Source organism: Arachis hypogaea, chromosome 17, assembly GCF_003086295.3.
Source record: "Arachis hypogaea cultivar Tifrunner chromosome 17, arahy.Tifrunner.gnm2.J5K5, whole genome shotgun sequence".
Classification (NCBI taxonomy): Eukaryota; Viridiplantae; Streptophyta; class Magnoliopsida; order Fabales; family Fabaceae; genus Arachis; species Arachis hypogaea.
The window spans coordinates 108426327-108498415 of record NC_092052.1 but is presented as its reverse complement, the minus strand read 5'-3'; the positions used below and the strand labels follow the sequence as shown (position 1 = coordinate 108498415).

The following is a 72089-nucleotide window of genomic DNA, read 5'->3' as shown; positions in this document are numbered from 1 at the left end:
TATATATCCTTACCTTTACCCTAGCCCCATTACAACCTATGAATAAGTCCTCATGATAAATGTATGCATACATTGAATAATTGTTGATTGTTAGATAAAAAATAAATCTTGAAAAGCATGATTAGAGGAGAATTGAGTGAATCAACCCTTTACCCTAGAGCAACTAGAGCGGATACACTTCCGATGAGGGTTCGATGCTCAATTCCTTGTTCCCTGCTTTCACGAGCTTTCTTCTTGGAAGTTTGTTTATGCTTCGTTTTGATATTTGAATTGGTGGGATTCATAAATCATCATATTATCTTAGCCCTACTTGTTCATATGTGTTCTTGGAGATTGATTTACGTTTAACCAAGTAGGTAGAATCATTTTGCATTTAGTTGCATGCATGCAGAAAGGTGCATATAGTTTATTTGCATTGAATAAATGTTCATACCTCATTTCTTGCCTTTCTTGGTTTAGCATGAGGACATGCTTAGTTTAAGTGTGGGGAGGTTTGATAAACCCTAATTTTGTGGTTTATTTTGTGTTAAATTTCAGGAGATTTTATCGACTTATCTCACATTTATTCAATGAAATAGGATGATTTTGTAAATTTCTCCTAATTTGTGCTTAAAAGTGAAAACATGCTTTTTAGGCCCTAAAATTGTTAAATTTGACTTACTTTAATTCCATTTGATACCTTGATATGTTTGTTAAGTAATTTCAGGTTTAGAGGGCAAAGATTGTGTTGAAGAAATAAAGAAAAAGCATGCAAAAATGGAGAATTCATGAAGAAATGGGATTTTGGTAATTTGCCAACGATGCGTGTACGTGGCCCACACGTGTGCGTGGTAAGGAAATCGTCAAGGCGACGCGTACGTGTGACCGATGCGTACGCGAGATACGCGGCACGTGACCTCATTAAAGGTATTACGTTGGGGCGATTTCTGAGCTCAAGGAGGCCCAAATCCAACTCATTTTTTTTTTGCTTTTGAACCTAGGAATTGTAAGGGAATGGTGGGGGGAGTAGTCATAGTTTTAGTTTTCATCATGTTTTAAGTTAGAATTCTAAAGAGAGAAGCTCTTCCTTTTCTCTAGAATTTAGGGTAGTTTAGGTCAAATTTTCTTAGATCCAACTTTTAATTCTTGTTTTGATTTAGTTTTCCCTTTTAATTTCTTGTTATTACATCTTTGCTCTTCTAGTTTTAGTTGTCATTCCCTTTATTTTGTTGCTTTTATATTCATGCACTCTTGTTGATTTCAATTTTCTTTTAATGCAATTTTATGTTCCATCTCTTTTTTTATTTTTATCTTAGTTACTATTGTTGATTTCTTGTTTGTGTTAGTTATGGTTTTCATTAATTCTTTCAATTTATGATGTTTACTCTTATTGCACTCTAGGTATTTGATAAAATGTTTTTACTAGTTGTAGAGTAGTTTTCTTTACTCTTGGCCTAGGCTAAGGAAATTGAATGACCTTGAGTCATTGGGTCTCATTGAATTGATGATTTGAGAACCCTTAGTGGTCAATTTGATAACCATTAACACTAGCCTACTACTAAGTCAATTAGTAGCTAGGTTAGGACTTATGGATTGATGTTGATCAAGCCTATTTGACGTACTTCAAGAATAGAAGTAGACTTGATGGGTTGGTCCCTCATAATTGTCAATATATGATTTGTAGACAAGGATGGTGATCTTAATTTTCATGCCTTAGCCAAGAGTTCTTTTCCTTTCCTTTATTAGTTAATTGTCATTTACTTTCTTGTTATTTACTTTTCTTGTTAATCACCAAATCAACCCCTCTGTTCCTTCATAGCCAATAATTGAGTATTTCATTGCAATTCCTTGTGAGACGACCCGAGGTTTAAATACTTCAGTTTATTTTTATTGGGGTTTGTACTTGTGACAACCATTTTTAAACTTTGATTGAGAGTTATTAGTTAGTTTGGAATTATGCTTACAATGAAGTAATTATTTTCTACAAGAGAAATTCTAGACCAACGATAATTCTCACATCAAGTATTTGGCGCAGTTGCCGGGGAGTTGCAATGTGTGCTTGTTATTGGTTATTGTATATATGTTGATAGTGTGAATAGGTTTGCTCTTGTTTCTTTATCTCTTAATAGTTTTGTTTTTGTTTTTCCTTTTCACTATGAATTCTCATCCCTTTGGCTTTGAGTTTGGTTCAAACTATGTTATAGGAAATAGAAATGAAAGCTTCAATGGAGGTTTGTGATAAACCCCAATTTTGTGGTTTATCTTGTGCTTAATTTGGGGGATTTTATCACCTTTTCCCACATTTATTCAATGAAATAGCATGGTTTTGTAATTCTCCCTAGATTTGTGCTTAAGTGTGAAAACATGCTTTTTAGGCCTTAAAATAGCTAAATTTAACTCACTTTAATTCCATTTGAAGCCTTGATATGTTTGTTGAGTGATTTCAGGTTCATAAGGCAAGTATTGGATGGAAGAAGTGAGGAGAAAAGCATGCAAAGTGGGAGAACTCATGAAGAAATGAAGGAACCGTAAAGTTGTTAAGCCTGACCTCTTCGCACTCAATCGACCATAACTTGAGCTACAGAGGTCCAAATGAGGCGGTTCTAGTTGAGTTAGAAAGCTAATATTCGGGGCTTTGAAATGATATAAAATTTTCCATGGTTGCCTGACGTATAGGGGTACGCACGCACAATGTACGTGTGCGCGCTGATGGAGCACGTGGTTCACTAAAGTGAAATCGTGGCCAGCGATTTCTAGCTCATTTTAGGTCCAATCCAACTCATTTCTGATGCTATTGAACCCAAGGATTGAGGGGAGAATGAACCAAGTAGTCATAGTTTAGTTTTCATCATGTTTTAGGTTAGAATTCTAGAGAGAGAAGCTCTCTCTTCTCTCTAGAATTTAGGGTAGTTTAGGTTTAATTTTCTCAAATCCAACTTTCAATTCTTGTTTTGATTTAGTTTCTCCTTTTAATTTCTTGTTGTTACATCTCTACTCTTCTTGTTTTACTTGTCATTTTCTTTATTTTGTCCTCTTTTATGTTTATGAACCCTTGTTGATTTCCATTTTCTTTCAATACAAATTTATGTTTCCATGTTCTTTTATGTTGATCTTAGTTTCTATTATTGATTTCTTGCTAATGTTGGCGATATGTTCTTTTAATTGTTGCATTTTATGATGTTTACTTTTCTTGCACTCTAGGTGTTTGTTAAAATGTTTTCTCTAGTTTTTGAGTAGTTTTCTTTACTCTTGGCCTAGGCTAAGGGAATTGAGTGACCTTGAGTCATTGGGTCTCAATGAATTGGTGATTTGAGAACCCTTGGTGATCAATTTGATATCCATTGACACTAACCCACTACTAATCTAATTAGTAGATAGGTTGGGACTTATGGGTTGATGTGATCAAAGCCATTTGACGTACTTCAAGCCTAGGAGTAGATATTACGTACTTAAGGCTTTTGGAAGTAGACCTAATGAGCTTGGTTCCTCATAATTATCGATGTATGATTTGTAGACAAGGATGGTGATCTCAATTACCTATGTCTAACCAAGAGTACTTTCCATTTCTTTTATTAGTTCTTGTTATTTTACTTTCTTGTCATTTATTTTCTTGCAAAAATATAAAATCAAAACCCCTTACCCCCTTCATAGCCAATAACCATACACTTCATTGCAATTCCTTGTGAGACGACCCGGAGTTCAAATGCTTCGGTTAATTTTCATTTGGGGTTTGTTACTTGTGACAACCAAATTTTAATTTGATGTGAGAATTGTTTGTTAGTGTAGAACTATACTTGCAACGAGAATTAATTCATTTGAGGAAATTCTATATCAACAAAAGTTCACTCATCAAAATGGCGCCGTTGCCGAGGAGTTGCAATGGTGCTATGTTATTGGCTATTGTGAATATATGAATATGTTTTCCTTTTGTTTGTTTGTTAGTTTTTGTTAGGTTTAGGACTTTGTTTTCATTTTTGTTAGTTTTTGTTTTTATTTGCTTCTATGAATTCTCACCGCTTTGGCTATGAGTTTGGCTCAAATTATGTTGTAGAAAATGGGAACTACAATGGTAACATGCATCAAGGATGGAACAATCAAAGATGGGAGGAGCCTCAAGGGATGGATCAACCTTATTGGCAACAACCCCCTCCGATTTCTTATGGGTATAATTCTAATCCTAATGCATATCAATCTAATGGATGTGGTGACCCTTATTGTGATTGTCAACAACCACCACCACATGCCTATGAACCACCTCCTCAACCTAATTTTGAACCACCTTACTCACAAGCCTCCTACCACCAAACACCTCATTATGACCCTAATCCTTATCCACCATACCAACCACCTTATAAACCATATGAACCATACATGGAACCATCACCATTCCAACACAACTACTCTCAAGAACCACCTCAATATACACCATCTCCATACCCTTGCCAAGATGAACTAACTTCCAATTATGAAACCTCCTTCCCAAACAATGAACCTTCTTTTCCCACACCACCTCCAATGGATGATCCTCTCCAAGAATATGTTAGTTCTTACATTCAAAGGCAAGAAGAGAACCGAAAGGAGTTTAAGGAGCTAGAAGCCAAGATGGCTATCCTAGTGGAAGCCGTTAGCAATATGGTCTCCTCCTGCCTAAGCCTATGCGATCAAGGAACTCCCATTGTTGAATGTGGAAAAGCAATTAAGGAGCATAGTGAGGGAGTGAGCTTAGAGCTTCAAGGTGGAGAAGAGGAGTTAAAGCAAGAATTGTCACAAGGGGAGGAAGTTGAGATAATTGAGTCGAAAGAAGTGGTTAAAGCCTTTGAAGGGGTTGACCAAGAGATGGATTCAATCATTAAAGAATTCTTATGTATAATTGAATCCTTTCCAATTGGGTTTGACATAGAGAGTAAGGGAGAAGATACCTCACCTCCCATACCCTTGGTAAGCAATGAAGAAGAGATTGAATTGGAAGGAAGCTACCAAAAGGAGGAGGTTGAGCAAGAAGCAAGCTCCATCATTGAAGATGATTCCACACCAACTTATGAGTCTTTTAGAATTGATGAATCTCCTTCATTGTGTTGTATAATTGATAACAAGGAGGACCGTGCAAACCTCCAACACATGGTTTGAGCAATGAAGGGTGTATAGAAGAAGTTGGTGAGCAAGGAATTGAAATTGAAGAAGCTTACAAAGAGGTGGAAGTTGCAAAGGAAGAGCACAAGAGAATGGATCTCACATTGGCTAAGTGTGGGGAGGTCCCCCTTTCTAAGTCACCATCATCCAACACAACATTCAAGTGGGTAAAATTCTTATCTCTAATCTTTACTTTCCCACTTGAATATGGTTTGATTAAAAATGATGGTCAACTTAGAGCTCTTTGTGGAGTTAAGAGTAAGAGAGAGTTGTGTAGTGGTTGGAAACATCACTCTAAGTTCATGATGGTTGCATGCTCAAAGTTAAATAGCAATGATTGGTGTAGAACTAAATTGCATGGGTCTAGGAGAATGTTTGGAGGTCTAATTGAAAATTCACAAGCCTTCTCATCCAATTGGAATTGTGATGATCAACTTGAAGATGGGTGTAGAAACAAGATTTGGGATCCGGGAATATATGAAGACCAATTTTGGAAGCCCTTAGCTTGTGTGGAACTTCATCAAAGCTTGGTGCCATTGATCTTAAATTTTGGAGCTTACTTGAAGTCCAAGCATTGGTGGAGGTTCCAAGATGAATTCAAGCACAAGCCACCATAACAAGGAGCTTCCCAAATGTCCAACTTAAGGACTTAAACTAATAGTGCTAGGTGGGAAACACCCCACCATGGTAATATCTTTTCATTTTCTCTTTTGAAAATATTGGTAGAATTAGTTTAAATTTATATTTAGAGTAGTTTGTTGAGTCTATTTGGTAGTCTAATATGTTAAATAAGGTTCTATGGTGTTTGGGTAGCTGTTTGGAGGTTTGGAATGCTTGGATTGGTGCAAGAACTTGGAAAAATTTTGAAAAACAGAGCACCAACCCGCGCGTGCGCGCACCTGGCGCGTACGCGCGCCTCAAGCATTTTCAACCATCCACGCGGGCGCGCGATGTGCGCGAACGCGTGGATGCAAAAATTCATCCCTCCATACATTGACCCGTGAGTTGTGCCTACACTGCGCCAGCACCATGTCTGAGGCATAAACCACCCACGCGTGCGTGCACCTGGCGCGTATGTGTCCTTGAAGCTAATTGCGCAATGCGCGCGCATGCACGCTGTGCGCGTGCATGCCGATAGCGCCACCTACCCTCCTGGTACATGTTCTAGAGAGTTATGCCCAGTTTGTACCTATTCTGTGCCTGCAACCCACGCGTGCGCGCACCTGGCGCGTACGCGTCCTTTGGGCAACTGCACATCGGCTCGTGGGCGTGCATGACGCGTCCGCGCCGAGAAAAAGTTTCTTTTCTTCCATTTTCTTTTGTTGCATTTGCATATTATCATTCATCGCATTTTAATTTTATTTTCATAGCTTGTTCTTATTTTATTTTCTAAGTTTCTTATTTTAATAATGGTGTTGGATTCTTATATTCAATTGTTGAGAATTTCTTGGTTAATCATGGTTCTTTGTGACTTGTTTGGCATTAATTGTAATATTCGCTCTACACACAAGATTAGTGCTTTAGTCCGTCCTGACTCATGATCCCTTGTTTTTGTACCTTATCATCATTGAGTTAGGATGGGACCAAATGCTCTTATGCTTATCACTAATCTTGTTTGTGTCAATTGTTGATTAAGCTTGATGCAACATGATCTTCATGTCATGTACCCATGCTTTAACTTGTTCTTGCATCAAGTGTTAGTTAATATGCCTTGGCTTATATTGCCTTCTCACTCATATGTTGTAGCTACCATATAGTTGAGAACCTTACTCTTATTTGGCATTAGCCCCGCCTATGTTCTACGTGCTTTGCTATCTTTGTTGTAGGCTTAATGTTCTTTCTTTTTCTTTCCTTCTAGGTTGGCCACCAAGAAGGGAAGGAATAGATAAGCTTCTAATGGGGCAACAAACAAGTTCAACCGCATAACCTTTTGAAGGAGCTCATCAATTGTAACAACCCATCCACCTTGCTCTTCTTTGCATGCACCGAGGACGGTGCAAATTTCTAAATGTGGGGAGGTCGTCCGACCGATCTCCATGGGTAACAATTTTCTTTTTCAACACCAATTTTTTTTAATTTTTGTCTTTGTTAGATTAGTTGTTGCATTGCATGATAGGTTGCATGTTAGTTAGAATTTGTACATATTTCACCATTTCTTTTTATGTTAGGACTGCTTGGTTAGGGTGATGATTTCTTTTCCAAGAAAAATTGTTTTTAGGGCACCCTACCAATTTGAAAAAAAAAATTTGTGACAAACTTGCTTGAAGAATGTATTTTGGAACATGGTTTTTGAGCTAAGAACACAAGCATGTGAGTTTTGAGCCAAATTATGTGGTTACACCTTATAACCACCTATTTTCATTCTTGTGTGTATTAGTCTTTTTCTATGATTGTAATATTTGATTTGTTTGATTCTTTATGTCCATTATTCCATGTATACATGTATTTATATGGCATTTATATGACTGAGGCCATCATTTCATTTAGCTCACTTACCCAAATAGCCTACCTTTCATCAACCATTGTTAGCCAATTTTGAGCCTATTTAATCCCTTTTATTCTTAATGTTAGCACATCACTACCCCTAAGTAAAAAACAATAAATGTCCTCAATTTGAATCTTTGATTAGCTTAGGCTAGTGAGGGTGTGTATCGTTTGGGTATGGGAAACTTGGGACGTTGGTTGAGGTAAAAGTATAATTTTTATTTTTGTTGAAAATATTGGAAATTGGGTACATATTCATGCACTATACGTAAAACCATATGCATTGATACGTTTGTATATACTTTAGAAAAAAAATGATAAAGAAAAAAGAAAAAGAACATATATATATATATAGAAAAAAAAAAGAAAGAAATAAAAAGGGGACAAAAATGCCCCAAAGTAAAGTTCAATAAAAATCAATGCATATGGAATGTGAATTAAAAAGAATGCATGAGTATGTGAAAAAGTGGGAATCATGGGTAGCTAGGTTATGTATTAGAGTTGTATAGGTTGTTATATGTGTTTGGTGAGAGCTTAGGTTAATCAAAGATTCAAATTTCAAGCTCACTTAACCATGTGCATCCTACCTTGACCCTAGCCCCATTACAACCTATGAATAAGTCCTCATGATGAATGTATGCATGCATTGAATAATTGTTGATTGTTAGATGAAAAACAAATCATGGAAAGCATGATTAGAAGAAAATTGAGTGATCGACCCTATACACTAGAGCGACTAGAGCGGATACACTTCCGGTGAGGGTTCGATACTCAATTCCTTGTTCCCGGCTTTCATGACCTTTCTTCTTGCAAGTCTACTTGTACTTTGTTTTGATATTCAAATTGGTAGGATTCATGAATCATCATACTACTTAGCCCTACATGTGCATATGTGTTCTAGGGGATTGACTTACTTTTAACCAAGTAGGTAGAATCATTTTGCATTTAGTTGCATTCATATAGATAGGTTTATATAGTTTCTTTGCATTGAATAAATGTTCATAACCCTTTTCTTGTCCTTCCTTATTCTTAGCATGAGGACATGCTTGGTTTAAGTGTGGGGAGATTTGATAAACCCCAATTTTGTGGTTTATCTTATGCTTAATTTGGGGGATTTTATCACCTTTTCCCACATTTATTCAATGAAATAGCATGGTTTTGTAATTCTCCCTAGATTTGTGATTAAGTGTGAAAACATACTTTTTAGGCCTTAAAATAGCTAAATTTAACTCACTTTAATTCCATTCGATACCTTGATATGTTTTTTGAGTGATTTCAGGTTCATAAGGCAAGTATTGGATGGAAGAAGTGAGGAGAAAAGCATGCAAAGTGGGAGAACTCATGAAGAAATGAAGGAACCGTAAAGCTGTCAAGCCTGACATCTTCGTACTCAATCGACCATAACTTGAGCTACAGAGGTCCAAATGAGGCGGTTCTAGTTGAGTTAGAAAGCTAACATCTGGGGCTTCAAAATGATATAAAATTTTCCATGGTTGCCTGAAGTATAGGGGTACGCACGCACCATATATGCGTACACACCGATGGAGCACGTGGTTCACTAAAGTGAAATTGTGGCCAGCGATTTCTAGCTCATTTTGGGTCCAATCCAACTCATTTCTGATGCTATTGAACCCAAGGATTGAGGGGGGAATAAACCAAGTAGTCATAGTTTAGTTTTCATCATGTTTTAGGTTAGAATTCTAGAGAAAGAAGCTCTCCCTTCTCTCTAGAATTTAGGGTAGTTTAGGTTTAATCTTCTCAAATCCAACTTTCAATTCTTGTTTTGATTTAGTTTCTCCTTTTAATTTCTTGTTGTTACATCTCTACTCTTCTAGTTTTACTTGTCATTTCCTTTATTTTGTCCTCTTTTATGTTTATGAACCCTTGTTGATTTCCATTTTCTTTCAATACAAATTTATGTTTCCATGTTCTTTTATGTTGATCTTAGTTGCTATTATTGATTTCTTGCTAATGTTGGTGATATGTTCTTTTAATTGTTGCATTTTATGATGTTTACTTTTCTTGCACTCTAGGTATTTGTTAAAATGTTTTCTCTAGTTTTTGAGTAGTTTTCTTTACTCTTGGCCTAGGCTAAGGGAATTGAGTGACCTTGAGTCATTGGGTCTCAATGAATTGGTGATTTGAGAACCCTTGGTGATCAATTTGATATCCATTGAAACTAACCCACTACTAATCTAATTAGTAGATAGGTTGGAACTTATGGGTTGATGTGATCAAAGCCATTTGATGTACTTCAAGCCTAGGAGTAGATATTACATACTTAAGGCTTTTGGAAGTAGACCTAATGAGCTTGGTTCCTCATAATTATCAATGTATGGTTTGTAGACAAGGATGGTGATCTCAATTACCTATGTCTAACCAAGAGTACTTTCTATTTCTTTTATTAGTTCTTGTTATTTTACTTTCTTGTCATTTATTTTCTTGCAAAAATATAAAATCAAAACCCCTTACCCCCTTCATAGCCAATAACCATACACTTCATTGCAATTCCTTTTGAGACGACCCGAAGTTCAAATACTTCGGTTAATTTTCATTTGGGGTTTGTTACTTGTGACAACCAAATTTTAATTTGAGGTAAGAATTGTTTGTTGGTGTAGAACTATACTTGCAACGAGAATTCATTCATTTGAGGAAATTCTATATCAACAAAAGTTCACTCATCAGTTTGCATCAAGGATTTGGAAATCAAAGGTGGGAGGAGTCTCAAGCATATAGACAACCTTCTTGGTAACAACCCCCCTCCGGTTTCTTATGGGTATAATCCAACTCCTAATGCTTACTAATCTAATAGATGTGGTAACCCTAATTGTGGTTGTCAACCACAACCACCACATGTATACAATTCTTTCCCTCAACATAGCCCTCAACAACCTTACTCACAAGCCCCATACCACCAATCACCTCCATACAATCCTAATCCGTAACTACCATTCTAACATCAATACTCTCAAGAACCATCAATTCCATATACATCACCTCCATACCCTTACCAATATGAACCACCTTCCAATTATGAACCCTTTCCCCTAAACAATGAACCCTCTCTTTCACCATCTCCTTCAAAGGATGAAGCTCTCCGTATCTTCTTGTAAGAAGAACAAAGAGATATTAGCTCTTATATTCAAAGGAAAGAAGAGCAACAAAAGGAGCTAAAGAAGTTAGAAACCATATTGGCTACCATGACTGAAGCCGCTAACCACATGGCCTCCCACCTAAGCTCATGCATTCAAGATACTCCCATCGACGAATGTGAAGGGTCAGCCAAGGAGCATAGTGAGGGAGTGAATTTGGAACTTCAAGGTGAAGAGGAGGAGTTGAAGCAAGAATCACAGCCAAGGGAGAAAGTTGAGACAATTGAGCCAGAAGGAGAGGTTGATCAAGATTTAGACTCAATCATTGATGAGTTCTTGTCCTCATTAACAAATCACCTCAATGATCCTATTGAGGCTTCTTCCATTGAGCTTGAAAGCAATGTTAAGGAGGGTGCGCAACTTCCAAAGCATATAGTGAATGATGAAGAATTGGAAGAAAGTGACCAAGCAACAAATCTTCCTCTTGATGATGATTCCACACCAACACATGATCCTTTTGTATTTGAGGAATCTTCTCCCATTGAAATTGAAGTAGATGTTGAGATAAGTTCTACATTACCTCCAAATTGTGACATGAAGGATGCAGAAGAGTTAGAAGAGGTTAGTAAGGAAGTGATTAAATGTGAAGAACCTTGTCAAGAGGTGAACATGGAAGATGATTGTCAAGAGGTGAAGGTAATCAAAGAAGAGCACAAGGGAGTGGACCTCACATTGTCAAGGTATGGGGATGCCTCTCTTCCTAAGTCACCATCATCCTTTACATCATTCAAGTGGGTAAAATTCGTATCCCTTAGCTTTCTTATTTCGCTTGAATATGGTTTGCTTGAAACGGATGGTCAACTTAGAGCTCTTTGTGGAATGGAAAGCAAGAAAGGGTTGGTTAGTGGTATGCATCACAATTCAAGGTTCACTATGGTTGAATAACCAAAGTATAAGTGCAATGGTTAGTATAGTGCTACATTGAATGGATCTAGAAAGGTGTTTGGGCACCTAATGAGAATTCACAAGTCTTGTCACCCGGATTGGACTATGGTAGTCAACAAGAAGATGGATGCAAGGACAAGGTTTGGGACCCCAGAATTCATTTTAACAATCAACACTCTTGGGGTCTTGTCACTTCCTCAAGCTTACTTGAAGGTTTTATGCACCTAATTTGGGATCCCGGTGGACATTAGAAATGCAAACATTGGTAGGGAATCAAGGATGAGCACAAGCATAAGCCACCACAGCAAGGACCCCATCAATGGTCCAACTTAAGGACTTTAAATAAAAGTGCTAGGTGGGAGACACCCCACCATGGTAAACTCTTTCCATTTCACTTGTAGATATAATCAATGAATGAATTGAGTTGCCATCGTTAGGTAGTTCTTTCCTTTTATTCTTTTGTATGTTTTGTTTTGGTTGCTAGGTTGTTTGTTGGTTTTATGCTTCGAATTAGGATGATTTTTTTAATTTGAGTTTTTGCTTGAATTCTAAGTTTTCTCAAATTTTGTGAAAAATCCTCAAAAACTCAAAATATTGTTAATTTGCATTTTGGTTGGTTTGGAGTTGTAGTTAGTGTTACGAGAATTTTAAGCTCTGTTTTGGTGTTTCTAAAACAAAAAAAGAGGCCGTCACGCATACGTGTGACTGACACGTACGCGTCGACGCCTCAATGTTGCACCATCCATACAAAATCCAGAGAGTTACGCAAGAGGGGCGCTGAAATTGTGCGTTTAGCACAATTGTGCCCCACGCATACGCGTGGTCAACACGTACGCGTCAGTTTCATTTCTCTCCCTTCACGCGTGCGCAACAACGACGCATGCACAACAATGATGCGTGCCCGTCGTACTCTCTTTTCCTTCTGTCACTATTTCGCGTTCTGGACGCGTACACGTCAACGTCTGTTTTTGTCCCTTCTACGTGCGCGCGTTATCGATGCGTACGCGTGGGTTTGAATACACTAACTCCCCTGACATGAGAGAACCCTAGCCACTCGCGTCACTTTCACCTTCTTCCCTCCAACGTCCGTTTCTCTTCCTCTTCAAACTCACAAAACCCCCATAGAAGGCGACCTTCAACCACTGCCACCCATCATCGCCGGCGACCCCATTACCGCCGGCCGCCAACCCCTTTCTTACCTTTCTTCCCTCTTTCTTCCTCTTCTCCTCTCTCGCTCCATCCTCCCTTTCCTGCCACCACCAGTGACCGCCGCGGTCAGCCACTATGCCGCCTGTGTCCCTCCAGCGTCTTCTCTGACCATCACCACCATTCTTCCTTCCTCATTTTTCTTCCTTCTTCATCCAACACCGTGGTGCCCCTACTCTGCACCGTTCCCTTTCCTGCCACCACCAGTGACTGCCGCGGCCGACCACTCTACCGCCACTGGACCGTGGCAGCGCCACTACTGAACCAGTAGCGCCTCCATCCTCCCAGTCTCTGTTCCCATCTCCATTTCGTTTCCTTTTCATCTTCTGTTCATTCTCCCAAGTTTCAGTTTCTACTGTTTTAATTTCTGTTTTTGTTTTTAATTTTCTTTTAATTAATTTCCATGTTAGTATTAGTTGTTAATTAAGTTTTTGTTTGATTTAGCTAGTTAGATTACATGTTTCTGTTTGATTAGGTTAGCTTAGATTGCATGTGGTTAGGTAATTTCAGTTGTTTATTAGTGGATTTAGGTATGATTGTTTGTTGTTCATGCTGTCTGAATTGGTGTATGTTTTATTACTTCATGAGTATGATGATGTTGGTTCTTGTTCTTGTTGATACATATATTTTAGTTGATGCTTATGTGCTGCTCAATTTAGTTTACCACTTTAGTTTCTATGAATTCGTGCATTATGCTTACGGTTGAGTTATTTTGAATTCATATAAGCCGTATGATTGCTGTTGTACTAATTCTGTATATTGATGGCTGATTCATATGAATTTCTTTTTCTTCATGCTGTTAATATATATTGGATTCATATGGATTATTGATTTTGCTGTTTGTTTATTTGGGAACACTCAAATTACTGCTGGATTGCTGCCAAAATTTTTTGGAAATTGTCCTGTTTTTAACTTACAACTTATGAATTGAATTTGGTACTTTTTGATTTGAGACTCATTTGGTTTATACCAAACTCAAATCATGGGTTGATTAGCTCGCATTTACACATTTCTTTTGGTTCCCTTTTCAGTTGATTTGTGATTGATAGAATTAAGGAACTATTTGACGGATTTCTGTGTCAAATAGGACCTTGATTAACCAAGTCAATGCGAATCTCTTCTGTGCTTTCAATCTTTCAAGTTTAAGTCAAAACCTTTTCAGCTTCTTGGTTCAAGTTCAATTTCTACCTTCTTTAACCAATGAAGCTATTTGCGTAATTTTCCCATTTGACTTGAACTTGTCTCCTTTTAATTGAGGTTCTTATGTTTGTAATAATTGGTGCTTTCCACTGGTGTAAACCTTTTAAAATAAAAATTGTTTTCAACCCTCTTTTGGTTACACCAAGTGCATATTTCAATTCTTTTATACCAATCTTTACAAATTTAGTAACCAACCTCATTGATGATGATCTCACCCCTTTTTGCATTTATAGTGCATAACATATTTCATCATCAATGACTTGCATCGTCTTCATGAATGTGAGCATGCTTGTGTTGAAAATTTTTTGACCCTGTTTTTGGTTAAGTTCAATAATTATCATGCCACTGATTTCTAACCCACTTTTCTAACTTTTGACTTAATTGACTTTCTAACTTTTCTTTTTAGTTTTTCAAACTAACTCTTTTATATTCTTTTGGGCATGATAATTGTTGTTTCTTAACAAACAAGCATCTTTACTATCAATACATGAATTCCTGGATTGTGTTTCTGATTGATGTCTGAATTCTATTTTTCTTGCATTCCAAGAATTTATTTCTTTGGCTCAATTCATGAATGTACCTCAATACCTTCTGTTTCCTATTTTCTGTCAGTTGTTTATATACTTGCTTCTCATTTCTCTGCTTTGCTTAATATTTGTATCCTGTAATTTCTGTTTTTCAGGATGTCTGACAGAGGTAAAGGGAAAGCCAAGGCCACCTCTAGCAAGAGAAAGAGGTCTCAGCCATCTACTGAGTTGGCGACCTCTAGTACATCTGAAAAGCATCTTAATGAGAAGGAGAAGGCTGACCAAGCTACGCCCTCTACCAACTCAGTGAAGTTTGCCAACTTATACTGTGAGCTCCGATTCCCACACTTTGAGCATCGGAAGCTCATTCTAGAGAAGAAACTAGCTGTCCCCTCCGATCTGAGGCAGTACACTGAGCATCAAATTGAGGAGAGGGGCTGGGCATTTTTGGATAGAGAGCTAGTGAGGGTGAACGAGTCTTAGGTTCGGGAGTTCTATTGTAATTTCTACAGAGCCACCTTTGACGCAGTTCACCTCCGAGACAGACAGGTTATGATTACAGAGGCAGATATTGAGGAAATCATCCACTTTCAGCCTAAAATCAATGATAAGGATGCTTTCCATAGGGCTGAGGAGGAGATGCACACCATGGCCTTTGATTATGATACACTACACAGTGTGGTTGCCCAGCCGGGTGCACCTTAGGAGCACGGCATGAAGTTTGATTACCTGACAAAGGAGGCTAAGGTGTGGCAGCAAATCCTATCCCATTATGTCATGCCTAGCACTCACATCATAGAGATTCCGGTTGATATGCTTATCCTGATCTGGTGCGTCCTTGGGGGAAAGTAGCTGTACCTTCTCTAACTCATCAGACGATTCATGTGGCGGGCCCATATCAGGGGAAACCTTCCATTTCTGTGTTTGGTCACACAGCTCGCTCACCGGGCTAGGGAAGTTTAGCTACCAAAAGATGAGATACCACCAGCAGTCCATGGCAAGGAGAAGGTTATTCTTTGGGGGACCTAGGTTAGTGACCGACCAGCAGCCCAGTGTAGAGACCGAGCTACCACAACAATAGCATCTGAGCCAGCTTCTTCATCTGCCGCAGTAGGACCTTCAACAGCACCATCCGCATCCACTAGACCCGCACCATCATCATCATCAACCTAACCGACTTGCCGTTTCGTGCAGCGCCTCTTCGAGTGCATGGATCAGATGGAGCAGCGCTTGTTGAGACATCACGAGCAGTCGGAGCGTCACAACAAGTGATGCTATGCACATTGAGACGGATGATAGCAACATCTGGCATCGACATTCCTTCCGAGTCCGATACTCCTTCCGACCAGTCTGAGGCGGAGGAGGAGGCTCAACAGGCAGAGGCCCATACAGAGACACAGGCCCCCACAGACACTCAGACTCCTGCTGACTAGCAAATTTCTGTAGATCCAGAGCAGTAGTCTTCTGTGGAGCCACCTCTAGAGCCATAGCCTCAGCCAAACCCATCTCCACCTACCGGAGACGGAGGAGCTACAGACGCTGACCCCCCTCACCCAGCTTGATTGCGGAGCATCGAGGACGATGCTTTCTTCTAAGTGTGGGGAGGTCACCGTCTTCAGCGGATTTTATTTTGGTGACCATTTCAGACATTCTTGTTTTATTTCGCTTTATTTTCAGTACTCACACTTTATTTTACTGTAGTTTTAGCTTTTGTATATATTAGTTATTTTGGATACTTTTGAGTTTATTGCATTTTGCACTTTGTCTTGTATATACTCTAGATTTTTAGTTGGATTTTCATCTTTTAGTTTAGTAATATATATATATATATATATATATATATATATATATATATATATATATATATATATATATATATATATATATATGGCTTAGTAGTTGTGATTTAGAAAAATGTGGATTATTGAGCTTAGTTTACCCTTTTGCATATGAGAATTTGGTTTGATCGAAAATAGGTTGTGAACTAAAAATTTTTGGCTTTTTATAATCACAACATTTCATTTAGTATATATATAGAATAAATGTTGGTCAATTTGGAAAAAAAAATTTCAAGGAATGTTTCTTTTTCTTAGAAAGGGCATTGAAAATTCAAATTGATTTGAGTTGAAATTTTTGAACTTGCATGATGTATATATATAGTTTGGAATATGGTTTTTCAGCTAAGAACACACAACCTGTGAGTTTTTAAGCCTAGTGGTATGGTTACATCATTTAACCATGATTTTTATTCTTGTGTGTTTTCTTCTCTATGATTGCAATCTTTAGTTTGTTCCATTCTATATGTCCATTATTTAGTGTATATTCATACATTTGTGTGATTGAGGCCATCACTTGATGATAAGCTCACTCAACCCAAAGAGCCTACCATTTCATTTACCCTTATTTGCCACTTTGAGCTTTTTAAACCCCTTTGTTCTTTATGCTACCACATTACTAGCCTTAAGCGGAAAATAATTTATTGACCTATTTGAATCTTTGGTTATCTTGAGATAGTGGTGTGTGTTGAGTAAATATGGGAAAAAGGTGAAATTCTTGGGTGATAAAAGTGTGTTTTATTTTTGTTGAGAAATATTGAAGAATTTGGATGCATACTCATGCAAAAGTATATGAACCATGTGCATTGACAATCATTGTGTGTGTGTGTGTGTATATATATATATATATATATATATATATATAAGATGATGAAAGAAAAAAATGTGTAGGGGACAAAATGCCCCAATGTAAAGTCAATAAAGATCAATGCACATGTGTTGAAATTAAAATCAAAACATGAATATATGTATATATGTGAAAGTGAGATTTTGGGTGGCTAAGTTTGATTTATTTTTTTGAATTGTATAAAGTGTGTGTGTGTTAGGTGAATACTTAAGTTAGCCAAAGATTCAAATGATAGCTCACTTAGCCACATACATATCCCTACCCTTACCTTAACCCCATTACAACCTTAAAAAGGCCTCATGATATTTGCATGTGTACATTCAATTTTTGTTGATTTGTTAGATGAAGAACAAATTTGAGAAAGCATGATTAGAGGAGATTTGAGCGGAATAACCTTAAAAACTTGAGCGATTGGAGTGCATATATACACATCCGGTGAGGGTTCAAGTGCTCAATTCCATATCTCCATCTTTGATCATTGCTTATCTTGCAAGTTTGTAAACTCTTTTGGATAGATCAAGTCAATTGTGAATTAGATTTTGTTATGATTGATTTAGCCCTTGATTGTGCATAAATGCTTCCTTGGGAATTTGATTCACTTTGACCACACACACACACACACACACACACACACACACACACACACATATATATATAGTTAGTAATTAGAATAGCTAGATGCATGTAGGTAGTTTGCATTTAGATAGTTGTATTAAATAAATGTTCATACCCCTTTCTTGTTTTTCTTGATTTTAGCATGAGGACATGCTTAGTTTAAGTATGGGGAGGTTTGATAAACCCCAATTTTGTGGTTTATCTTGTGTTGATTTTAGGGGATTTTATCAACTTATCCTACATTTATTCAATGAAATAGCATAGTTTCATGAATTTCTCCTAATTATGCTTAATGGTTAAAAACATGCTTTTTAAGCTTTAAATTGCCAATTTTAATTCACCTTTGATTCCACTAGATGCCTTGATGTGTTTGTTAGTGAATTCAGGATTGAAAAGGGCAAGGAATGGATCAAAGGAGTGAAGGAAAAAGCATGCAAAAAGGAGGATTCATGGAAAAACAAGGATTTGGAGTATTCAGAGCGACGCGCACGCGTGACAGACGCGCATGTGTGAAAAGGTGCATCGTCAAAGGCGACGCGTACGCGTGACATGAAGCATACCCGTGACAAGAAAAAGCCAGACGACGCATACGCGTGACCTATGTGTATGCGTCACAGCCAGCACGTGACCTCATTAAAGTGAATACGATGGGGGCAATTTCTGAGCTGTCCAGGCCCAAATATAACTCATTTCCGAGACTATTTGATGCATATTTCAAGAGAGATGAAGGGGGGAACAATTAGATTAGTGTAGGACCATGCTTTAGGTAGTTTTCTAAAGAGAGAAGCTCCCTCTTCTCTCTAGATTTAGGTTAGAATTAGGGTTCTTAGGTTAATTTTCCTCTTAGATCTAGGTTTAATTTCTTATTTTTATCTTATTTTCTTTGTAATTTCTTGTTATTATCTCTTTGTTCTTCTTAGTTCTCTTGTTAATTTCCCTTTTTATGCCTCTTTTTATGTTGATGCACTCTTATTGGATTTGGATTTTCATTTAATGCAATTTATGTTTTATATTCCTTTATGGTTTGATTGAGTTGTTATTCTTACTTTTCTTGAATTGGGTAGTAGTAGATTTTATTATTCTTGCAATTTTACCATGTTTTATTTTATGCCTTCCAAGTGTTTGACATAATGCTTGGTTGGATGTTAGAGTAGCTTTTTGAGCATTCTTGGTTTGGAAAGAGAAATTAGGCAATCTTAAGTCATTAATACCCAACTTATGTTGGTGATCTAGGCTTGTTAGTTAATATTGTTTCCATCGACTCTAATTTCTTGCTAATTCAATTAGTGAGTTGATTAGGACTTTTGGATTGAGATTAACTAGTCCTATTTGACTTTTTTCCTATGTCGAGGATAACATTGTACCTTCTTCCGATGTTGAAGATGACTTAATGGGATTAGCTCTTATTAATCATTGTATGATAATTAATGACTAGGATAGAAAGTCTATGTTCTCAATCCTTGCCATGAATGTCTCTATTATTTGCTTTCTTTAGTTGTTTCCTTTATTTTCTTGTAATTCTGATTTCTTGTTTCAGCAACCCAACCCCCCTGAACCTCATAACCAATAATTGAGCACTCGATTGTAATTCCTAGGGAGAATGACCCAGGACTAATACTCTCGGTTATCTTTTTAAGTTGGGCTTGTGACAACCAAAATTAAACTTTGATTTGAGCATTACTTGTCGGTTTGGAACTATACTTGCTATGAAGTTATTTCCTCTAACCGAGAAAAAATTCTAAGCCGATGATGGGTTATACTCTTTCACCGAGGTACGGGGCAATTAGGGCCTTTGTGGTATAGGCTAGAATCATTGGAGCAGCGTTCTCTGATCCGGAAGATCCGACCTTGTTTGTGGCGTTTTGAGTAGGATCACCAAGGGAATGACTGCTAGAGCTTCACCCCTGTTCAGATTGGATGACCGCTGACCCGGCGTTTGGTCTGAAGCAGAGGAGATTAATGACCACTGACCTGGCGTTAGTCACTTACAGCCTGCCATGGAATGAATCAATTAGAAGTTGGAGTAGACAATGAGAAAAGTTGATCCAGAAGGAGGAAGCATCTCCGAAGCCTCAACTGTTCTTCTCACTGATTTCACACCAATTAAGTAATTCTGTTTTATTCTGTTTTTATGCGTTTTCGTGACAAACTATATTTTCTATCCGCCTGACTAAGATCTGCAAAATATCCATTGCTTACTCAAACCAACAATCTCCGTGGGATGGACCCTCACTCACCTGAGGTATTACTTGGACGATCCGGCGTACTTGCCAGTCTATCTGTGCGAAAGTTGCGGAGTCAATTTTGTGCACCAAGTTTTTGGTGCTGTTTCTGGGTATTGTTCGAGTTTGACAAACTACCAGATTATCTTGTTCCTTAGATTAGGTACTTTTTACTATTTTGTTTGTATCTTTTGTTGTCTTTTCAAAAATCTTTAAAACTTTTTCTTTTCTTTATTAATCTTTATCTTTTGTTTGAGTCTTTTGTTCTTATTCTTGTTAAAGTTTCGAACTTTCTTGTTTTCTTTTTCCAAAAATGTTCAAAAATAGTGTCTTTTGTTTGAGTCTAGTGTCAATTCTTAAGTTTGGTGTCCTTTGTGTGTTCTTTGTTTCCTTTGAATTTTTGAATTTGTTCTTTAGTGTTATTCTTGGTATTCAAGTTGTTCTTGTTTCTTTTCTTGTTTTGATCTTAAAATTTTTAAGTTCGGTGTCTTTTGGTGTTTGTTTTCTTAATTTTCGAAAATTAGTGTCTTTTGATCTAAAAATTTTAAGTTTGGTGTCATTTGGTTGTTTTTCTCTTTCTTCATTAATTCAAAAAAATATAAAAAATAAAAATATATCTTTTCTATTTTTATTCAAATTTTCAAAATTCTTTTCTTGATTTAAAAATTTTAAGTTTGGTATTTTCTTGTTAGTGAAGTCAATTTTCAAATTTTAAATCCCATCCTTTTGAAATCTTTTCTTTTAATTTGATTCTTTCCTATCTTATCTTTCTTTTAAATTTTTAAAATTCAAAATTTATACTGAATCTGAACATGTTTGATGTTAATAAATAAAAATTTTAGCATTGATTAAGGTTAAGGAAAAGTAATTATAAACGTAGAACTATATACCTAGGAACATAAGAATTTGGGAATGTGTCACAGGTAACACAATGGAATGAATCCTCATATTCCTTTAGAGCATGGAAACAATGCTTGTAGCTCTTGTACCACCATCCACTCTTGTAGTCAATAACAATAACAGTCCCATATGTGACATAGGTACCATTCTAAAAAAAATAGATTTAAGATCATCTAGAAAAAATATATATATATATATAAGAGAAATAGAAAAATCAAACCTCAGAGGATTTCTTAAGATCACATGTATTCTTGAAACTTGTCTGGCTAATAAGATCATTCTCAAGAGAGTATGATGGTCCATCAGATAATTGAGACAGCTGGTTTGCAAGTGGAATCCCAACCATTATAACACTGTAAACAATTATAAAACAACAAAAAATCAACTTTGAATAAATAATAATGATTGAAAAAAATATAAATTAATCAATATTACCTCTTTCTAAAATCCTTCAACTCTAAAAATTCAACTTTGATGTACAAAATGGAGTTGTAATTTGTATTAGATACACCCATTGAGCCTAAAATTTGATATAAAAAAATATAAGAATATAAATAAGAAAGTAGAAATTTTACATGTTGATTAGAAAATTTAGATAGAATATCTATATTAACCCTTGAAGAGATTGAACTTTGCAAATTGAATTATTATTATATACTCAGAAGTGGGTTGATCCTCAATATGCTTAACTAAAATCTTGGCATACTCTTCCCACAGAGTACACCTAATTTTACTATTATCCCTATTTAAAAAGCATATAACAAAAATTTAATAATGGTAAAAGGGAGTAATGGAATTATAGAATATAAATAATAGAGTTTAACAACATATATAATAGTCACGAATACTTCATGTCATCAAGTTTAACCACAATGTATACACAACTCTTGCCATTTCTTGTAAACTCAATTGTGTCACTGGTGCACGAAATTGTGATTACACTTTGATTATGTAGAATTCATGGCTCTTTCTTTCCCTGGCAGTGGCGCCAAGAACATGGTGCTAATACCATGGTTCACAACTTCGATACAACTAACCAGCAAGTGCACTGGGTCGTCCAAGTAATACCTTACGTGAGTAAGGGTCGAATCCTACGGAGATTGTTGGTATGAAGCAAGCTATGGTCACCTTGTAAATCTCAGTCAGGCATATATAAAGTGATCATGATGTTTTCGAATATTATATAATAAAATAGGGATAGAGGTACTTATGTAAATCATTGATAGGAATTTCAGATAAGCGAATGGAGATGCTTTTCGTTCCTCTGAACCTCTGCTTTCCTGCTATCTTCATCCAATCAGTCTTACTCCTTTCCATGGCTGGCTTTATGTGATACATCACCACTGTCAATGGCTACTTTCGGTCATCTCTCGGGAAAATGATCCAATGTCCTGTCACGGCACGGCTAATCGTCTGGAGGCATCACCCTTGTCAATGGCTTCATCTTATCCTCTCAGCGAATAATATGCTCACCCACCCTGTCACGGCACGGCTATTCATTTGTCGGTTCTCGATCATGCTGGAATAGGATTTACTATCCTTTTGCGTCTGTCACTAACGCCCTGCAATCACGAGTTAGGAGCTCGTCACAGTCATTCAATCATTGAATCCTACTCGGAATACCACAGACAAGGTTTAGACCTTCCGGATTCTCTTGAATGCCGCCATCATTCTAGCTTATGCCACAAAGATTCTGGTCAGGAGATCTAAGAGATATTCATTCTAGCTTATTTCATGTAGAACGGAAGTGTTTGTCAGGCACGTGTTCATAAGGGAGAAGGATGATGAGCGTCACACATAATCATCACCTTCATCACGTTCTTGGGTGCGAATGGATATCTTAGAAGCGAAATAAGATGAATTGAATAGAAAACAGTAGTACTTTGCATTAATCTTTGAGGAACAGCAGAGCTCCACACCTTAATCTATGGAGTGTAGAAACTCTACCGTATGAAAATACATAAGTGAAGGTCCAGGCATGGCCGAGATGGCCAGCCCCCTAAAACGTGATCAAAGGATCATAAGGTAATCCAAAGATGTCAAATACAATAGTAAGAGGTCCTATTTATAATAAACTAGTCACTAGGGTTTACAGAAGTAAGTAATTGATGCATAAATTCACTTCCGGGGCCCACTTGGTGTGTGCTTGGGCTAGGCTTTAAGTGTTGCACGTGCAGAGGCCATTTGTGGAGTTGAAGGCCAGTATTTGTGCCAGTTTGGGTGTTCAACTCTGGTTTTGGATCCTTTTCTGGCGCTGGACGCCAGATTTGGGCAGAGAGCTAGCGTTGAACGCCAGTTTACGTCATCTATTCTTGGCCAAAGTATGGACTATTATATATTTCTGGAAAGCCCTGGATGTCTACTTTCCAACACAATTGGAAGCGCGCCATTTCGAGTTCTATAGCTCCAGAAAATCCACTTTGAGTGCAGGAAGGTCAGAATCCAACAGCATCAGCAGTCCTTCTTCAACCTCTGAATCTGATTTTTGCTCAAGTCCCTCAATTTCAGCCAGAAAATACCTGAAATCATAGAAAAACACACAAACTCATAGTAAAGTCCAGAAATGTGAATTTAACATAAAATCTATTAAAAACATCCCTAAAAGTAACTAGATTCTACTAAAAATATACTAAAAACAATGCCAAAAAGCGTATAAATTATCCGCTCATCACAACACCAAACATAAATTGTTGCTTGTCCCCAAGCAACTGAAAATCAAAATAGGATAAAAAGAATAGAATATACTATAAATTCCAAACTATCAATGAAACATAGCTCCAATCAGATGAGCGGGACTTGTAGCTTTTTGTCTCTTGAATAGTTTTGGCATCTCACTTTATCCATTGAGGTTCAGAATGATTGGCATCTATAGGAACTCAGAGTTCAGATAGTGTTATTTGGTTCTCCTAGTTCAGTATGATGATTCTTGAACACAGCTGTTTTATGAGTCTTGGTCGTGGCCCTAAGCACTTTGTTTTCCAGTATTACCACCGGATACATAAATGCCACAGACACATAATTGGGTGAACCTTTTCAGATTGTGACTCAGCTTTGCTAAAGTCCTCAATTAGAGGTGTCCAGGGTTCTTAAGCACACTCTTCTTTTGCTTTGGACCTTGACTTTAACCGCTCAGTCTCAAGTTTTCACTTGACACCTTCACGCCACAAGCACATGGATAGGGACAGCTTGGTTTAGCCGCTTAGACCAGGATTTTATTCCTTTAGGCCCTCCTATCCACTGATGCTCAAAGCCTTGGGATCCTTTTTATTTGCCCTTGCCTTTTGGTTTTAAGGGTTATTGGATTTTTGCTCTTGCCTCTTGGTTTTAAGAGCTTTTGCCTTTTTCTGCTTGCTTTTTCTTTTTCTTTCTATTTTTTTTTCGCCTATTTTTTTTTTATATTTTTTTTTCTGCAAGCTTTGTTCTTTGCTGCTTTTTCTTGCTTCAAGAATCATTTTTATGATTTTTCAGATTATCAACTAACATGTCTCCTAGTCATCATTCTTTCAAGAGCCAACCTATTTAACATTCTTAAACAACAACTTCAAAAGACATATGCACTGTTCAAGCATACATTCAGAAAACAAGAAGCATTGTCACTACATCAATATAATTAAATTAAGTTCAAGGATAAATTCAAAACTCATGTACTTCTTGTTCTTTTGAATTAAAACATTTTTTTTATTTAAGAGAGGTGATGGATTCATAGGACATTCATAACTTTAAGACATAGTTACTAACTACTAATGATCATGTAATGAAGACACAAACATAGATAAGCACATAATATAGAAAACGAAAAATAGAGAAAGCAAGAACAAGGAATGAATCCACCTTAGTGATGGTGGCGTTTCTTTCTTGAGGAACAAATGATGTCCTTGAGCTCTTCTATATCTCTTCCTTGCCTTTGTTGCTCCTCCTTCATTGCTTTTTGATCTTCTCTAATTTCATGAAGGATGATGGAGTGCTCTTTATGTTCCACCCTTAGTTGCTTCCAATAATTGTGTGGAAGAAAATGTATCCCCTGAGGTATCTCAGGGATCTCTTGATTTGCAGTTAAATATTCTACCACTGAGCTATAGACCCTTGATGGAAGCTTTTGTCTTCCCTTTCCTCTTTCTAGAGGTTTCTCTGGCCTTAGGTGCCATCAATGGTTATGGAAAAAAATAAAAAAGCTTATGCTTTTACCACACCAAACTTAGAATGTTGCTCGCCCTCGAGCAAAAGAAGAAAGAATAGAAGAAGAAGAAGATATGGAAGAGATGGAGGGATCTGTGTATAGATGTGAGTGGTGGATGGAGAACAGAAGGGATGGTCATGAATGAAGAGATAGAGGGTGAGGTGGGTGGGGATCCTGTGAGATTCACAGATCCTGAGATGATCCTGTGGGTCCACAAATCCTGAGATGATCCTGTGGGGTCCACAGATCTTGAGGTGTCAAGGCATTTACATCCCTGCACCAATTTAGGCATGCAAAATGCCCTTGCACACAACTCTGGGCGTTCAGCGCCAGGTTGGTGCCCATTTTGGGCGTTCAACGCCCATTTGTTGCCATTTCTGGCGTTGAACGCCAGAACCATGCTTGTTCTGGGCGTTCAGCGCCAGGATGTTGCCCATTTTGGGCGTTCAGCGTCAGAACCATGCTCTATTCTGGCGTTTGAACGCCAGGCAGATGCTCCTCCAGGGTGTGATTTTTCTTTTCTGCTGTTTTTTACTCCGTTTTCAATTTTTATATTTATTTTGTGACTCCACATGATCATGAACCTAAGAAAACATGAAAAACAAGAATAATAGAGTTAGATAAATAATCATTGGGTTGCCTCCCAACAAGCGCTTCTTTAATGTCAATAGCTTGACAGTGGGCTCTCATGGAGCCTCACAGATGTTCAGAGCATTGTTGAGACTCTCCAACACCAAACTTAGAGTTTGGATATGGGAGTTCAACACCAAACTTAGAGTTTGGTTGTGGCCTTCCAACACCAAACTTAGAGTTTGACTGTGGGGGCTTGGGTTGACTCTGCTTTGAGAGAAGCTTTTTGTGCTTCCTCTCCATGGTTGCAGAGGGAGATCCTTGAGTTTTAAACACCAGGGAGTCCTCATTCCATTGAAGGACTAGTTCACCTCTGTCAATATCAATCACAGCTCTTGCTGTGGCCAGAAAAGGTCTTCCTAGGATGATGGATTCATCCTCTTCCTTTCCAGTATCCAGGACTATGAAATCAGCAGGGATGTAAAGACCTTCAACCTTTACTAACACGTCCTCTACTTGTCCATAAGCCTGTTTTCTTGAGTTATCTGCCATCTCTAATGAGATTTTAGCAGCTTGCACCCCATAGATTCCCAGTTTCTCTATTACAGAGAGGAGCATGAGGTTTATTCCTGAACCAAGGTCACACAGAGCCTTAAAGATCATGGTGCCTATGGTACAAGGTATTATGAACTTTCCAGGATCCTGTCTCTTCTGAGGCAATGTCAGTTGATCCAGATCACTTACTTCATTGATGAACAAGGGAGGTTCAACTTCCTAAGTATCAATGCCAAATCGTTTGGCATTCAGCTTCATGATTGCACCAAGAAACTTGGCAGTTTGCTCTTCAGTAACATCCTCATTCTCTTCAGAAGAGGAATACTCATCAGAGCTCATGAAGGGCATAAGGAGGTTCAATGGAATCTCTATGGTCTCTAGATGAGTCTCAGATTCCTTTGGTTCCTCAGAGGGAAGCTCCTTATTGGTCACTGGACGTCCCAGGAGGTCTTCCTCCTTGGGATTCACGTCCTCCTCTCCCTCAGTGGGTTCGGCCATTTTGCTTATGTCAATGGCCTTGCACTCTCCTTTTGGATTCTCTTCTGTATTGCTTGGGAGAGTACTGGGAGGGATTTTAGTGATTCTTTTACTCAGCTGGCCCACTTGTGCTTCCAGATTTCTAATGGAAGAGCTTGTTTCATTCATGAAACTCACAGTGGCCTTAAACAGATCAGAGACTAGATTTGCTAAATTAAAAGCATTTTGTTCAGAGTTCTCTGTCTGTTGCTGAGTGGATGATGGAAAAGGTTTATAAGTGTTAAACCTGTTTCTTCCACCATTATTAAAGCCTTGTTGAGGCTTTTGATCCTTCCATGAGAAATTTGGATGATTTCTCCATAATGAGTTATAGGTGTTTCCATAAGGTTCACCTAAGTAATTCACCTCTGCTATTGCAGGGTTCTCAGGATCATAAGCTTCTTCTTCATAAGAAGCCTCTTGAGTACTGTTGGATGCAGCTTGCATTCCATGCAGACTCTGAGAGATCATATTGACTTGCTGAGTCAATATTTTATTCTGAGCCAATATGGCATTCAGAGTATCAACTTCAAGAACTCCCTTCTTCATAGGCGTCCCATTACTCACAGGATTTCTTTCAGAAGTGTACATGAACTGGTTATTAGCAACCATGTCAATGAGTTCTTGAGCTTCTGCAGGCGTTTTCTTTAGGTGAATGGATCCACCTGCAGAAGTGTCCAGTGACATCTTTGATAGCTCAGATAAACCATCATAGAATATATCCAGGATGGTCCATTCTAAAAGCATGTCAGAGGGACACTTTTTGGTCAACTGTTTGTATCTTTCCCAAGCTTCATAGAGGGATTCACCTTCTTTCTGTCTGAAGGTTTGAACATCAGCTCTAAGCTTGCTCAGCTTTTGAGGAGGAAAGTACTTGGCTAAGAAAGTCGTGACCAGCTTATCCCAAGAGTTCAGGCTGTCTTTGGGTTGAGAATCCAACCATAATCTAGCTCTGTCTCTTACAGTAAAAGGGAAAAGCATGAGCCTGTAGACTTCAGGATCTACTCCATTAGTCTTAACAGTATCACATATCTGCAAGAATTCAGTTAAGAACTGAAAAGGATCTTCAGATGGAAGTCCATGAAACTTGCAGTTCTGCTGCATCAGAGAAACTGATTGAGGTTTCAGCTCAAAGTTGTTTGCTCCAATGGCAGGAATGGAGATGCTTCTTCCATGTAAATTGGAATTAGGTGTAGTAAAGTCACCAAGCATCTTCCTTACATTATTATTATTTTCGGCTGCCATCTCCTCTTCTTGTTCGAAAATTTCTGAAAGGTTATCTCTGGATTGTTGTATTTTAGCTTCTCTTAATTTTCTCTTCAGAGTCCTTTCAGGTTCTGGATTTGCTTCCACAAGAATGTTCTTATCCTTGCTCCTGCTCATATGACAAAGAAGAAGGCACAGAAAAATAATAATAATAATAGAGATCTTTTATACCACAGTATAGGGATCCCTGTGTGAGTAGAAGAAGAGGGGGAGACAAAGAATGTAATATAATGGAAGAAACACAACTGTGAGGATGGCAGAGATGTGAAATGAGATGTTAGGATATGAATGAATAAATAGAATAAGATGGGGGAGGGATAATTTTTGAAAATTATTTTGAAAAAGAGTTAGTGATTTTCGAAAATGGTTTTTGAAAATTGTTAGTATTTTTCGAAAATTTTTTAAAATCAAAAATAAAAATAAGAATAATTAGTTAATTAAAAAGAAATTTTTGAAAAAGAGGGAAGATATTTTCGAAAATTAGAGAAGGAGAGTTAGTTAGGTAGTTTTGAAAAAGTTAAGAAACAAACAAAAAGTTAGTTAGTTAGTTGAAACAAATTTTGAAAAGATAAGAAGTTAGGAAGTTAGAAAAGATATTTTGAAATCAAATTTTTGAAAAAGATAAGATGAGAAGATATTTTTGAAAAGATATGATAAAATTAGTTTTGAAAAAGATTTGATTTTTAAAATCACAATTAATGACTTGATTCATAAGAAATCACAAGATATGATTCTAGAACTTAAAGTTTGAATCTTTCTTAACAAGCAAGTAACAAACTTCAAATTTTTGAATCAAAACATTAATTGTTATTGTTATTTTCGAAAATTTGTGATAAAAATAAGAAAAATATTTTTGAAAAATATTTTTGAAATTTTCGAAAATAACCAAAAATTTTGAAAAAGATTTGATTTTTGAAAAAAAAAAGATTTTGAAAAAGATAAGATTTTCAAATTGAAAATTTGATTTGACTCATGAGAAACAATTAGATTTTAAAAATTTTTGAAAAAGTCAATTCAAATTTTCGAATTTGATGAGAGAAAAAGGGGAAGATATTTTTTTTTTTTTTTTTTTTGAATTTTCATGAAAAACATGAAAATAATGCAATGCATGAAATTTTTAGATCAAAACATGTGATGAATGCAAGAATGCTATGAATGTCAAGATGAACACCAAGAACACTATGAATGTCAAGATGAACATCAAAGACACAATTTTGAAAAATCTTTAATGCAAAGAAAACATGCAAGACACCAAACTTAGAATTCTTTAATGCTTAGACACTAAGAATTCAAGAATGCATATGAAAAATAAGAAAAGACACAAAACAAAAAATCATCAAGATCAAACAAGAAGACTTACCAAGAACAACTTGAAGATCATGAAGAACACTATGAATACATGATATTTTCGAAAAAATGCAAGATGCATATGCAATTGACACCAAACTTATAACATGACTCAAGACTCATGAAACAAAAATATTTTTGATTTTTATGATTTTCTAAATTTTTTTGGATTTTTATTTTATATTTTTCGAAAATTATTTAGAAAAAAGAAAATTAAGGATTCAAAATTTTTTATATGAATTCCAGGAATCTTATGCTCTAAAGCTCCAATCAGAGGGTCAGGCATGGCTTAATAGCCAGCCAAGCTTTAGTATGTAACTCAGACATGACACGCCGGACATTCCTTACATTCAACAGCCAATTGGCTAAGAAAGATAAAGAAGCTCTTCTCTTGAGTATAAGAATTGAGACATGGCTTTACAGCCAGCCAGGCTTCAACATGCTTCATGAAACACTAGAATTCATTCTTAAAAATTTTGAAGTTATAGAATAATTTATTTTTGAAAACATTTTTTTTTTTCAAAAACAAAGGAGAAATTTTTGAAAATTTTTTTGAAAAAATTTTGAAAACAAAACAAAAAGAAAATTACCTAATCTGAGCAACAAGATGAACCGTCAGTTGTCCAAACTCAAACAATCCCCGGCAACGGCGCCAAAAACTTGGTGCACGAAATTGTGATTACACTTTGATTATGTAGAATTCATGGCTCTTTCTTTCCCTGGCAGTGGCGCCAAGAACATGGTGCCAATACCATGGTTCACAACTTCGATACAACTAACCAGCAAGCGCACTGGGTCGTCCAAGTAATACCTTACGTGAGTAAGGGTCGAATCCTACGGAGATTGTTGGTAAGAAGCAAGCTATGGTCACCTTGTAAATCTCAGTCAGGCATATATAAAGTGATAATGATGTTTTCGAATATTATATAATAAAATAGGGATAGAGGTACTTATGTAAATCATTGATAGGAATTTCAGATAAGCGAATGGAGATGCTTTTCGTTCCTCTGAACCTCTGCTTTCCTGCTATCTTCATCCAATCAGTCTTACTCCTTTCCATGGCTGGCTTTATGTGATACATCACCACTGTCAATGGCTACTTTCGGTCATCTCTCGGGAAAATGATCCAATGCCCTGTCACGGCACGGCTAATTGTCTGGAGGCATCACCCTTGTCAATGGCTTCATCTTATCCTCTCAGTGAATAATATGCTCACGCACCCTGTCACGGCACGGCTATTCATCTGTCGGTTCTCGATCATGCTGGAATAGGATTTACTATCCTTTTGCGTCTGTCACTAACGCCCTGCAATCGCGAGTTAGGAGCTCGTCACAGTCATTCAATCATTGAATCCTACTCGGAATACCACAGACAAGGTTTAGACCTTCCAGATTCTCTTGAATGCTGCCATCATTCTAGCTTACGCCACGAAGATTCTGGTCAGGAGATCTAAGAGATATTCATTCTAGCTTATTTCATGTAGAACGGAAGTGTTTGTCAGGCACGTGTTCATAAGGGAGAAGGATGATGAGCGTCACACATAATCATCACCTTCATCACGTTCTTGGGTGCGAATGGATATCTTAGAAGCGAAATAAGATGAATTGAATAGAAAACAGTAGTACTTTGCATTAATCTTTGAGGAACAGCATAGCTCCACACCTTAATCTATGGAGTGTAGAAACTCTACCGTATGAAAATACATAAGTGAAGGTCCAGGCATGGCCGAGATGGCCAGCCCCCTAAAACGTGATCAAAGGATCATAAGGTAATCCAAAGATGTCAAATACAATAGTAAGAGGTCCTATTTATAATAAACTAGTCACTAGGGTTTACAGAAGTAAGTAATTGATGCATAAATCCACTTCTGGGGCCCACTTGGTGTGTGCTTGGGCTGGGCTTTAAGTGTTGCACATGCAGAGGCCATTTGTGGAGTTGAAAGCCAGTATTTGTACCAGTTTGGGCGTTCAACTCTGGTTTTGGATCCTTTTCTGGCGCTGGACGCCAAATTTGGGCAGAGAGCTGGCATTGAACGCCAGTTTACGTCGTCTATTCTTGGCCAAAGTATGGACTATTATATATTTCTGGAAAGCGCTGGATGTCTACTTTCCAACGCAATTGGAAACGCGCCATTTCGAGTTCTGTAGCTCCAGAAAATCCACTTTGAGTGCAGGGAGGTCAGAATCCAACAGCATCAGTAGTCCTTCTTCAACCTCTGAATCTGATTTTTGCTCAAGTCCCTCAATTTCAGCCAGAAAATACCTGAAATCACAGAAAAACACACAAACTCATAGTAAAGTCCAGAAATGTGAATTTAACATAAAATCTATTAAAAACATCCCTAAAAGTAACTAGATTCTACTAAAAATATACTAAAAACAATGCCAAAAAGCGTATAAATTATCCGCTCATCAGTCACCCTTTCCAGTAATAAAGCCAATAACATCTAGCAAAAAAAAAGAAGTTACATGTATAAAAGCTAGATAATATAAAAAAAATTGATCTTAACAGTTCAAATAATTTATACCAATTAAGTGGGACCGAGTGTTGGAATGCTTGAGTATCAGTTCATTAGATATGAAATAGAAACTATGATCAATGAAGCCATGCTCGTGAACAATCCTAAGCTGAGTTTCTCTCTTGAAATATATACGATGAGAATGAGTTGTTGCCTTGTACTTCTAATCATTCAATGACAGTGAAAAGTTAGTGAAAAGTTGGATACTGTGTATACTTTGCCATCAGATTAATCACCCTCAAATAGTCTCCTAAGAGGATTCCTTATGGTACATTGAATACGATCCCCCTGAAAAAGCATAATGATATACAATTAATAACAAATTCTTTGTGAACTACTAAAATATCTTATATGAAAATTAGCAAACTACACAAACCATTTCATCCATCACGACGAGTTCAATCATCGGTTTCTGATACTTAAGCTCAGAATAAGTTAGTGACCAAGACTTAATGAGCCTTACTTTGATCTTATACACCTGATTTTCATATGAGAGGTCTATATCCTTCAAGAGAGTAAATTGTGAAGCCATTTCAAGTGAGAAAATAATTAAAGAACAGAAAAAAGAGAGAGTTAGGAAACTAATAAAGAGTGGGATATAAGTAGGATGTAAGGTATAGGTGTAAGACCCAAAACCTTTAAAAAAGGGCTATCATTAGCTAATTCCAAATTCAATATTTCTATAGCTTTAATTTCAGAAATTTCTTTATTAAAGAAAATTAAAGCAAGTTTTGATTTATTGAATTTGAGATAAGTTATGATTATTATCCAATTTGATAATTATTGGATTATTTTCTATAATTATATCATAAAGTTGGTAGTTGTGAAATAATAAGGATTTCTATATAGTTTGGATTAAATAATTAATATTTTAAATATTAATACCACTGTTTTGGAAAATAAACGATTTAATTATATTATTTCTAATTATTGGATTTGGGCATTTTATTGAAAATAATTTGTAAAATTGATGACCAAATAGTATTTTCTATGTACAAATAGTGTTGGATTTAATTTGGGCTTCAATTACTATATTATTCTCAATTTTATGTGAAATTACTATATTGCCCCTAATCTAAAACCCAACACACAAAACCCTAACCCAATTACCCAGTTCCCTTTCACCCTCAGCAAACTCACAAAATTTAAAACCCTTAGCAGCACCGTTTCTCTCCTCTTGCACCTTCAGTTTCACCTCTCATCACACAATACACTCAGAAGCAGCAGCAACGCTGCAATGAGAAAGAAGAGAAGCTGAAAAGGGAGATCAGAGAGTCGAAAGGTTCAGAGAGGAGGGAGATGTCGTCACCCTTGTTGCCGGAGCCGCGAGGAGCGTCGCCGCCAAAACAGTGCCGTTCGTCCCCGACCAGTCGTGGTTCTGCTATCCATCTCCCCGTTCCGTCGCCTGAGGAGTATCACGAAGGCGAAAGAGAGCTCGTGCGTGAGGGGAGCGCGCAGGGGAGAGGAAGGAGGCGCTAGTTGGCCGCCGTCACTCGCCGTTGTCGCTGGAGGTCTGGGAGCCGCCGTCGATCACCATTGAGCCGCGCCGAAACCAGAACTGCGAACGTGAGGGATGCGACGCAGGAGCCCAACGCGAGAAAGAGGGAGCGCGCGTGCGTACGCAGGGGAAGGGCGACGCTGCTGAGCTACCGCCGCCACTGCCGTCGAACCGGTTCGGAGACCGCCGCTATTCGGTTCAGCCATTCTCCCTCGGTCTTGGTGAGCGTTTTGGTTCGAGAAGCCTTTTGTCGCTGTTCTGATAATCTCGGCTGAGGTGTTGTGGCGTTATTTGTCACAGGGTTGTATATCGATGCTTGCGTGTCGTGCTCGGAGTTCGCGGCTGCTTAGTTTCGCTAGCTCAGTAAGTAAATTATGTTTCGAAAAGTCTCGCGTTAGTATTCGATTGTGTTTGGTTAATGAATATAAGTTTTGGTAACGTGGGATCGAGTCCTGATTATTATATGTTGCGATTAGAGTTGCTATAGTTATTGCGAAAGTGGCTGGGAGCTGAGGTTTTGGCTGCCGTCAGTTCGGGTTGAGGCGGAAAGGACTCTGAGACGTTTGGATTATGGAATTTACGTTTTGAGGTAGGGGCGCTTTCCAAAAACTATGTTTTATATATTGGAATTATTACATATGGATACTGATGTGAGTGAATGTGTATTTGGTGATTGTATCGGCCTTATGTATGACTTGATTTGCCTTGGTTGGTTATGAATGTCTGTTGGTTGAATTGTCGTGTGATTTTGTGAAACGAAATGCTTTTCAAGTTGATTCTCTTAAAGCTTTGAGATCAAGTTTAACCCGTTGAGAATTGATTTGAGTTAATTTTATTGAGAATGTGAAAAATAGAATCCACTCTTGAATTCAGCCTGGCTTGCTTTAAATGATCTGGTTTGATAAATGATTGTTGCTGAACCATTTCTTTAAAGCTTTAGAAATGAGTTAATTCGGATGATATTGGTGTGATTTTGAAACGGTTTCCTTGAGATATGCCAATAAGGCGACTGTTGGATTTAGTTTGATTTTGAATTGATTTTGGATTTTGGGCTGTTGAAAAGGATTTTTGGACGGTTTAGTTGGGACCTGAACCGGGTGGCAAAGTCCAAGTTTTAGGGGAGGTACTGCCGAAATTCCGGTAGAATCCGGGACTTTACTAAAACGTTATTTGGAAACTCATGAGTTAAAAATTTCTACTATGTTTTCTGAATTATTAAGAAAAGGATGACTTATGCTTCTAAGATGAATTATTAAAAAGGAAATTGTGATTTAGTCTTGTTTCTTAAGAAAAGTATTATATTTTCCTTGTGAACAAGTCATTTAGATGAAACTTATGTTTTAAGGCTGTTTTAAATGTGAAAAGGATTTATGCCTTTAAATTGATTTGAGGGTTTTCAGTTAGAGAAGTTTCAGTGACTTCGAAAGAACCTGAACGTCTATTGACAAGTTTCATTCTAAAATGTTTTGGGAAAAGTTTTAAGTACTCTGAGTTCTGAATGTTTGCAAGACAAACGATTTTTGAGCAGTTGAAACGCTTTAGAATTTCCCATGGGGTTGAAGCTGGTTTTTGTTTAAGTAAAGGAAACAGCTTTGAAAAGAGTAATTGATTACGTGACTCGGTTTGGCTTAGAACCTATTTTGTTACTCAAATCAGGAAGTCAAGGTTTTAATGATTTTAAGTGAATTTGAGGAAATGAGTTATGTTAATCTCCCCTAAAGACTTGGGACTCTGCCAAGGGACTTTTGTTATAAAATCCCATTTTTGAATGGATGATTTTGAATGTTTCAAAATAAATCTTTAACTTGCCATGGTTGTGGAAGTTTGGAAAGAGGATGCCGAGAGTGGCATTGTTTTCAAAGGGGAATTTACCTTGAGTAAAAGTGGCCTATGAGCCTGAGATGATTTGAGAAATGAGATCTTTAAAGCCAAGGCTGAAAAGAGTTGAAACTCGATTTCAAAGTGAAATGAATTGAGAAAAATGATTTATGGCTTAAATGCCGATTTTATGAATTTAATGATGTTGAATGGTGGAAGTGCTGTTTTATTGTGAGCCGGAATGGCTGTGTATGATTTATCAATATTGGTTGGTTCTGCATTAAACCGTGAGCCGGAATGGCTGTGTATGATTTATGAATATTGGCTGGTTCTGGACTGAACCGTAAGCCGGATGGCTGAGATGGATGTTGATCCATGGATGAGATTGAATGCATGTATATGCTGAATCATTGATAAATGTGAATGTTGCACTTCCACTATCGGAGATAAGAGTTTCCCTGGGAGGAAGCAGTGGCTAGCCACCACGTGCTCCAGGTTGAGACTCGAAGCTCTTTTGACCCTATGTCGTAAGTGTGGCCGGGCACTGTGAAAGTCCCGGATGAGCTCACCCCCGTAAATATTCACCAGTGAAGGTGATGGATATGGATCATTATTATGATCAAGTTTATGATGAGTATAACTCGAGTTGGGGATGCGCGACAGAGGGACAGTCCAATGGTTAGCTACCAGGACTTGTCGGGTTGGCTCTATAACCGACAGATGATATCATTAGCCACTAGGGACAGGCATGCATCATATGCATCTATGTGACATTGTTTGGGTGTGCATATTATACTTAGTTTGCCTATGTGGTTAATTGCTAATTGTTCTACTTGCAATAACTGTTCGTTTGTGCTTGCATCTTCCTATTTGTGTTTGCTACTGGGACTCTGTTGGACTGTAGTGATTGGTTGATGGTTGGATTGCTTGGGCCTAGGGCCGTGGTTGGAATGAGATGAACCGATGGTTGATTTCAGTTTTGTGTTTCTGATTTGGAATAAAATATGAAAGGCTATTTTGGTTCCGCATAGATAAACCATTTTGAAAGGCTTTTGAGTTTTTGAGAATTGAACGGTTCTTCTTTCAGAAAAGATTTTCAGACTTTACTTTTATTGTAAACCGTTGTTTTTGAAAAGAAGACATAAGACGGTTATTAATCACTAGTACGGTTTATCTTCACGTATCCTATTATAGTCATTCCCAAAAACCCTCTACTGAGAACCCTTTCGAGGATGATGTTCTCACCCCCCTACATTTTTCCCCTTTCAGGATATGGGCGCAGAAGTTACGAAGAGTTTATTTAGTTGTTGTTGAGATACTCTGTATTATTTTAGTTATGGTTTATTGAACCCTCGCCTTTATCTTGAGATATTTTGTAAGAGGGGTAGGAATTGTATTGTCTAATGCTTGTAATATTATATATATATATATATATATATATGTGTGTGTGTGTGTGTGTGTGTGTGTGTGTGTGTGTGTGTGTGTGTGTGTGTGTGTATGGATGTACTCTTTATGAATTGTTGTAAGTTGTATGGTATTTATGGATGTACGTTATCGCACGAAAGTAATTTTTGGGAGCGGTATTGCGGTTTAAAGTTTTAAACAGGCTCATATTTTAGTATTAAATAGTATAAGTGTAGTCGTAATGTCCAAGCTATCAGAGTTACGCAGCCGGAAGCGTGAGCTCTGGTAGTTAGGGTGTTACAATAGGGAGTGCCTAGAAGGAAAAATATATAGAGGTTGAAACGCGACTGCTTAGAAATTAGTAAGAGGACACTATAAATGGACAATAGCAATCTGACAGGAAGAAGTCATGAACATGTTAGAAAATAGTAGCACATGAATCAGACAAAGACAAAAATCTATAGAAGTGGAGGAAGAGTAATTGTAAACTATGTTCAATGAATTCATAATGAATGAGGAAAGTGTATATCATATATAAAAAATAAATCATGTACATTATTAATTAATTTTGAAGTTTAGAAATATCAAAAAAGACAGGGATAGTGAACGAAAGATAGAAAGCTGTACTTCTGTGCTTATGCAGTAAAACTAAAAAATTAAATGTATGAAGTTAAGTTTTTTTGACTACATGACAACATTATAAAAAGAAATTCATAACTGAATACTTTGTTGTTCAAGTGTACCTGAAATACTTAAAATGAAAGTATACTTTGGATGAATAACTCGTCAGAATAAAAAGAACGTTGAAGTATGCTACATGATCAGTAATTAATTAAGCATTTCATTTGAAAGAGCAATATACCGAGTCAATAATAAGACTAAATATCAGCTAAGATAAGACTTTTCTAAAAATCATATTTCATATGGGATTCATTATCTAGAAAGTGTGATCAAGTAAGAAAGAAAACTGTTAAATTTCTGAATTATATGAAATGAACCAACAAAAAACTATTAAATGTAACAAAGAAATTTAAGAACATCTTTTCTGATACAAATTGTTGATTAATGTAATTTTCAGAGAATAAAAACAACTACTGATATGAGAAATACATAGGCATGAATAGGATTGATTACATTAGCTTAAGTAGAATAACAATATTATACAAATTGGAATGGGAAATTAAAGAAATAGAGCAAAATTTAGTATTAATATACTTCAGATGAACTAAGGATTAATAAAGTCAATCTTGAGGTAATGATACAAATATACAATGAGTGTAAAGCATACTGTCATAAAATTAAAATAAGTCAAAAGGAAATTTGGCATTAATATAATGAAGATGAGATTACAATATGCCATAGTGGAAATAATGATACAACATTACAATTAGGAGAAAAGCATAACATAAACTCAGATGACAACAACTAAACTATGACATTAGCAACAAAATTAAATACTAATAATTGAAATTAACATGGTGGTCTCAACATCAAAAGAAACAGTGAAACGAAGAAGACTTCCAGCCTTAAGTCCATGTTTCAAGGAAAATCTACGCCAGCCCTTTGTAAGAAAAGTCTCAGAGGATGTTGAGCTTCTCCAGCGTAATTTCATCACAACATTTGGTCCATCAGGTTGGATGACATTAACATGATCAAATTGAGATGGGAATGTCTGGAAGGCAAATCTTGAAGTCAAAAGCTGAATAAAAAAATTATTTAGAAAAATAAAAATTAGAATAAAATGAATACAGTGATAATGATAATAAACAAACATCAACTTAAATAGAGTAACATGCAATGTTATTACCATAGAGTAGTTTGAAGAATGAGAAGCAGATACAAGCTTCTCTAAAGTATATACAACAGGAAAAACAGGAGAAGGTGGTTCAACATTAATAGTAACTATAGAAATAGGTTGCTGGATATCAGTCAATAAGTGGGAATATATGGAATGGAAAGGTTGATCATTAGATACATGATAGCAACTGAAAAAACTAACATTCGAATGATTAGAATAAATTGAATAAGAAGGGGCCTTCTCCAATGACAAAACTTGTTTAAAAGGATCAGAAATATTTGCAGGACCAATAACCATTTCACATGGAATATGGTTGTCTGTAACACTATCTTGGATGTGATCTGCAATGCAATCAGAATAAACAGGGAGTTCTTTATGTAAAAAATCATGAACTACATGAACAGGAAATGGTGACTCAAGAGGTGATGAGTTATGAAAAGAACTATGATTAGATTCATTAAGGGAGACATTAATATCTGAAAAGTTTACAGAGTGTAAAATAGGATTAAGAACATCAGTAGACTCAGAAAGATCTATGACATCCTTAACAGAAATAGATGACTTAATATCACCAGAAAGTTTAACTGGGAAAAAATAGGGCTCTTTAAAACGCATATGTGGTCCTTAACTTCAAGAATAAGAAATTTGTCCTTTCCAGCATAACAAACGGTCAACCAACCACCTTGTTTAAGCCCATACAACATGTAAAAATTGATGTAACCAGCAACAATTATTGCAGTGTGGTGACTTTTCTCAATGACAAGTTGGAGCTCATTGCCAGAGAAATCATAAAAGGATAAGTTGGTGGATAATTCATCCTGAAATCTCTTGTAAAAAATAGATAGCAATGCACCCACCTCCTATTGTAAAATAAAAATTATGATTTATTATATCAGTGTAAACAAACCAAAGATGAAGATGACTTAACAAATAAAAATAAAAAAAGAACTGACATATATAATTGATTCAATTGATACATTACCATATCAGGATTAATTTCCATGAAAAAATAACGATCTTGATCATGAAACTTCATTTTGGATAGCAAAGCTAAACGTAAATAATAAGAAAAGGATGTGATGGTGGAGTGGAAAGAAGCTAAAATTGAGTAAAAATACGCTGATCAATAAGGGAACCATGAGAGGGTATGGTAGTATAAATAGAAAAAATGGGTAAATGGAAATGGTTACTCTGTATTGAAAACAAAAATCAAACCAAATATTGAAAAAATTAAAAAAAATAAATTACAATAACAAACCAATGAGAGTGTCATGCATTCTAGAAAATTGTACAACTGGGCATGAACACAAAGCAGATAAGTGAGAAGGATTTTGAAATTATGATAACAATATAAAGGAAGCAACGAGGATTGGGCATTCATCTACATGAGCAATCATGACAAACAGGAAATTGATTACAATGTAAGTGAAAAAGTAGTAGCCAATAGGCAAAGCAAAAGTAAAAAATATGACAAAGGTTTAAAAATAAAACTCAACCGATAACACTGAGACGTGTATGAAATTATAAAATTATATGGTTCAGTGTACATGAAATACTCGGAATGAATATGATGACTGGATAAAAAGTTCAGTCACGTGTAGTTGGGATCAATACATGAAATAAGTAAACAGTTCATATAGCTGTAATAAAATTTGTACCTACTATATCCCTTTGGCCGAGATGAATCATGTAGCTACTGTTGTTAGTGTTCACATGACATAGTTATTTATTTTTTTTGGTATTAAATATGACATTCAAAATCTTGTAGAATTTAAAAGTGAATTATAGTTAATTATAAAAGGATCTTTGTAAATACAAAAAAGGCTACATATTTAATAAAAAATAAAAAATTTGCAAACCTAGTAGGAATAAAAAAGGCAAGAGAAAAAAACAAATGCATATAGACAAAAGGAAGGTGTATGAATGAACTGAAATATGGCATGTAATGGATGGTATAAGCCAATAAGCCAATGAGAATGTATATCTAAATCATTTCATGGCATAAGGTGGATGATATACATATTATGAACAATACTTCTATAGCTGAGAGCATTGACACGCTGGAATTTTACTATCTTCAAAACCTTGCTTTATAAGAATATTATAGGATTAATTAATATATACAAAATAAAAAGGGTAATTCACCTTGATAAACCAAGCCAACTTCAAAATTACCTGAATCCCCTAAATGCAAAAATATTACGTAGATGTTTCCATTTACATTTCTATGTAAATCGAATTCGTGGAATTCGAATTAGGGATTTTAGTAGTAAATTGAACCTATGTAATTTGATTTACTTGATTTCCAAATAGCCTAATAAATGGAATGAATAAGATTTGATTTAGCCTCCTCCATAGTAAATCGAATTGACTAAAGTCGACAATGGGTTGAATAGATTTCAAATTCGCCCATAGTAAATCGAAGCAAATGGTTTCAATTTAGTGACAATGATAAATCGAATGAATTAGCTTCGATTTACTACCATTGGTGGTCTTTAGTAAATCGAATCAAATGGGTTCGATTTATTTGTATTGTGCCTATATATAGAATTTGAATTCAGTTCATTCAAATTAGAAACCACCCACCACCACGCTCTCCATACTCAAAAATATTGGTAATAAACCACATAAAATTCAAATCTAAACACATGGAGGACGATCTGAATCATTTCTATCGGTTAGATGGAGTCACACATATTACTGGTGCCGTCCATGAAGAGGTTAGTGAAAAAAAATTTTGTTTTGAACATAAATTAGTCAAACTAGTAATGTTAACATGGTTCTTATAGTAGTTGTTTGTAGTCATTAGTTAGGATTTAGAAAATTAATTTTTTTCAATATAAGTGCTGGTTAGAAATAGTTACCTATTAGGTGGTTAGATTTTGAGAATTTGAAACGGTACCTAAAAATGTTAGTTAGGATTGTAGGCTATGTTAGATTTCTTAAGTTATTAGTTTTATATTCAACGAGATTTAGTTTAGGATTAGGGTTCAATATGACCCAACTGTGATAGGCATGAAGCTGATTGAGTATCGCCAAATTTTTTATACACTAAAGATAATTTTTTTTTCAGAGTGGTCACGTACTTAAGCCCATTTAATTTTATCATTTTCTACTTTTATTTGAACGTGTGAGATTATATGTTTAGGTTAAGTCTTATTTTTAATTAGATTTGGGTCATGCATGATTTAATGTTTTGTATTGGTTCCTATGAATGATTTTTTTCATGGTTATTGTAAATGATTTGTTAAAAATTAGGGCCTGCAGTATTTAGCGTTTTTAGAATTTTATTGATTGCACAATGTTTCGTTATGGTTGTGATAAACAATTTTCTATCATTGTCCAGCCTATCGATGTATCACCAGTATGAGAAAGCAACACAGTATGCCATTCGATGATAGGATCATGTCGTACTTGCAGATGGCCGGTTTATACCATCTTGCAAGGTTGAACGAGACTTTGTTTAGATTGGATGAGCCATTGGTGAGCGCATTTGTGGAGAGATGGCGTCTAGAGACGCATATTTTTCACATGCTGTTTGAGGAGTGCATGATCACGCTGCAAGACATAGCGTACCAATAAGGGCTTCCGATCGACAGTCAGTATGTTAGTGGATGCCTCAAGGACTTTGAGCGACATATTGAGGGTGGCCACCCAACGTGGGCATGGTTTGACGAGCTGTTGGGTCTTTTGCCTACTGCAAACTGCATCGACAAGTTCATAATGAAGTGCACTTGTATATAGGAGACATTTAGTGAGCTTCTGTAGGGGGCAGATGATGAGACGATTATAAGGTATGTCCAGGCATATATCATGATGCTCTTATTGACACAGGTATTTGGTGGTAAGTCTGGTACACGGCTTCACATTCATTGGCTACCCTACATTGCCAGGCTTGAGGACATGGGTCAGTATAGCTGGGGGTCTATTGCTCTCTCATGGTTATACTAGTGCATGTGTCGTATGGCAAATAGGAATGTCGTCAAGTTAGCAGGTCCATTGCAGCTCCTGCAGTCATGGATGGATTTGATGGTTATACTAGTGCATGTGTCGTATGGCAAATAGGCTGGATGGATTTGATGTCTTTCATTGGCTGTTGATGTCGAGGTACTTGCTTTTGGGTTATGCAACAATTTTTGAATAAGTTATTTGTTTATTTCCTTGTTAATAAAATGCTTTGGTTTTTAGATGGTCAGGTTATCAGCCGATGTTGAGCGACAAGGGCCTCGAGTCGTGCATTGGAGGCTTAGGATAGATTTACTTCATCCCAAGGATGTGAGCATTTATGATTTCAATTTGTTCATCGCTTAATTAGGGTTTCCACTATTTACTGTTTATGACTATTAATGATAAATACTTCTATTCACAGTTCTTGTGGATGCCATATAGCTTGCCTGATGTCGTTCAGGTGGTCCACCCTAAGATATTGGAGCCACAACATATGGCATTGGGGAGGGCTACAATAGCTTTAATATATTTATCTATCATAGAGTGGCATCAGGTGGATCGGGTGCCACCACAGCTTGGTGGCGTACAGCATCGACCACGTGCCGTACTGGACATAGATTTCTTGATGTTAAAGGATGGTAGAGGCGGGGATCGGTGGTTTCCTAATACATTATAGAGTTGGCACATTCATTGGGCTAACAGGGTGCAGCATGTGTTACAGTTTGATGTTGTTCTAGACCCCGGACCTTCACATGCGTACTTGGAGTGGTGGCATGAGCATGGTAGGAGATTCTTGTCGCCTGAGCTCCTCCTCGGTGACCCCAGGGCAGCTGCGATTCCAGCCAAGGCGATGCAGCGAGGTTTCAGACATGTTCCTGATATGGTCCTGGTGCTTGATATCCCGGACAGACGTCATGTTGAGTGAAGATGTCGTGTTGGGCCACGTTCGAGTCAGCATGAGTGGAGGTGGCTCGAGAATGCCATCGATGCGTTAGAGGGAAGGGGTCGTGGATATAACACCCTCACTATCAGAATGTCATGCTTCCAACTGCGCCACTCTGATAGCAAGAAGCATTACGACGACTACATATACTTAATAATAAAAATAGGAGCCTTTGACTCAAAATCGTATCGCTAATTTCTTTAAAACACAGAAATACTGTATCTTGAAATTAAACAAATCGTATACAAATATACATAGCTTCTTACATAAGTAGCTTGTAAATATAATATACATACGCAACATATAATTCCTATCCCTCTTACAAAAATATAATATTAATGACGAAGGTAAGATAAATAATAACTAAAACAACAACTTCGAATAAGCTAAATGCAAATAAACTCTTTGTAAGCTTCTTCCACCGTTTCCTGAAAAGATAAAGCTGTAGGGGGTGAGAACCTAACCACACGGTCTCACCACGGAGTTTTAGAATTGTCATAATAAGATATTTAAAGAGAAATCTATTTTCAAGCTCAGTGACTATTGTTGTCTTATGAATCTTTTGAAAACCAACGGTTTAACCATCCAAAAATTCAAAAAGAAAAAACTTTAAAAACGATGTCAGTTAACTATTCAAATGCAAAACCTTTCTTTTCGTATAAGAAAAATCTTAAAAGGTTTTCTGGACCGTATGAATGACCAACCTGTTCCAAGCATAAGTTCATTAAGTCTATCCTGAACCAGCTTGATCTTTCATACTTAACCAAATCTCAATCAGGAATCAATCATGGCCTCATGCCCATTCCCGTAACCAATCAACACTCATCATCAATTCAACACCAAAACTCAATCACAAAGGTACCATACCAGAGCAAACACAGGCAAAACAGACAAGAAAAATATAGGTATAGATAGCAGTTACAGCAAGTAGTTCAGATAGCAATTAATAACAGTTAAACAATTAGGCAAACCAAAACAAATTCAAACCCAAATAAAGCATGCAAATGCGCATGATGCATGTCTGCCCTATGGCTAATGAGCTCATTTGTCGGTTATATAGCCAACCCGACATGTCCGGTAGCTAAACTAAGCATCATCCTCTTGAAAATTCGTGAGCAGTACAGTACCACGATCCTCACCTAGTTGGTGGCAAACCACCTCGATCCCCACCATCTGCAGGCGGTAAATTACCTCGATCCCCATAGACGTTTTCAATTGGAAAACAACACACACGTGGGCGGTGAATAACCATGATCCCCACAAAATATTTCCATAATCAAATTCATCTTCATCATCATTCAGTTCATTCAAAAACTATCATCATCACACCTCTCATTCCATTCATCAATAATTCACACTCAAAACATAATTCTCTTCTCAAAGAAATCAAACTTGAAACATAAACATTTCTTTGATAAATTAAATTCAAAATAGTATAATTCTTTTATCCATATTTGTTTAAATAATACTTCAAACCAAATCTTCGAGTCTTACAAAAATTTCGGCAGTATCTCCTCTAAAAGTCAGAATATGCCACCTTTACGGGTCTCATCAAAACCAAATTTCTAACCATTTCTCAACCATCTTCGATATCCAACAATTATCAAATATCAAATCCTTTTTAATTTTTAAACCAATTTTGATATCAGATCAGGTTCGATGTCAAACCATTTCAAAACAAATTTATTTCTCTAATTCAATTTATTTCCAATAAATCAGACTCATTTCCAAATCTCAATCATTTTCCAAAATCCAACCTATTCCATAAATAAGTATTTTTCAAAATCAACTAGTTCTAATATTAAATTATTTATAAAATCAAACCAATTCAAAACTAAACCGCTTGCAAAATTAAATGATTTTCAATGCCAATCTAGTTTCACTATCAATTTCTCATCCACAACTACACACCACTCAAGCAGTCAGTAATTCAATGCAGTGAACAATCACATCCATAAGACAAACATAATCATAGAAATACATTTTTCACGTCTATATCTATTTATAACAACTCTGTAATATAAAATAGATTTTGATAAAAACCGCTACCTCAGAAATTCGAACCAACGCATTAAAGAAACCCTTTTTCCCTCTGCCCGAAAACAACGGCGTCAACTCTGACTATGTTCCGTAGCGGTAACAGCCATAAGGGCACCGGCTAACACCAGTAAGTCAACCCTGACATAAAATCGTCGTGCAAAACTCAATAGTCTATAACAGAACAGCGACAAAGAGGGGTTTTTAGTGTAAAAGATTTACTGTACCAAGAAAGAAATTAGAGACAGAGTAGCCGCAACACCAGTAGCAGACTCCGACAGCGTAAACGCTGCTCCCGGTGACCATGCACGGTGGCAGCATCCACGGCAGCAGCAGTAGCAGAGCCCCATCGCATTTTCTCTCTCCTCTGCAAGCTATCTCTCTCTCCTCGAGCTCCTCAGTAGCGGCGGCGATGGGGATCAGTGGATCCCTCCGGGGACAGCCTAGGCCACGGCAATGGCGAAGGAGGCTTCGGCGACAACACACGGTGCCTCCTCCTCCACGATACTCCCTTCCTCCTGCACGTCTCTCTCTCTCTCTCTTTGTGGTGACTTGTTGATGGATTGGTGGCAACGGGACGCAGCTCGACGGCGTCTTTTTCCTTCCCGCAAGCTTTCTCCCTCAGCACGACGGTGTGGTGACTTGGCGGCAAGGTGGCGCGGCTCCTCCCTCTCCTCTTCTCCCTCACTCCTTCGGCACTCCCTCTCCTCTCGCTCCCCTGTTTTTATTTACCCCTTCTTTTTCTTTCTTTTGTTTGCTGCAGGCGCTGTGTTGTGTGTAAAGAAAAAGGATGGCAGGTGGTGAAGCGGCGGTGCTTATGTAATAAGGGAGTGAAGGTGAGTGTTAGGTTAGGGTTAGTGTCAATTAGGATTTTAATTTGGGAATTAGGATTTTGTGTATGAAATTGGGGATTTTAGTTAGTTTAGTAATTTTAATAGAATTAAGGAGTAATAGTGTAATTGAAAACTAATTTTGAATCCAATAATAATATCTATAAAATTATTATTTAATTATCAATTTACAAATTATTTTCAACTCAATACTCTAATCCAATAATTAGAGATATTCAAATTAATTTTCTTTAAGTTATAAAATTGAGCTAAAATCTAATTATTAAAATTAAAGTATATAAAATCCTTATTATCATTCAATTACTAAAGTTTTAAATCATAAATAAGAAATTGCTTAATTTATATATAAAATCTCTTAAAAATAGAATTTTAATTAAATATAGTAAATCATAAATAAATTTATTATTTAATCTTTTTAAAAAACTGCTGTCTTACAGTGGACGGCAAGGGGGGAGGGGTCGCAACCATAGAAGAAGTAGAAGTGGTGGTCAAGGAAGTGCCTGGCATAGAAGGAGAGGTGGAGAGGATGAGGGTAGCGATGATGACGACAGTGGTCAGGGAGGCGGTGGTTATGGTGGTGGAAGGTACGACAGTGGTGACAGAGGTGGTTGTGGAGGTGTATACGGGGGCCACAATGGTGAAGGTGATGGTGGTCAGGGTAGGAGTAGCGGAGGTGGTGGTGGTGGTCATGCCGGAGGAGGTGACGGCCAGGCTGCAGGAGGTGAGGCAGGTGGCCAAAGCCAGGTATACGGTTGCGGGGGTGTGTCTGGAGAAGCTAAGGTAGGTGGCGATATGGTCGGATGAGGATTTGGTGACTATTTCATTGGGGTTTCTACCAATGATGTGGATCTGCACGAGAGTCAGACGTACATTAGCCCAGGTTAGATGCTATCGGACTTGCTTGGCAGTGAGAGCCTTGACATGGAGTTCGATGGGTCACGGTTCCTTAACGAGATCAGCATTATCATGCAGGAGGAAGAGTTGGCCAAAAGCATATCTCTGGTAGGTGGATCCCAGGCACACGTTGATGTGGATCTGAATGAGCCTCCAACTGGACCTGTGGATGACATATTTGCATTGGGTGGCACACCTGTCTCGGTATTCGTAGCACCTACTTCGGTACATGCCAGTCTATCCACATCACAGGAGCACAGACCGGACGAGATGGAGCAGGCCGAAGACGAAAATGGGGATGAAGACAAAGACGAGGTTCCTCTGGCCCAGAGAGCACGACGCATCAGGTGCCCCCGCCACTGCTTCACTAGATCGCATCTCTTTTGAGGACTAAGTAGTGAATATTTCAGTTTATGTTATGTATTTTAGTTTTTGTTATGTATTCGATGTTGTTATGTATTTCATGTTGTTATGTATTCCATGTAGTGATGTTATGTCCGTCATACTAATTTATCAGACCATCATCGTTATGTTATGTATTCACTTTATTTTTCTTGATGTTATGTATTTCACAATGTACGATGAAGCTATCTTATAACACAAGTCCATAATGCATAGTATAGCAACATTAAAATAAACCACACAAGGGACACTAACTTTAAAATAAACCATACAATGGGACTAACATTGAAATAAACCATTAAAATAACCTCTAACATGAGTCTTAAAACCAAAACAATATAATAAATAACTACAAGGCTACACATTATTGGTGGATGCAGAACCGATGCTCACTCCTTCCTGGGGACACCTCCTACGTGTATGGCTAGGCTATCTGCAAAGCCTGCATCTCGTGGGCCTATTTGGGTCAGACTCGTCCATGGTAGTCTAGATCCTAGTAGGCCTGGGATGCCCTTCAGACGCATGTCTCTTGGTGGGATCAGGTATGACGGTCGGACCATCATATAGTGGCCAAAACCCCTCCGAGATTAGAGGTGTGAATCCCATCTAATCAACATTAAATATCGAGTTAAGACGATACACCTTGTGGTCATAGGTAGACCAAGTCAGAAGTGCGTATGCACAGCATGCTAAGGCATGGGGACATGGATAATAAAGTGCCTGGAAATAGCCGCAATCATATGTCTGGTCCATGAGGGACACTCTATAAGAGCCAAGTAAAAAGATCCCAATCAGAGTGGTCTCAGCCATAGTAAACTCAAAGTTGTCTCTGTCGTACAAAGTCACGGTAAAACACCTTGAGACCTTCAGATTAGCCTCGATTACCTTCATCAGATGCTGACAAAATAGCTGCCCGGTTCTTAATTGTGCCTCGGCGTTTCTTCCTTTGCGAACAAATAGCTCGACCAATCTCCCATAAGCAGACTTCATCAATGCACACACTGGAAGGTTCCTTACACCCATTACTATCGAGTTTACACATTGGAGATATTCGTAGTCATATGACCAAATCTTCGACCTTCGTCTCGATGCTGAGTCCACTGTGCATAGTCAATCCAATTAGCCCAGTCACACATTGCAGGATCTTCGGATCGGAGGATGTCGAACCAGTAGTGAAACTCGACCTTAGTCTTGGCATAAGTAGCATTCACTAATAACCTTCATGCATCCTTGCCCTTGAAACTCAAAGCAAAATTTTCCGCCACATGACGGATACAAAAAGCCCAGTATGCATTAGGCGAAAGCCAGCCACCATCAGGAGCCTCCAATGCAGGCTTTATCCCATTGTGTCTATTTGATATGACTAGAATACCCAGTTGAGGCATTACATATTGCCGAATGTGAGATAAAAAGAATGACCAGGACTCTGCATTATCACCTTCTACAAGTGCGAATGCAATAGGAATGATGTTGGAGTTGCCGTCCTGAGCAATCGCAACAAGCAGTGTACCACCGTATTTGCCATACAGGTGGATCCCGTCATCACTAACCAAAGCCTTGCAATGATAGAAGGCCTCAATACACGGTGGAAATATCCAGAAAACCTGATGGAAATAAGCTGAAGAGTCATCTACTTGCCCACCAATCCATATAGGACTCGTCCTCAACACTACAATACTACCTGGCATTGTGATATGCACACACAGTACCCATCGCAGAAAATCATTGTATGACTCTTTCCAACTCCATAAATCTGTGCCACGACCTTCTGTTTAGCCATCCAAACTCTCCTATAAGTTGTTCTAAACCCGAAAGTGTGCCTCCGTTGTATTCTGCATTACCTTGATCGAGACAGTAGCATCAGCTCTAATCATGGGCAGTATGAAGGCCGATATGACATGATAATCAAGCATCCTGTGATCACTAGATATCGATGTGGTTAGGCAAGTATAAGGATCATTATACTGTTTTACCTCCCAAATACCTCTGTGTTGGCGGAGGCTAACCCGAATGAGCCATGTGCACTCGTTGCCAAACTCCTTGCACTTGCCACAATACTTGCGTTGATCAAATTCCAACACTTTTTACTCAACCTAACAGCGGATGCTATAAGTCTCCACGCTTAACACAACCTCCTCTTTATCCTAAAAATGCTGACCAACTTGAAATTCAGATACAGCTCCTGTATTCTGTGTATCTCTGGCTCTAAAACCAATAAATACTCCTGGATCCCCCTACTGTAACATGACATCCAAGTCCAAAGTTAAAAAATGTGGGCGGTACTGATGAGTTCCTAAACTAGATGCTCCTCCACCCATAACTAGAGTGGTCATTGATATGTCATCATCACTATCATCAGCTATCGTGGTGGGCTCCACGTGCTCATCATCATCATGCAATGCATCCTTAACCCCATCCGGTACTCCATCCTCTCCGAAAATCGGGACCATAATAGGAGTACCGAGCATCGCAATCGCAACCTCACTCAAGGGTCCAGTCTCACCTATTCTTCCGTCACCACTGCAGTTCAGATTAGCTGCAAGGGTCCAGTCTTACACCAGCAGTGCAACCTCGATAAGCGGGATTAACCACCATTTTTGCCAAGCGCATAATGTCTTACCAAATTATAACAAATCAGAAATATTACACAGCTCAGTGATTCACTTTCAATATCCAACAAGTTCATCATTCCTTTCCAAGTTCCAAACTCATCATAACCATCATCAGCTCTCAATTTTTCAAATTCATCGTCAATATAGCACTCCATCAATTTACTTACTAGTCCATCCGCAGTACTTCCCAAGCCTAAGTCACCGTCTTTTAAACTTATTAACAAAAATATCCAATTAAGTTACTTAACCCATCCTCACTAGTCTCAAAGTCTAATCACTAACTAGGAATCTTAAATAGTACTTGAGAAAGTTTAGAAATCTAGAGGAACTGTTAAAATTTCAAAAAAATAAGTTTTCAGCAAAACAAGGGTCATGCGTATGCATGCCCCTATCCGCGTACGCATGGGTTAAAATGTGACAAAGTCGCATACAGGACTAGTTCTTGTTTGTATATCTTTATTTTATATTTTATCAAACTCCCATTTTGTAGCTGCCGCACAACTACTTATTTACGTGGGAGCTATAAACGTTTTAATCCTCTTTGCTGTGATGTTCATGAATGGTTCGGAATATCACCAAGATTTTCATCTTTTTACCGTTGGGGGTGGAATTACTTTGATGGTTTGTACAAGTATTTTTGTTTCACTAATAACTACTATTCCAGATACATCATGGTACGGGCTTGCATCATCCGCGTACGCGAGCATCCAAAATAGAAAAGAGTTTCTGCGTACACATGCCAATGGCCACGTATGCAGGAGTGTAAAAGTTGCATTTTTGCATATGCATGTCAACTGGATGTAATTTTTCACATTTTCGCGTACGCATGCCAGTTTCGCATACGCACGAGTACTGGACAGAGGCCAATACTCATGTCGCGTGGCACTATCCGTGTACGCATGCCCCAAAAATCTTTAAAAAGGTTGTTTGTTACAGAATTCATATTTTTGTACCGAACTTCAAACGCGCATAACGTTTTGTTTTAAGACATTTTTCATTTGTTCTTCAAACCTCTTAAACCTCTCGGATCCAACTTTCATTTAAATTAAGTTTCTTTAAAATTGAGCATCTGAAGCACAATTTATGGCTCATTGAAGTTGCCCAGGTGCCCATCGTCGCTGGCGCTAACGCAGAGAGGAGAGGAAAGAAAGGAGAGTGCCATTGTTGCTGTCCCGCCGTTCTTCATCACAGCTTAGGCCCATCGTCGCCGCTGCTGTGTTTGCGCCGTCGTCGTCCTCACCACGGAGCCAGAGTCGTCTTCATCCATGGTGGAGCCAAAGAGAGAGAGAGAGTTCGCGAAAAGAGAGAAAGTGCGTGAAGAGAGGGAGATTGACGTAGGAAAAGAGCGGTACGAGGGAGGAGGCGTCGCTATTCGCGTCACCGTCGCCGAACCCCATCGTCGTCATCGTCGCACATGGTGTCGCCATCATGGACGAACCCAGCCGGCCGCCGCCGATGTCGCATACTCTGTCGCTGCAGCTTGGGAGGTGTCATCGAGCATTTCTCACCAGAAAACGGTATTGCCATCACCGAGATCCACTTCTGGTAAGGGTTTTACTTTTTAGTTTCCGTTCTTTTGGATTTTGGGACTGTTATCGTCATTGCATGGTTGTTACAATTGCCGTCACCGAGCTTCTGGTGCCACCGTCACTTGAGATAGTTGTCGGAGCCACTGCTAGATCGGTTCAGAGGCCACTGCTGCTTCGTTCTCTTATTACAGTAAGTACCTCTGTCTCGGAGCCCTTGTCGTTAGTATTCCGTTATATGTTATTAATGATTTCATGACATTAGTGATTTAGGATTTACTTATCGAGGTTGCATGTTGCGATTAAGACCATTTCTGTTGTTGCGAACATGAGCGGAGCTGTGGAAGCAGTTGCTACTGATGCGGGCTGGGGAAGAAAGAGATTTATCGCGTTAAAGTCATTGCAAACTTGATTCCTTGAGGTAGGGGTTTATTTTAAATAAGAAAATATTTTAAGCTTTGAGTACCTAATAAGTTTAGTAGATTAATATAAATGGATAAATGCCTGGGATGTAAATGATTTTCTGTGGAGATTGATATGTTGTGTTTGTTATAAAATTGGTTTATTTCTGGATTTCTGGTGAAATTGATTGAATCTGTAGATTTTAGTTTTCTTTGATTTTAAATCGATAATGATTGGTCTTAAATGACGGATTTGAAAGCGTTGACTTAAAATGTTGGTTTTGTTGAGTTGAAGTTGAAAAGAGGGGACCCGTGATGGGTGACAAACTCCAGTTTTTAGGGGAGGTGCTGCCAAAATTTTTCTAGGAATTTGAAGGAGTTTAAGTTATGATTTTGAAAATGAATTTAGTTTGAATTAATTATCAAAAGTGATAAGTCTTAAATACTTTTAAGGATTCTAAAGAGAATTGAATTTTCATGATTTGGTTGAATTGTGAGTTTCACCCATATGATTCTTACTAATAATGAAGAGAGATTTGATTAACTAGCTAAAGATTTTATAACAATAAATTAAGTATAAATTCAAGGGATTGAAAATATGAGAGTAAGTTCGAAGTGTATGCTTGAATTAAGATGTGATTAGTGACATTTTTGAATTGATGGAGGTGTGATGGTGATTTCGATATTGAGGGAGAGGATAATGATTGAGAATGATGTTGAAATTGAAATTGACAATGAGACTGAGTCTGAGGTATATCTGCCTGGGTAGATGCAGTGGAGTGATTCTGCTTGCTCCGAGTTTATTTTTTATCTTCTGGAGTAGATGCAACGATGGTGGTTGTATCCCATTTGCTCCCAGATGTTGACCTTGTGTCGCAAGATGTGGTCGGACACTTAGACCTTTCCAGATATTATTCCTCCTTGAAGATGTGAAATTCCTCTTGGTAGATGCGCGCACGCAAGGACTGTCCAGGGTTCGCTATCGGACATGTCGGGTTGGCTGTATAACCGACAGATGAGCTCATTAGCCATAGGGGAGGCATGCATAATTTGCATTTGTGTGTTTTGTTTGGGTGTGAATCTCGTTATTGGTTTGCCTAAATGAGTAATTGCATCTATCTACTATTTGATCTAATCGTCTATCTATACTCTCTATTTGTATATGCTTTGCACTATTTTGTCTGTGTTTGACAACTGAGAGATCCCTCATACTGGCGGTGGTAACGCTGAGGGTTATTTCTGATATGTGGTGGTGGAGGTTGAGGGAGGTGGACTAGGCGTTGCTTTATTACTCTAATTTATAAATTGGTTGGTTAGGAGTGAGTGATGTAAGATGGGTAGAAAGCCCTTAGGCACGTCTTTGGTCTTTTTCATTTCTTTAAACTATTCGCCTTACTAAATTGTGAACTAAACAAGTTTTTTTACGACTTTTCAAAACACGTTTTTCTACAAAACTTTTCCAAAAGGTTATTTCAAGGATAAACTGTTTTAAAATGAAATTAATTCTATTTTCAAGTATCACTTTGCTTTGATGGTATTTCCTTCCCTACTGAGAACCTGCGAGGACGATGTTCTCACTCCCCTATAGAATTTCTTTTGCAGTGACAAGTTCAGAAAGCTTTGGCGTGAAGCCACAACCAATCTACATAGCTTTATTTATATATGTTGTATTTTCTTTTTGTTAGTTTAGTTGAGGTTTTACCTCTTGCCATTTGTCAGTTTGAGATTTTAGAGGGGCAAGACTTGTATTTGAGGAGATTTGATTAAGTCTATGTATTTATTATTATGTGAATATTAATATGTGACTATGTGGTTTAAAGTAAAGACTTTTTGATTTCATAACTAAGGATTCGGTGTATATTTGCGAAGGCTCAATATTAAATAAATATAGTATGAAAATTAAAGAATTGGAGGTAAGTAATGCCTGAAGTTTTAGTACGATCATAAGGTGTTAAAAGTAAGAGTGTTACACATATACCACAAACACATTTTCATCAACCGTTTATTCAATTCAATCTTATCTTAAGGTCTACTAGCCTAAGTTTCATAAAACATTACATATTAACTAAAGAAAATCGAAACCATACCTTGGCCAATTTCCAGACTAGTGCAAAATCACCAAATGACCTCCAACCAAGTTCAACAAAGCTCCGGCCACCAAAGTTCAATCCAATTGCCAAACCAACTCCAATAATCACAAATTTCAATCTAATATCATGCAATATACCAAAATTAATCCTAAGGTTCACAAAATTAATAATCCATAAGGGTTAGAATTTTCTTACAATACCCACTGTGATTTGGGATGAAACCTTACAATTACCCGATGCTAGATGCCACCTAAACAACCAATTTCACAAAACTCACTCAATAACTAACCCAAAATTCGAAATCTGTTAGGGTAGAAAAATGGAGTATGAAATTTGATTTCTTACCAACTTTTTTTCGCTAGAAATAACGGGCTCAGCGAGAGTTTTGCGTGGCCGCAAACGGCAAGCGAATCGGAGCACCGTATCTCAAGATATGACCAAAAGAAGAAGAAGATGAATAGTAACCTTATTAGGGTTCTTCTTCTTCAATCTCAGCAACTCTACCTCTCTTTAGTGTGTTATGAGCTGAATTGGTTAACTAATTGGGTATTTATATGTTGGGTTTGGGCCAACTTGGGCCCAGTCCAACCTTTTATCGATTTTTGGTTCGTTTGGCCCAACTTTGGGCCAAAACCTTTAGAATTAGCGCCGGATTTTCAATTCTAAATATTTTTCTAAGGATTTTTACAGTTTTATTTTCTCTCACGCAGTACCGGACAGACTTAAGCCAGTACTATTGGCTAATATACTGGTATGCGTTTCAATGCAATTTTTCGCAAAAATTACATTTTTTCCACTCAAAAAAATATACTAAATTCAAATCTCACCTTTAAATTCTCTAATTAATACTTCTAAATTTTGGAACCTATTCTGAAAATTTAAATTATTATTTTATTTTAATTAAACGGTTAATAATTTTCGGTTCTTACACAGGCGAAGGGAAAGGAACGACGACGGAGAAGGGGAATGCGGTGGCTGGGTAGGAGGAGAGCAAAGTTGGGAGACGGCTGGAAGAGGAAGAAAATGATTTCAGAAGGAAGAGGGTTACACATTTAGGGTTGGATTTGAGAATTGGGACTGAGTTAGTGGGTTTTCTCTTCTTTTTTTTCTGACGTCAAAACAACGCTATTTTTTAGATAGATTACAAAACTGAATCTTAAAAAAATTTGGCCAATTCACCGATTAACCATTGATTCGGCCAAAATTTTAGGATTAACTAGACCGGCTAAATGACTAATTCTCGGTTAATCCAGTCAAACCAACCAATTCAGTTCAATTTTCAAAACCTTACTATTTTTATAAATGATTCTGGTTGATATACAAATGGCGACTCATTTTGGTAGGCTCTTGTACAAGGTTAGATTATGCTATCTATATAGAATAGTTAACAATAACGCTATAATCATCAAAATTTGATAATTAACCATATTAAGTATATATATTAAAATTAATTACTAATATTAAATATATATTATGATCCGTTACTCAACCCTAGCCCACAACCGCTATAACCTCGGAACCTGGCATAGCTGGTAGATATACTCTCCCCGGCGACCTCCCCACTCAGGCTAGTATTATCCCAACAAATCCGGATGATAACAAACCTCAGACTCCGTCAAACCTGCAATAAAGATACGAATAACTGATCCATATAACAAACCACTCAAACAACTCACTATAAAGACTAATGAAGTACTGATCTGAAGGTACACTATTCACTCTGAATATCATCTTTATTACTCATACTTTTACTTACTTGAGCGTTGGAGTCCCTTTGCAGGTATCCAACGCCGCCTCCCCGCAAGAAAATGACGTTTCACTCCCCTTGCTCCAAGGAAAGCCAGTTCAAATATCACAAGAACGACCTATACCTCGGAGTCTATTTTCAAACAGGAACATTTGGCGCCCACCGTGAGGCCAAAATTAATCTAACCCCACCTCTTCTGTATTCTGTATATCTCTTCATTTCCTTTTGCAGGACATAAGAGATGGCGGACGAGCACAGTCACGCTCCCTCGATCAATCAGGCGGAAATTTTGGCAATCAATGAGGCCCTAAGGGCCGAGAATCAAAGGATGGTTGAGCTCCTGCGACAGATGGAGCACGACCGAAGCAAAGGAGAACACAAAAGTGCCAAAAACAAGGACAATGATGACGAGCACACCTCGAAAACTAAACACACCATCCCCAAAACCATCAAAACGACTACCAAAAAAAGAACCAACCCCTTCGCCAAAGAAGTTATGAGTTTCGAGATGCCCCAAAATTTCACCTTACCATCAACCTTAAAACCTTACAATGGAATAGGAGATTCGAATGTCCACGTCACCAAGTTCCAGGCCATGATGTTCATGAATAAGGATTCCGACCCGATCTTATGCCACACTTTCCCAACTTTCCTAGATGGAGCAGCCCTAATTTGGTTTTCCAACCTCCCTGAAGGCTCCATTTCTAACTTCGACGAACTAGCAGACCAATTCATCAACCACTTCGCCGCATCCAAAATATACGTCCATAACTCTGATTACCTAAGTACCATCAAGCAGGGATCGAACGAAAGCCTAAAAGACTAAATGACCAGGTTTGCCGAAGCAACCAACGAGATACCTAACCTAAACCCCGAAATCCACCTCCATGCCTTAAAGAGCGGCCTCCGGCCAGGGAATTCCAAGAATCCATAGTCATTGCAAAACCGAAAACCCTGGCCGAGTTCCGCGAGAAACCTACCCCAAGCAGAGACGAAGAAAGGCAAAACAGACAACCGAGCAGCAGAACGGATACGAGAACGTTCAGGCTAACACCCAAATTCGACAACTACACACCCTTCAATGCAAAAAGGGAGGACATCATAAAGGATATACTACACTCAAAACTTATCAAACCTCCAAACAGGGCCGGTACATACCAAGACCAGCGTCATGTGGACAGATCAAAGTATTGTGCCTTCCACCAGAAGTACGGCCACACCATGGACGACTGCGTAATAGCCAAGGACATCCTCAAAAAGCTCGCCTGCCAAGGACTACTGGACAAATATATTGACAGCCGAGGAAGAAAGCGAAGCACAGACGACCTCGGCCAATAATCCAAACCGACCGACAATTCCCGAGATAAAGGGAAAAAGGTAGATAACGATATCAATCCACCTCGTAGAATAATAAACTGCATTTCTGGTGGTTTTGCAGGTGGCAGATGTACAAACTCGGCATGAAAGAGGTCGTACAGAGCTATGATGACGATGACAGAATCCACCACATCCCAACCAGTCGATAAGGACAGGCCGAAAATCTCATTCATCCCCAAAGACTATAAAGCAAATGATCGAAACTTAGATGACCTGATTGTCATCACAGCACAAGTCGGGGAACCATTAGTAAAGAAGATCATAATGGACCCAGGAAGCAGCGCCGACGTACTTTTTTACTCAACCTTCCAAAAGATGAAACTCAGCGACAAGAATCTCCAACCATCTTCCGGAGAACTGGTAGGTTTCTCAGGTGAGCGTGTCTCCATTCGAGGTTATATTTGGTTACAAACCACCTTCGGAGAATATCCTAACAGTAAGACAGTAGATATACAGTATCTTATTGTAGACTGCAGAAGTCCATATAATATCATTTTAGGCAGACCAACCTTGAACGCATTCAATGCTATTGTTTCTACTGTGCATTTGTGTGTTAAGTTTCTTTCACAGGACAACAAAGTCATTACTATCCACAGAGACTAGAAAGAAGCCAGATAGTGCTATAACGCTAGTCTGAAAGACGAACAGCCAAAACAACCCAGACAGCAATATGTCCAAGCAGTATATAACTCGGATCAACTGCCTGCCCTGGCCGACCTGGACCCCAGAACCAACCATCAAGAGCGGCCAATGCCAACAGACGATCTAACCAAGATCTAATTAACAAAGAACGATGAATCCAAGTGTACATACCTCGGCAATGCACTTAAGAAAGAAGAACAGCACCAACTAACCGAGCTATTGAGACACAATGTTGACCTATTTGCATGGACCCCAACAGACATGCCAGGAATAGATCCTAACATCATTTGTCATAAGTTGGCCATCAATCCAACAGTCTGACCTATAGCCCAAAAGAAATGACACATCGGCACTGACAAGAGAGCAGCCTCCTTGGAAGAGACTCAAAAGCTACTCAACACTGGCTTCGTCAAAGAACTCAGATATTCTACTTGGTTAGCCAATGTGGTAATGGTAAAAAAGAACAACGGTAAGTGGAGGATGTGTGTGGACTATACAGACCTTAACAAGGCCTGTCCAAAGGACGCATACCCCCTCCCGTGCATTGATAAACTTGCTGATAATTCCTCTGGTTTCCAATGTTTAAGTTTCATGGATGCCTATTCTGGCTATAATCAAATCCTTATGCATAAAGCTGAACAGGATAAAACTACCTTTATTACTGACAATGGAAATTTCTGTTATAAGGTCATGCCATTTGGGCTAAAAAATGCAGGTGCTACCTACCAACGACTCATGGACAAAATTTTCACAAGCCAAATCGGACGAAACATAAAAGTCTATGTCGACAATATGGTGGCAAAATCAACACATACGGCAAACCATGTTAAAGACCTAACAGAGATATTCCAACAACTCCGAAGGTACAATATGAAGCTTAATCCTGATAAATGTGCTTTCGGAGTACAAAGCGGCAAATTCCTCGGCTTCATGCTCACTTGCCGAGGTATTGAAGCAAATCCAGCAAAATGCCAAGCAATCTTAAACATGCGAAGTCCAAAGACAGTCAAGGAGGTCCAACAACTAACCGGCCGACTCGCAGCCTTAGCTAGGTTCTTGCCTCGAGTAGCCCATAGATCACACTATTTTTTCAATAATCTACGAAAACAAGAGGAGTTTCACTGGACTGAGGAATGCAAAACGGCTTTCACTGAGCTCAAGGCCATACTTTCAGCTACTCCAATCCTCCAAACTCCAGAAGCTGGTAAACCGCTCTATCTATATTTATCTATTACTGACCAGGCTATCAGCTCTGTCTTGGTAACAGAAGCAGAAAAGCAGCAACACTCGGTGTACTTTGTCAGCAAATCACTTCAAAACGCCGAGGTCCGTTACCCAAAAATAGAAAAACTGGCTCTAGCTTTGGTCACAACAGCCAGACGCCTACGACACTACTTCCAAAGCCACACCATCGTGGTCCGAACAAAACAACCCTTAAGACAAATACTGACCAAGCCCGAGCTAGCAGAAAGATTAATCAAATGGTAGATCGAGCTGTCAGAATACGACATCCAATACCAATCCAGAGGAGCCATCAAATTCCAAGCACTAGCCGACTTTATTACAGAACTCACTACAGAAGAACAAGATTCTGAAAACAATATATAGACACTATATGTTGATGGCGCCTCAAACAGCAAAGGTTCTGGAGCAGGAATACTCCTCAAAGACAAACACGGAACACAATTCGAGCAATCCTTGCAATTTACTTTTCATGCAAGCAACAACCAAGCAGAGTATGAAGCTCTAATAGCAGGACTTCGACTGGCTCACACAATGGGAATAGCACATTTAAACGTCAAATGCGACTCCCTCCTTGTGGTACAACAGGTAACAGGTATTTTCCAAGTAAAAGACCCGTTGTTAGAAAAATACAATATCATAGTCAATAACCTCGTCAAAAATTTTCAAAAATTCAACATATCCCATATACCTCGGGAACAAAATGACAGAGCAGATATTCTCTCAAAATTAGCAACAACAAGAACTCAAACTACACCACCCATCTTATCCCAACTAACACTCGAAGAACCTAGTGTTATACTAACATAAATCTCGAGTATTTTGCAGGAGGATGACTGGAGATCACCCTTCATCACTTACTTGCAAATAGGTAACATCCCTAGCAACATCCAAAATCAACAAAAGTTCAAATGAAGAACGAGCTTCTACACAATGCTCGGAGCCGACTTATACAAAAGAGGATTCACAAGACCCCTGCTAAGATGCCTAAATACAGCAGAGGCCAAATTGGCAATAGATGAAGTCCATGAAGGAGTCTGTGGCACACACATCGGCGGCTGAAGTCTAGCTGCCAAAATCCTCTGAGCTGGTTACTACTGACCGACGTTACAACAAGACTGCATGAATAAAGTCAAAGATTGCAACCACTGCCAACGCCATGCACCCATCATCCATAACCCAGCCGAGCAATTACACACATCCGAGATATGCTAGCCATTCAACAAATGGGGGCTAGATACCCTCGAACCATTTCCACCCGCTCCAAGCCAGGTTAAATTTTTAATTGTCGCCATAGATTACTTCACAAAATGGATAGAGGCTACACCATTAGCAAAAATCACTTCTGAAAAAATGATTTCTTTCGTATGAAAAAACATACTATGCCGTTTTGGTATTCCTCAATCCATCATCATCGATAATGGTAGACAATTTATAGATCAAAAGTTTACAAACTTTTTACAAAATTTCAAAATAGTTCAACAATTATCTTCTGTCGAACATCCACAAACTAACGGCTTAGCTGAAGCCGCCAATAAGATCATTTTGCAGGGACTCAAAAAGAAGCTTGATGACTCAAAAGGAGAATGGGCCGAGCTTATTCCCGAAGTACTATGGGGCTATAACACAACTGAACAATCAGCAACAAAGGAAACACTATTCAAGCTAGTCTACGAAAGCGACGCAATGATACCAATTGAGGTATCCCTACAAAATACCAGAACTACAAATACAAGCGAAAGCGATAATGCCGAAAGCAGAAGAGCCGAGCTCAACCTTGTAGAGGAAGCTCGAGACAAATCCGCACTACAACAAACAGCGACAAGATGAGCTATAGCTCGGAAATACAACAGGAAGCTCAAGCAAAGAACATTCTCAGAAGGAGACCTCGTACTAAGAAAAGTCGAGGACATACGAAAGCCACAAAGACATGGCAAGCTAAGTGCAAATTGGGAAGGACCATTCAGAATACAAAAAGTCGTCGGCAATGGAGCATACAAAATACAAAGACTTGATGGAGCTATACTACCAAATACTTGGAACATATCCTCTCTTAAAATGTACTTCAGTTAGTCTATAAGTCGGACATGGTGATGCACTCTTTTTTTTACTACCAAACTTTATCCCTAAGGAGGGTTTTGCTGGAGAGGTTTTAATGAGGCACACCACCCTGCATTCTTTTCAATCAATCAAATTGCACAACTAAGAAACACAACTATCCATATCCTATCTAACATTCCATTCGCGTAACTACACTCAAACAACCAATAATTACTCTTCGACATATTCAAGCTATTGCAAAACAAATCAAACATTCCATACGTTTATCAAACCTAGTTCTTAACTTACTAAACTTCCTCCAAATACACACAGTGCCAAATAAAAACATTCAAAAGACTATAAATATCACTGATCGTGCATATTTCATTTCACAGTCCTATGCACAGAACGAAAATGCAAGCCGTTCAGAGGTACGAAAAACAAAACCCCGTACCATACGTCATATCCTAATAATTCGATTCTTACGAACAAACAAACACTAATATATCATTACTTTTTCCAAACAAACTCAAAATATGAGATACGAACAAAGCCAAAATATTATCATCATTGTTCAGCTAAAAGCTAGCAATTCATACCAAACAGTCGAGGGGCTAAGAGTCAAACGAAGTTCAAAAGATCTACATACGAAAAGAAAATTGGTCACAAACTATGCACCAGGATTCTCGCCTTCACCTTCGACACCATCATCATCATCCACCAACTCATCACCTATGACCACCTTGCAAGGGTCCATCCTCGACAAATCAGCAGTAGGCACCAAAAACTTAATCTGCTCAACCGCCCTCTCAAACCCAGCCAAAAACATTTTCAAGCCATAGTCCTCTTTTTCAGCTTCAACCTGTTTCTCGGCACCAAGCATAACCAGCCTAGCCTCAAGAGCTGTTTTTTCTTCACCATATTTCTTCATTGAGGTTTTAGCAGCAACCAGTTTCTCCACTAACTGATTCACCATATCCAACGCATCACGCAGCTTGCTACTCTTCTCCAAGTTCTCTCGCATAAGCTGGTCCATCGCAGCCTTATCAAAAGTAGTCCTCGAATGCTTCAACTCCTCAGTCCAACCAATGCACATCAACTGAGCACCAATCACCTGACACGGAACATACACACAGCATCAGCACAACAAATCCAATACATCTACAAACACACTAAAATACTAATCACCTGCAAGTACTGGGCCACCCCAACGTCTCCGACTTCATGAACAAGTTTTACATCCGCAGGGTTCTGACCATGTTCATCGGCCAGCATAGTAAATGGGAAATGCTCACTCCACAGCGACGTTATATCTTCCTCACCACTATAACCATGTAACCCTTTTTGATTGTCCGTAAACTTCTTAACCTGCTCCAGATCAACCTCCTTCAACTCACCTTTCTTTGAATTAGCCCTTTTACGCTTCAAGCTAATTCTCTTAACTGGAGAAGGCTGATTTACCTCCCTTCCTTTCTCTGCCATAGTTTGACTACTAGACCCCTGCTTTTCCACGTTCTTGCTATGGAAAAACACCCGCAAGCTATCAGAAGTGACCTTAGGAGCCCTCCCAACTGCAAATCGAAACAATCAGCAAACCAACCAAATACTGCAAAATACATAAACAAACAAAGAAACAAGCTTATTTACGTATATATTCAGATAACGCATCGCTATCAGTTTCAAGCTCTAAAATATCAACAACAGAAAGAAGGGAGGACGAGGATATATGGTTTACCAAAAACTCAACAACCATTTCATTTTCATACTCCATCCTACCAAGAATCTGCTTAGGCCTTGGAACCCAGAATAAAGGAAATTTCTCTAACAAACAATCATCAATATACCACGAAAAATCACTCTCAACAACACCAACTCTCAGAAACATAGATTTAAAACCCTTAAAAGAGGAACGATACAGGCTGAAGATTGCACGGCCCGGGACACTAGCTAGGTTTAACCAGTAACCCCTCTTTACCCCCTTACATTGAAACAGAGCAAAGAAAACCTCCAACGATGCCTCAATCTCCAACACACCCATCAAAATTTTGAAAGCCCTAATGAACGCCCAAGAGTTTGGATGCAATTGTGATGGCGCACATTTTAACTACATCAACACACCACGCTCAAACTCAGAAAAAGGAAACCTAATTCCTAACTCTACAAAAACAGCACTATACATATAAAAATACTCAAAACTTTCACCACGATGGAAAACATGGTCAGAAGCGTTGCATGGCAAAAACCTAAGGTTAACCCCACTACCTGCCTTAACCCAAGAGGATGGCGAACCCAATTGAGAAATACTCCGATCATCGTCAAATACAGACACCCAACCCTTCACAGACTCAGCAACCCACCCATAAGGATCTGCGGGATCACAAACAAAAACTTCTTCAACAATTTTGTCGACATCATCCACCACCCCCTTCTTCTTCCTACCCTTAACCTTCTTCTCAACTATAATACCTTTTCCCTTATCCATTAGTAAAACAACAAAATAGAAGCAGAAGTAGAAAACACTAACCTTTTCTGCTCATTTCCAATCGCAGGGAAGAAGTAAAAACAGCAGCAGTAACCCAAAAGTCCACAAAATCCACCAGCCCACTAACCTAATCTTCAGGTAAACAGCAAAAACCACCCAAACAAACCCTAACCATTGATTCTGATTACCGTTTTCAAAACCAACGTCCCTGATTAATGACTATCCCTATTCCCAATAAAACTTTAAAAGCACTTCACACGTTTCCCGACAATTTCTCTCTCATCCAAATGTCTACCCAATTTACCGCCAAAACATCAAGCTTGAACCATTTTTTCAAACGCCAACACCAAAACATGTCGATCTTGAGGGCTACCATCATACCCGGTTCTGAGCTATACAATAAGCTCGACCTGTTATCATAGTTGTAAGAACCGAATCGATGATCAAACCGGTCAGGTTATTGGTTCACCGGTTTATTGGTTCAACCGATAAACCGTTGGTTGAACCGGTAAAACCGGTTTCACGTAAATAAAAAATATAAAATACTAAAAATAGTCATAAACTTAATAAATTCAAAATACATATCTTTAGTTCTTTACCAACATTTTAAAAATAACCAAGTTTCAAAGTCTAAATATAACTAATACAAAGATAAACATGAAATTAGTTAGTACTAGTACATTAGCATCTTAATTAAACACAATAAGGATAACAATTCATAAACTAAATCCAAGGAGTGATTTTGAAGTTGGCAAGTTGCTCTTCATCTGACAAATGTGGGGCTACATCCTGATTGGTTTCATTTTGATTTGCATTTTCCATAGAATTATTAGCTCCATCATCATCCCGATCATCTTCCAAATCCAATTGATCTAGCATTATAGATAATGTTTCACAAATTAAGATAAAAAATAATATAAAACATGTTATAAGGCATACGAAAATTATAGTTGATCATAATTCATAAATAAATAAAAGCATACGTAAATCATCTAAAGGTGATTGAAGAGACATATTTGCAAGATCATTTCGTAAAGCATCAACTTCTTCAGGAGTTAAAAATGGTGGTGAATCTTCCAGTATCCATTCCGAATGATCCTCAAATGCATCAAGACAAATTGGATCATAAACTTGGTTTCTCATTTGGTTCCTATGTTATCAATATATTTCGTTACTCATGTGATGATTAAGATTTTAAAATAATGCTTTCAACTTAAAACAATCAAGAAAGTACCTTTGTTGTAACCTTAAGTTGTAATGAACATAAACAAGATCATTAAGTTTTTGATGCTCTAACCGATTCCTCTTCTTTAAGTGAATGTGTTCAAAAATACTCCAGTTACGCTCACAACCTGAAGAGCTACAAGTTTGGCTTAAAACATGAATAGCCAACTTTTGCAAATTTGGTGCTCCACAACCATAAGATTCCCACCATTGATCTTAACATAAAAAACAGATAAATAATTTATCACAATCATAAATATCACATAATAAATACATCACAATCATGAAAGACTAAATTTATAAAGAAATTCACCTGGCATAACAGTGGTTCGTTCACGTATTGCAGAGGGTCTTCCAAAATCTTGCTTAGCATTCCTAAAGATCCTCTTCTCATTTGTCAGCTTAGAATTCAATACAGGATCATCATAAGCATATTTCTCAATGACATCCAACAAGCCAGAAGTCGTTTGTTTGTGCTTTTCAAATTCTCCAGCATTAAATCGAAAAGCTGGATTCAACCAATAACCAGCGGCATGAAGATTTTTCTTAAGTTGTGCATCCCAACGGGTATCTAAAATCTTCAAATAAGGATCAGCAACCTTTTTTCTTTTCTGAAACCTCTTCACTATTTCTTCTCTAGCCTTATAAATAGCTTGATAAAGAAAACCCACGGCAGCTCTGTCTTCACTATCCACAATACGTAAAACACGAACAAGTGGCTCAGTAAGCTTAACAATATCAGTGCATTGACTCCAAAATTTAGAATCCAAGACTTGATCCACAAATTTCTTAGCTTTGGCTTCTTTGGAGTAAGCTTAAACCGATGAATTCCTCCACCCCTAATAAGCTTCTCACAATATATCCATAGCAGAATTGTTTTTCCAGACTCCACAACTTGTTTACAATGACCCCATGCAGGATCGGTTTTTGCTCTATTATTGTTTTTTTGGGTTCCGATTGATGCATCAAGAGTTGATCCTTGTTCTTGCGAAGATGGTGTTTATGATGGTGTATTCGCAGAAGCCATTTGATGAGAGGATAATTTATACGCTTTTTGGCATTATTTTTAAGTAGTTTTAGTATAATTTAGTTACTTTTTACTATATTTTTATTAGTTTTTAAATAAAAATCACATTTCTGGACTTTACTATGAGTTTGTGTGTTTTTCTGTAATTTCAGGTATTTTCTGGCTGAAATTGAGGGACTTGAGCAAAAATCTAATTCAAAGGCTGAAGAAGGACTGCAGATGCTGTTGGATTCTGACCTCCCTGCACTCAAAATGGATTTTTCTGGAGCTATAGAAACCCAATTGGCGCGCTCTCAATTGCATTGGAAAGTAGACATCTAGGGCTTTCCAGCAATATATAATAGTCCATACTTTGCCTGAGTTTTGACGACATACAGCTTGCCATAGAAAGGAGTATAAATGATTGAATGGAAGCAATAGGAAAGCTGAGATTCAGAAAGAGCAAGGCATCTCCATACGCTTATCTGAAATTCTCACCAATGAATTACATAAGTATTTCTATCTTTATTTTATATTTTATTTATATCTTAATTATCAAATCTCCATAACCATTTGAATCTATCTGACTGAGATTTACAAGATGACCATAGATTGCTTCAAGCCGACAATCTCCGTGGGATCGACCCTTACATACGTAAGGTTTATTACTTGTGCGACCCAGTGCACTTGCTGGTTAGTTGTATCGGAATTTTGAAAAAGAATTTGAGATTATGAACGTGCGTAGTGAGTTTTTGGCGCCGTTGCTGGGAATGAATAATCACGATTTCGTGCACCAAGTTTTTGGCGCCGTTGCCGGGGATTGTTCAAGTTTGGACAACTGACGGTTCATCTTGTTGCTCAGATTAGGTAATTTTATTTTAATTTTAAGCTTTTTGTTTTTATTATTCTTATTTTCAAAAAAAATTTCAAAAAAAATAATAAATTATTCTATGTTCTTCAAAATTTTTAAGAATGAATTCTAGAGTTTCATGAGATATGTTGAATCCTGGCTGGCTGTTAAGCCATGTCTAATCTTTTGGACCGAGGTTTCAACTATCCTTAGAAGAGCTTCTTTGTCTTTCTCAACAATTTAGTTGTTGTATGTAATGTTCTGCTGAAGCTTGGCTGGCCATTGGCCATGTCTAGTGTTTTGGACCGGAGCTTTCACTGAAAGCTTGGCTACTAGCCATGTCTAATTCCTGGACCGAAGCTTTAGACTAACATTGCATGATTCCTGGAATTCTTATTAGAAATTTTGAAATCCTTATTTTTCTTTTTTAAATTAATTTTCGAAAAATACTAAAAAAATTTTAATAAAATCATAAAACCAAAAAGAATTTTGTGTTTCTTGTTTGAGTCTAGTGTCAAATTGTAAGTTTGGTGTCAATTGCATGTTTTAATTTCCAAAAAAAAATTCGAAAATTCATACATGTGTTCCTCATGATCTTCAAGTTATTCTTGATGAACTTCTTTGTTTGATCTTTGCATTTTCATGTTTTGTGTCTTTTCTTGTTTTTCATATGCATTTCAATTTGTTAGTGTCTCAACATTAAAAATTTCTAAGTTTGGTGTCTTGCATGTGTGTCTTTTCTTAAAAATTTTCAAAAATAAGTTCTTGATGTTTATCTTGATCTTCAAAGTGTTCTTGGTGTTCATCTTGACATTCAAGGTGTTCTTGCATATTTTTCTTGTTTTGATTCATAATTTTTTTGTCTTGTGTCTTTTTTGTGTTTTTCTCTTTCTTCATTAATAATTCAAAAATCAAAAAAATATCTTTCCCTTATTCTTCTCATAAAATTCGAATATTTGAGTTGACTTTTTCAAAAAATTTTAAAAATCTAGTTGTTTCTTATGAGTCAAATCAAATTTTCAATTTAAAAATCTTATCTTTTCAAAACCTTTTCAAAAATCAAATCTTTCTCATTTTTTATATATATTTTTGAAATTTTTAAAAATGATTTTCAAAATCTTTTTCTTAATTTCATTTCATAATTTCAAAATCTTTACTAACAATTAATGTGATTGGTTCAAAAATTTTAAAGTTTGTTACTTGCCTATTAAGAAAGGTTCAATCTTTAAATTTTAAAATCATATCTTTTAGTTTCTTGTTAGTCAAGTAATCAACTTTAATTTTCAAAATCAAATCTTTCTAAATTTCTTTTTCAAATCTTTTTCAAAATAAATTCCAATCACATCTTTTTCAAAACTTATTTCAAAATCTTTTCTAACTTCTTATCTCTTCAAATTTGATTTTCAAAATCTTTTTTCAATTAACTACTTAACTTTTTGTTTGATTTTAAAATTCTTATTTTTTTCAAAACTATCTAACTACTTTTCTCTCTCTGATTTTCAAAAATCACTAACCATTTTTTTTCAAAAATATTTTTAATTTAGTAATTTATTTAATTTTCAAAATTATTTTGTTTCTCTTTTTGATTTTCGAATTCTAACTACATTTTAAAATAAAAATAAAAATATTTTCCTTTTACTTTATTTAATTTTTGAATTCTTCTCTCTCTCATCTCCTTCTATTTATTTATTTATTTACTAACACTCCTCTCCCACTCAAAAATTCGAACTCTCTCTCCCTCTCTGTGTTCGAATTATATTCTTCTCTTCTTCTACTCATAAAAGGGAATCTCTATACTGTGACATAGAGGATTCCTATTATTTTCTATTCTCTTCTTTTTCATATGAGCAGGGACAAGGATAAGAACATTCTTGTTGAAGCTGATCCGGAACCTGAAAGGACTCTAAAGAGGAAGCTAAGAGAAGTTAAGGCACAACACTCTGGAGAGGACCTAACAGAAATTTTTGAAAAAGAAGAAGACATGGCAGCCGAAAATAACAACAATGCCAACAATGCAAGAAAGATGCTTGGTGACTTCATTGCACCCTCTGCTGACTTCTATGGAAGAAGCATCTCAATTCCTGCTATTGGAGCAAACAACTTTGAGCTTAAGCCTCAATTAGTTTCTCTAATGCAATAGAATTACAAGTTTCATGGACTTCCAATGGAAGATCCGCATCAGTTTTTAGCTGAATTTTTGCAAATCTGTGACACTGTCAAGACCAATGGAGTTGATTCCGAGGTCTACAGGCTTATGCTTTTCCCTTTTGTTGTAAGAGACAGAGCTAGAATATAGTTGGATTCACAACCTAAGGATAGCCTGAACTCTTGGGATAAGCTGATCAGTGCTTTTCTGGCCAAATTCTTTCCACCTCAAAAGATGAGCAAGCTTAGAGTGGAAATCCAAACCTTTAGACAGAAGGAAGGAGAGTCCCTCTATGAAGCTTGGGAAAGATATAAGCAACTGATCAAAAGGTGTCCTACTGACATGCTTCCAGAATGGAGCATCATATGTATATTCTATGATGGTCTGTCTAAGTTGTCAAAAATGTCATTAGACCATTCTGCAGGAGGATCTCTTCATCTGAAAACCCCTACAGAAGCTCAGGAAATCATTAAAATGGTTGCAAATAACCAGTTCATGTACACCCCTGAGAGGAATCCTGTGAACAATGGGACGCCTCAGAAAAAGGGAGTTCTTGAAATTGATACTCTGAATGCCATATTGGCTCAGAACAAAATATTGACTCAGCAAGTCAATATGATTTCTCAGAGTCTGAATGGATTACAAGCTGCATCCAATAGTACTAAAGAAGCATCTTCTGAAGAAGAATCTTATGATCCTGAGAACCCTGCAATAGCAAAGGTGAATTAAATGGGAGACCCTATGGAAACACCTATAATCCTTCATGGAAAAATCATCCAAATTTCTCATGGAAGGACCAACAGAAGCCTCAACAAGGCTTCAACAATAATGGTGGAAGAAATAGGTTTAGCAATAGCAAGCCTTTTCTATCATCTTTTCAGCAACAGACAGAGAATTCTGAACAGAGCCATTCTGGCCTGGCAGCCACAGTCTCTGATCTATCCAAGACCACACTAAGTTTCATGAGTGAAACAAGGTCCTCCATTAGAAATTTGGAGGCACAGGTGGATCAGCTGAGTAAGAAGATTACTGAAACTCCTTCCAATACTCTCCCAAGCAATACAGAAGAAAATCCCAAGAGAGAGTGCAAGGCCATAACCATGACCAACACGGCCGAACCTGGAGAGAGTGAGGAGGACGTGAGTCCCAGTGAGAAAAGCCTCATGGGACGTCCTCTGGACAGAAAAGAGTTTTCCTTTAAGGAACCAAAGGAATCTGAGGCTCATACAAAGACCATAGAGATTCCATTGAACTTTCTTCTGCCATTCATGAGCTCTAATAAATATTCTTCCTCTGAAGAAGATGAAGACATCATTGAAGATCAAGTTGCTAAGTATCTAAGAGCAATCATGAAGCTGAATGCCAAGTTATTTGGTACTGAGACTTGGGAGGATGAACCCCCCCCTTGTTCACCAATGAACTGAATGCATTAATGAGGCAGACATTACCTCAGAAGAAACCGGATCCCGAAAAATTATTCATACCTTGTACCATAGGCACCATGACCTTTGAGAAGGCTCTGTGTGACCTGGGGTCAGGGATAAACCTCATGCCACTCTCTGTAATAGAGAAACTGGGAATCTTTGAGGTACAAGCTGCAAGAATCTCAATAGAGATGGCAGACAAGCCAATGAAATAGGCTTATGGACTAGTAGAGGACGTGCTAGTGAAGGTTAAAGGCCTTTACATCCCTGCTGATTTCATAATCCTAGACACTGGGAAGGATAAGGATGAATCCATCATCTTTGGCAGACCCTTCCTATCTATAGCAAAAGCTGTGATTGATGTTGACAGAGGAGAGTTGGTCCTTCAGTTGAATGAGGACTACCTTGTATTCAAGACTCAAGGTTCTCCTTGTATAACAATGGAGAGGAAGCATGAAAAGCTTCTCTCAATACAGAGTCAAACAAAACCCTCACATTCAAACTCTAAGTTTGGTGTTGGGAGGCCCCAACCAAGCTCTAAGTTTGGTTTTGAGAGGCCACAACAATGCTCTGATTATCTGTGAGGCTCCATGAGAGCTCACTGTTAAGCTATTGACATTAAAGAAGCGCTTGTTGGGAGGCAACCCAATGTTATTTAATTATATCTATTTATTTTCTATTGTTATTTTATGTTTTCTTTAGGTTGATGATCATGTGAAGTCACAAAAACAACTGAAAAATCAAAAACAGAATGAAAAACAGCATTAAAAATAGCTCACCCTGGAGGAAGAGCTTACTGGCGTTTAAACGCCAGTAAGAAGCAGCAGACTGGCGTTTAACGCCAGAAAGAAGCATCAAGCTGGCGTTAAACGCCAGAAACAAGCACCAAACTAGCGTTTAACGCCAGAACAGAGCATCTACTTGGCGTTTAACGCCAGAAATGGGAGAAAAGCTGGCGTTAAACGCCAGAAACAAGCAGCAACCTGGCGTTTAACGCCAGAAGTGCAATCCAAGGGCGTTTTGCACGCCTAAATGGAGCAGGGATGCTAAGTCCTTGACCCCTCAAGATCTGTGGACCCCACAGGATCCCCACCTACCCCACTTCTTCTTCTCTCCTCTTCACACCCTTTCATAACACTCTTCCCCAAATACCCTTCACCAATCACCTCCATATCTCTTCCCCAAATGCCCCTCACCAATCACATCCATCCACTCTTCCCCAAAAACCCCACCTACCTCCAAATTCAAAATCATTTCCCTCCCAAACCCAACCCTAATCCATGAAATCTAACCTCCCCCCCACCCCTATATAAACCCCTCCACATTACCTCATTTTCACACATTAAAAACACTTCTTTCCCCCCTTGGCTGAATACACACCTCCCCTCTATCTCCTCCATTTTCTTTTTCTTCTACTATTTTCCTTCTTCTTTTGCTCGAGGACGAGCAAATATTTTAAGTTTAGTGTGGTAAAAGTGTTGCTTTTTGTTTTCCATAACCATTAATGGCACCTAAGGCCAGAGAAACCTCAAGAAAGAGGAAAGGGAAGGCAATTGCTTCCACCTCTGAGTCATGAGAGATGGAGAGATTCATCTCAAAGGTCTATCAAGACCACTTCTATGAAATTGTGGCCAAGAAAAAGATAATCCCTGAGGTCCTTTTCAAGCTCAAAAGGAGTGAGTATCTGGAGATCCGACAAGAGATTAGAAGAAGAGGATGGGAAGTTCTCTCCAATCCTATTCAACAAGTCAGAATC

At 37.8% G+C, this 72089-nt stretch overlaps 2 protein-coding genes and 1 non-coding gene across 3 annotated transcripts; 2 read left to right on the top strand and 1 right to left on the bottom strand.

Moving 5' to 3' along the window:
* Nucleotides 1-27541: 27541 nt before the first annotated feature.
* Nucleotides 27542-27649, top strand: LOC112768014 (small nucleolar RNA R71). The gene has a single exon (XR_003185454.1). It is a non-coding gene; the product is annotated as a small nucleolar RNA R71 (small nucleolar RNA).
* A 21095-nt stretch (nucleotides 27650-48744) lies between these two features.
* On the bottom strand, nucleotides 48745-49212 carry LOC112763630 (uncharacterized). The gene has a single exon (XM_025809253.1). It carries the CDS (start codon nucleotides 49210-49212, stop codon nucleotides 48745-48747), a length of 468 nt encoding a protein of 155 aa, XP_025665038.1.
* An 8179-nt stretch (nucleotides 49213-57391) lies between these two features.
* Nucleotides 57392-57880, top strand: LOC140180675 (uncharacterized). Its single transcript, XM_072221946.1, has one exon. It carries the CDS (start codon nucleotides 57392-57394, stop codon nucleotides 57878-57880), a length of 489 nt encoding a protein of 162 aa, XP_072078047.1.
* The last annotated feature ends 14209 nt before the right edge of the window (nucleotides 57881-72089 follow it).

Excerpts from the sequence above, each read along its gene's own strand:
- LOC112763630 (XM_025809253.1), bottom strand. The coding sequence starts at position 49,212 with ATGCCAGGTAGTATTGTAGTGTTGAGGACGAGTCCTATATGGATTGGT.
- LOC140180675 (XM_072221946.1), top strand. The coding sequence starts at position 57,392 with ATGACAGAATCCACCACATCCCAACCAGTCGATAAGGACAGGCCGAAA.